The sequence below is a fragment of the Martes martes genome (assembly GCF_963455335.1).
Source record: "Martes martes genome assembly, chromosome: 15".
Taxonomy (NCBI): Eukaryota; Metazoa; Chordata; class Mammalia; order Carnivora; family Mustelidae; genus Martes; species Martes martes.
In genome coordinates, this window is record NC_137903.1 from 3,808,692 (window position 1) to 3,874,332 (window position 65,641).

The following is a 65,641-nucleotide window of genomic DNA, read 5'->3' on the forward strand; positions in this document are numbered from 1 at the left end:
AGTTAACATAATGCCAAATACAGTCTGTGATGCCTGGGTTCATGACATCATCACATGCCAAGAACACCAGCACATAGATCTCAAAATACCAGCAAGGCTGACTAGAGAGGAAAAAAGACTCTATGCTCTGGATACCAGGAACTCTTGCTTCTGCTTAATGTCCGGTGACTTGTTGAAAGAAGTAGGACTAGTCACCTTAGTGTCATGGGGAGTGAGCTACATGGGTTCCATCAGGTCACTGGGAGTTTGGTAAAGAGATAGTATCACAAGAGTCAAGATCTGTATTATCAATATTTATATAATCAATCATTTTAAAGTGAAAGAGTAAGTTAAAATCAAACAAACATGGGGTGTCCCAAGCGGTTCAGTCAGTTAAGTGTCTGACTCTTGGTTTCAGATGGGGCCATGATCTTGGGGTGGTGAGATCGAGCCCAGCATGGAGCTCTGCACTCCGTGGGGAGTCTGCTTCTCTCCCTCTCTGCCTCCGCTCTTCTTCCCCCTGTGCTCTCTCTTTCTCTAAAAAAAAAAAAAAAAAAATTCAATCAAACAAAATGGAAGATACAGGAAAGAAAACAGTCCACTGATCCTAAAAAACAAGGAATAGAATTGATATGTTGATCATCTCTGTAAGTCCTCAGAGAAAATCATCGGTCTACTCATCGGCACTTGGAGAAGAAATTTGGACTAACTGCATAATTATTGTAAGTTCTAGTGTTTGTGGGGGTCTATATCTTGTGAGAAAGTTCCATTTATACAGGGCACTCCTGCCTAAATCACCTACCAAGTAAATTAAACATCTTGTGAGTGCAGAGGAGCTTCTTAATAGCTTCTTTCATATCCTTATTCCTCAGGCTGTATATTATTGGATTGAAAAAGGGAGCAAAGACAGAGAAGGTCAGAGCGATGGCAGCATCCCAGAACGGCGTATACACGGCAGAGAATCTAAGATACATGAGGGCCACACTGCCAAAAAACAGCAGGAAGACAGCAATATGGGAAGCACAGGTGGAGAAGGCCTTTTTACGGCCCTCCCTTGAAGGGATCCCCAGGATCACAACGACAATTCTGATGTAAGAAAGAGAAATAATCAGGCCTGTTATCAGAATGGCCAGAGCATGAATCACATCTTGCACTAAGATCACCGACGCATCTGTGCAGGCTAAATGTAATAATGGTGTGAAATCACAGAAGATCTGGTGGATTTGGTTGGGGCCACAGAAAGGCAGAGTGGAAATCCACACAATCTCAGGTAGAAGGATGAGGAAGCCAAAGACACAAGAGCCCGCAGAGAGCTGTGCGCACAATCGGGGGGTCATGATGGTCGGGTAGCGGAGGGGGCTGCAGATGGCGAGGTACCTGTCAATGGCCATGACAGTCAGCAAGGCTCCCTCAGTGTTTCCCAGTGAATGGAAGAAATACATCTGCAAGAGGCAACCGATAAAAGAGATGGTCTTTTGACTGTTGACCAGGTTGGAGAGCATCTTAGGGATGGTGGCTGTGGTGTACCAGATCTCTAGAAACGAGAAGATGCTGATGAAATTGTACATGGGGTTGTGGAGACGGGTGTCCAGCCTCACAGCAAAGACGATCAATAGGTTCCCAATGACAATAAAGGTGTAGATGAAAAGTAGAGGGAAAAAGTACAGAAGGCCGCCATCTTGGAGCTGGGAGAACCCAGTGAAGATAAATTCAGTCACTGTGGATAGATTTGCACTCTCCATATGCCCAGGAGAGCTACCTGTGAATGAGGGAGAGGTTATACCCTGCCAACAGAGAAGAAAATCAAGGCAGTGTGAACATAAATATTAGTTTGTTCCTTGGTATTTTGTGTTTTGACATTTCCCAGGTTCAAAATAACAAGTGACTTGCCTGTATCTGTAATCTTTTTATTTGGGAGACAGTATAGCATTAATATTAATAGCATGGGTTCCGATCAAACATACCGAACCTGAATTCTCATCCTGCCACCTATTATTTGGATGATAATGGGCTTGTTCCATAATACCTCTAAGACTCAGAAACTTCTTCTGTAGTTGAAAATATGTTGGTGTGATCAGAGTTGTGAGTATTAAGTGAATTAATGTCTCAAAGTCCCTGGCATCCCTCACTATCCGTTATCATTTCTTTCCTAAATCAGCTATCCAAGAGTAATATTAACATCTTGTTCAGATCTTGTTCACTCCTCAACTACTTGCTGTGTGAATCCTTTCTCTACTGCCATGTACAGAAACCATTCTGTCCTACGTGTCAGTGACATGATAACTGCAAAACAATGGAAAGTTTCAGTTGTTCTATCATGACCATACTTTTGCAACAGAAACTCCTGATCACTACTACTTGAAGATTTTCTCCCCTGGCTTTCCTGAAAACCCACTCCAGGTTTGCCCGTTCCTATATGGAAGCTTCCTCCCAGGTGTGTGTTTTATCATTATTTCCTTATTTTGCACGTCATGGACCCATGTTCTCTACCCGTTTGGTACATGGAGGAAGTTGCTGTGGTGGTTCCTAGCATCATGTCCTTCTGCACTGTCTGTTGATGAGCAATGCATAGTCATCAAACATCTGTCTCCAGCACAGGTGCGTTTCCTGGAATTTAGACCCAAAGACCCAGAATCCCCACCTGCTGCTCTCTCCTGCTGCACTATGGCAGTTTTCAGGGCTCACCACCATTTCCCTGGGATGGCTTGGTGAATATCAACCCTTGTCTTGGAAGGCCTTTGGACTCACTCTTCTTCACTGGAATACTCCCGGGCTTCCTTCATGAAGCTCAGCCACTTCATTTGCTCAGAAGCCTCACAAAGTTGCTGTGTTCTCATCTCCTTCCCAACATTCACACGTGTGTGCACGTGCACACAACATGCATACATGTCCACACACAAGCACACACACATCTCAGTTATTCTCCTTCATGTGTTCTCCACAGGTCCTTAGATCAGGGCAGGATCATCTTTTTGTCTTTCATACCCCCTGGCATGTCTTAAACACTTCAAAGTAGCTTCTTTTATAATGAATAGGTTTGGAGCAGACTTGCAAAATCATTAAAGCCAGAAAAATCCAGAAGCAAGGAGGGTGGGAAGGAAAGTATAAGCATTCATAATGTAGACCATCACGTGGTCTACATGACTGGGTATAATTTCTGATTGAAAAAATGCAGAGCCCAGAGCTCCAAAGATGGAAGTTTCTCAGAAGCCCTACGGCAGTGCCCAGTTTCAAGCCTCCCCAAATCTTCACTGAGTCTTTACGTCGTGTTTCATCCCACATGTAGGAAATGGATGCTTTCTCCCCAGACTTCAGTGACCGTAAACTCACCTCTGCCAAATGAGGGAGGACTCTTCCTTTTCCCTGGGTCTCTGCATTTCCAAATGTCCTTTCACCCTCCCAGGTAGGGTTATTATAGTCATCCTACAGAACACACTAGAGAGGAAATGAGCTCCAGTGAGGCTTTATCCCCTGCTAATAAGTAAGAAGCAATCTTTTTCCTCATGAGGTCAATTATCAGAGCCCCTCTGCACTTTCTTTTCATTAGATCTCCAGGTCAAAGGGAAGACTCATGGATTTGGGGGACGATTGTCACTGTCTTGTCCTTTTATCATTATAATTCAACCAGTCTCCATCTTGGTATGGAATTGGGAGGGTTCCATACAAAGAACATCTTGGAAGGATCCCATCCTTACAAAAAAACACAGGAAATAAAACAGTGTTGAAGGTCTTTTTTTGGCATGTTAAGTACTGTGAATAAATTAATGAAGACAAAATAGAACAATTTCTGTGAAAACACATCACTTGAAAAAATGAACCAGTACGAAAGAAGATGGTGAAAGAACATCCACTTTTTCCTTCCAACAACATACACGGTTCTCCTTCAAATTATTCCCATTGATTCTGATGAACTCTAAATTCCTTATTTTTCTCCACAAAATATAGCATCATAGAACGATTGGTCTATAATTCTTGTATACCATTTTATTTACAGTGTGTTACAAACATTGTAAAATAAAACATTTATATTAACTTTTTTCTCCTCATCACTCTTATAGAAAATATCTTAGAAGTTTTTTGATACAATAACATAACAATAGGGTTGCATCCTTCGTGTGAGAGTGATTAGTGAGAGTGACTCAAGGTTGTGCAGTGTTAGGAAGAAGGAAGTTGATGACTTAGAATACTTTATAAAAATAAATTCATGGGCACCTGGGTGGCTCAGTGGGTTAAGCCTCTGCCTTTGGCTCAGGTCATGATCTCAGGGTCCTGGGATCGAGCCCCGCATCGGGCTCTCTCCTCGGCAGGGAGCCTGCTTCCTCCCCTCTCTGCCTGCTACTCTGCCTACTTGTAATCTCTCTCTCTCTCTCTCTCTCTCTCTGTCTCTCTCTGTTAAATAAATAAATTAAATCTTTAAAAAAATAAATAAATTCATATTAGCTACCATTGCATAAGATACATTTATTCTTAACCACTGAAAAGAATCAGGGAAGATCTTTTTCCTTCGTGTTTCTCTCTCAAGTGTAGTACTACTACAGAAATTTACTGCTAAGAAATATGATATATGCTCCTTTGAATATGCAATTTCATCTAGATTATCTACTAAAAACTAATCTGTTTTTAGTATCAGCAACATTTGGCAAATTTACTTTTCAGATATAATCTGTGGTTCATCTGTTCACTGTTTCTAGAAATAAAATTATTTCTATGAGAAAATGCATAAATTAACAAGAAAAGAGAGTGACTTAATTTGCTTTAAGAAAAAGAAATGCTTCCTTAATCTGTATTTGTCCCCATCCAGGTGTTAGGAAATCTAGAGTTTGAAAGGGTTGAATGACAATAGTGCCCCCTCTTTAACCTAGCAGCTGTGGGCATGAATCCTAGAGTTGCCCCAGTGTAACTCAAGGGAGTGTCTGATTGGCAGATGAGCACCCGTGGCAGCAATATAGAAGGACATATTTGCACAGGCTCTTTATTCTCTAATCCCAGTAAGTTTGTTGCTTTCAGAAACAAGAAAAAATGTCTTCTCCTCACTCTTGTTTTAAAAGCGCCACAAGAAAAGTATGAACAGTTGAGCTATATCAAACCTTTCCTGACACTTGGAGAAATCAGTACCCTTTTAGATTAACAGAATCATTTCTAAATCTTTTGGTTTGTTTTCCTTCAGTATGAGAAGTTATATAATTCTTAACTGACAATAGCGAGTGTTTGTATGGGGGAGCATAGCTCAAATGCATTATGCGTCTACCACGGTCTTTCTGTGGATTCTCCTGCTCCCGTGGTGCATTTGTCTTTCCAACACCTGCTGCTGCAGACTTAAGAATCCTGACATAACCATGTGAATTCTGGTTGCCCATAAAGCAAGAACCCACATTTTCTTTCTTTTTTTTTTTAAATTTCGTATTATATTTATTTATTTGACAGAGATCACAAGTAGGAAGTAGGCAGAGAGGCAGGCAGAGAGAGAGGAGGAAGCAGGCTCCCCACCGAGCAGAGAGCCTGATGCAGGGCTCGATCCCAGGACCTAGGATCATGACCTGAGGTGAAGGCAGAGGCTTTAACCCACTGAGCCACCCAGACACCTCAAGAATCCACATTTTCTGATGAGGGTACCATGAAGCCTTGAGTGTAGTGGCAGACTTAGTCTGTTAGAGGTTTTGTTGGATAATTTTTTGTTTCCTTATCTACTTTTGTTGGTTTTCTTTGTTTTTGATGACTATTACTCATGTTCAAAATCACTGGGTAGAGCTTGGGGTGCTGTGTAGGACCAAAGTTTGTTCATTGCGTCCAAAGCCTCCTCTCCACTCCCGGGGGCCTGTAACAGTGGCCCTTTCATTTTAATGGTTTCCTTGGTAGGACTCAGAACTCTAATTCTTACGGCAGATGTAGCTGTAGACCAACTCTTTCACAGGTGGTCGCTAATGGGCCCTTTTCTTTGTTGATTGTGGCATCCTAAACTGAGACTTTTGAGGCAAAGATGTCCCAACTTTACTTAACATACCATCCACCAAAGAACAGGGACAAGGTTTTAAACCCACCACGTGATGAAGAGAAACATCGATACCCATTAATGAACCTGTATATACAGGCTCCAACTTATATCTATCAAAATCCAAGTTCTGTTTGGAATTTCCAACACTTTTATCAAAAAGACCACTTCAAAATATTTCCCAACTAAGCTCTTCTCTTGCCTCTATTGAATTCCCTTAAATTTTGTTTCATATACAGTATGACTTTACATTTTGTCTATTGAAGTCGCCTTTCCTTGTTTCCACAGTTTTTTGTTTGTTTCTTTGTTTGTTTGGTTTAGTTTGTTCTGTTTTTTGAAAGATGAGTATGATGTCTGCTGGGAAGTGTGGTTTTGTGTTCTGTGTGTCTTTTGGGTTTAGGGTATCTAAAGAAATTAGTATGAACTTGGTTTTCGTTGTTTTGTTGGACAGTTGAGGAAGAAAATTTAAACATGGAGGATAAAATTACTATTTTCATAACAAAATTTTACTTGTATTTTATAAAGATAATTAAAATGATTGTGCATAAATGATGATAGAAACTTAAGGCAATAGTATTGGATACAGCAAGGAGAGGAAAGTTTTCAGCACTTTTGGTTAAGAAGTCAAATGAATCATATTTTAATTAAAGCTGTCATTTGATGGATGCACAGAAGACTTTTCTGCTAAAGAAAATAAAGATGCTTACCCCTGGGAGGCAAGCAATGACTAAGATCCTTATCTGTGTGCATCTGTGTGCACTGAAGTGTGTTGATGTAAATAGTGCCCCACACTGTGCTTTCTTTATGAACTGGTCTGGCAATAGTAATAATTTAGTCTTACTAAATGTATATACTTATCGTTCTAAGGAAGATCAAAATACATAACTAAAAATAAAAGTATAATTTACATCCTTAAGTATCATTTTTGCTTTTTTTAAGATATCTGCTTCCGACAAATCTTATCACATAATCCATGATCCGTAATGACATAGAAAAGTTCCCTGAGATCTATTACCTGAAGCACACGGCCAGCTTCTAAAGTGGTGAGTGAGTTTGCCTTTAATTACAACACTTTGGAAGAAAATAAGCAAAGCCTTCAATTCCATAATAAAAAAAAAATTCTTGACCATATACACATCAGGTGTTATAGCTGTGACAGAATACAAATGTGTTTTCCTAGATAGAAGGGAAAGGAATCAGGAGAACAGACAGAAAGTTCAGTGACAAAGAAATAGGTATAGAGTAGTTTTATTTTTCAATCTGTTAGAGACACACAGCACAGTGGAAGGGGACCTGCAGCTCAGAATGAACCTCCAGATGTGCTCAATGTTTTCCAAAGATGGAAGAGTCTTCAAATTGCATTCTTCACGTTCCTGTTTCTCAGACTGTAAATGATGGGACTGAAGAATGGGGAAGAAGAATAGACATCAGTGCAATGGCTTTGTCCAAGCTGGCGGATGGGTGCTATTGAAGCCCAAGTGCAGGAGGGACACAGTGCAAAGAAATCAGGAAGACAGCGAGATGGTCCACACAGGTCGAAAAGACCTTTTGTCGACCCTCAGTGGAGGGGATCCTCAAGATCACAGCGATGATTTTGATACAGGACAGGGTGATGATTAGGACAGTGGTGATGATGGCCACAGCATGGATCATATCCTCAACCAGAATCATGGACGTGTCAGTCCAAGCCAGCCTCAGCATAGGGACCAGGTCGAGAAGATTTGACAGCTCTGGTTGGGCAGTGTGGAAGAAGGGCAGTATGGAAACCCACACCATCTCAGGAAGTAGAATGAGGCAGCTGAAGATGCTGGAGCTTGCAGAGAGCTGGGCAGATCCAGGGGGTCATGATCACCTGATAAAAGAGAGGGTTTCAGAAGGCAATGTACCTGTCAATGGCCATGGAGATCAACAAAATTCCCTCCAAATTTCCAAATGAATGGAAGCAGTACATCTGCAAGAGGCAGCCAGTAATGGAGATGGTCTTCTTCTCACTGATGGTGGCTGCGCTATACCAGACCTTCAGGAAGGAGAAGATGCTGATGAGATTGTACATGGGATCATGGAGATGGGTGTCCAGCCTCACAGCAAAGAAGATCAGCAGATTCCCAAAGACAATAAAGGTGTAGATGAAGAGTAAGGAGGAGAACAGGAGGCCATCATCCTGGAGCTGGGGGAAGTCAGTGAAGATAAATTCTGCCTCTGCTGACAGGTTTGCACTCTCCATATCCCCAGCAGAGCTCCCTGTGAATGAAGGAGAGGGCACACACCAGCTCCCGGGGAGGTGGAGAAGAAAGGGGGATGTACAGCTAGATAACTCCAATGAATAACAAGAAATTACTTGAAGGTTTTATTTTCTCCTAATGTCACACTCTTGTGCATTTGTATTTGACATGCTTTCTCACTTCTTCAGAGGCACGATCACGGAAATGGGTGTCTTCAAATGTGTTTAATGGTGCAATTATGTTCAGCTTAACCTGTAATACAACTATTTGCATTTATAAGCTTCACACACTTACTATATTATTATCTAATAATTCAGATGTAATAATTCAGATTGAATAATTCAAATATATATATAATTTTAGAAGTATATATATACATATAATTTTAGAAGTATATATATAATTTTAAGTATATATAATTTATATATATAATATATATAAATATATAATTAAGTATATATAATTTTAAGTATATAATATATAATTTTAGAAGTAAGGGGCACCAAAAAACCAAACATACTAGAAGTTGTATGATGTATTACTTTTTTTTCTTTCCATCGCATTGTATCATCTTGCATATTTCTCTGTGAAGATTTCTGTTCTAGGGGATTAGAACCTAGGCCCAGGGCCTGCTCTGAAACCCCGACTGAGTCTCTTACTATCTACATGTCTTTTGGCAAATTACTTAATCTTTCAGGCTCAAGTACTCATTTGCAAAATGAGGTTAAAAATAGTACCTATCTAAGAGGGAACCTGAAGATTAAGTAAATATCTGCACAGGACATAAGCAACTTCTTGAAAGGGTGGTAAAACCCAGCTCCCCACGCCTCTCATGTTCCCACAACACTGCTGGGAGCTTCTGCCCTGAAGGTCTTCCCTCCAAGCTTAGCGATGCCCTGTCTGCCTGTGGTAATGGGGACTCTGCAGTCCTCTAGCCCTGGGCACCGTCCATCACTGCTACCTGAGGCTTTCCTCCTCCACTGCTGTGATTCCATCCCTAAGAGTAAGGGGTGTGGATAAAAACAAACGTTACAGGGGCTGCAGTACACATGCCCAGTGGCTCTCAGAGGTGGTTCTGGTCTGGGCCTTTTCTTTTGTTCCATTAGTTGGATTCATTCTGTCATCCTACTGTTACTTCTGCTCGTCTCTCTCCTATTAACACGGCTGCTTTTCTTTTTTTTTTTTTTTAATTTTTTATTTCTTTTCAGCATAACAGTATTCATTGTTTTTGCACCACACCCAGTGCTCCATGCAATCCGTGCCCTCCCTAATACCCACCACCTGGTTCCCCCAACCTCCCACCCCCCGCCCCTTCAAAACCCTCAGGTTGTTTTTCAGAGTCCATAGTCTCTCATGGTTCACCTCCCCTTCCAATTTCCCTGAACTTCCTTCTCCTCTCCAGCTCCCCATGTCCTCCATGTTATTTGTTATGCTCCACAAATAAGTGAAATCATATGATAATTGACTCTCTCTGCTTGACTTATTTCACTCAGCATAATCTCTTCCAGTCCCGTCCATGTTGCTACAAAAGTTGGGTATTCATCCTTTCTGATGGAGGCATCATACTCCATAGTGTATATGGACCACATCTTCCTTATCCATTTGTCTGCTGAAGGGCATCTTGGATAATTCCACAGTTTGGCAACCGTGGCCATTGCTGCTTTAAACATTGGGGTACAGATGGCCCTTCTTTTCACTACATCTGTATCTTTGGGGTAAATACCCAGTAGTGCAATTGCAGGGTCATAGGGAAGCTCTATTTTTAATTTCTTGAGGAATCTCCACACTGTTATCCAAGGTGACTGCACCAGCTTGCATTCCCACCAACAGTGTAAGAGGGTTCCCCTTTCTCCACATCCTCTCCAACACATGTTGCTTCCTGTCTTGCTAATTTTGGCCATTCTAACTGGTGTAAGGTGGTATCTCAATGTGGTTTTAATTTGAATCTCCCTGATGGTTAGTGATGATGAACATTTTTTCATGTGTCTGATAACCATTTATATGTCTTCATTGGAGAAGTGTCTGTTCATATCTTCTGCCCATTTTTTGATATGATTATCTGTTTTTTGTGTGTTGAGTTTGAGGAGTTCTTTATAGATCCTGGATATCAAACTTTTGTCTGTACTGTCATTTGCAAATATCTTCTCCCATTCCGTGGGTTGCCTCTTTGTTTTGTTGACTGTTTCCTTTGCTGTGCAGAAGCTTTTGATCTTGATGAAATCCCATAAGTTCATTTTTGCTTTTGTTTCCTTCGCCTTTGGAGACATATCTTGAAAGAAGTTGCTGTGGCTGATATCGAAGAGGTTACTGCCTATGTTCTCCTCTAGGATTCTGATGGACTCCTGTCTCACATTGATGTGATAGAACAGATCAATAAGAGAAGAGAGAAGAACCACATGGTCCTCTCAATTGATGCAGAAAAAGCATTTGACAAAATCCAGCATCCGTTCCTGATTAAAACGCTTCAAAATATAGGGACAGAGGGAACATTCGTGAACTTCATAAAATCTATCTATGAAAGACCCACAGCAAATATCATCCTCAATGGGAAAAAGCTCACAGTCTTCCCATTGAGATCAGGAGCACAACAAGGATTCCCACTCTCACCACTCTTGTTCAACATAGTATCAGAAGTCTTAGCAACAGCAATCAGACAACAAAGAGAAATAAAAGGTATCCAAATAGGCAAGGAAGAAGTCAAGCTCTCTCTTCGCAGATGACATGATTCTTTATATGGAAAACCGAAAAGACTCCACCCCCTAACTACTAGAACTCATACAGCAATTCAGTAACGTGGCAGGATACAAAGTCAATGTACAGAAATCAGTGGCTTTCTTATACACTAACAACAGAAAGGGAAATTAGAGAATCGATTCCATTTACTATAGCACCAAGAACCATAAGATACCTGGGAATAAACCTAACCAAAGATGTAAAGGATCTGTACTTGAGGAACTACAGAACACTCAGGAAAGAAATTGAAGAAGACACAAAAAGATGGAAGACCATTCCATGCTCTTGGATCGGAAGAATAAACATTGTTAAAATGTCTATACTGCCTAGAGCAATCTATACTTTTAATGTCATTCCGATCAAAATTCCACCGGTATTTTTCAAAGAGCTGGAGCAAATAATCCTAAAATTTGTATGGAATCAGAAGAGAAGCCGAATCGCTAAGGAAATGTTGAAAAACAAAAATAAACCTGGCGGCATCATGTTACCTGATTTCAAGCTTTACTACAAAGCTGTGATCACCCAGACAGCATGGTACTGGCATAAAAACAGACACATAGACCAGTGGAACAGAGTAGAGAGCCCAGATATGGACCCTCAACTCTACGGTCAAATAATCTTCGACAAAACAGGAAAAAATATCCAGTGGAAAAAAGACAGTCTCGTCAATAAATGGTGCTGGGAAAACTGGACAGCTATACGTAGAAGAATGAAACTCGACCATTCTCTTACACCGTACACAAAGATAAACTTGAAATGGATAAAACATGGCTGCTTTTCTTAAACTCTTCCCCAGGTCTCCTTTCCCTCACGCTCTCTGCTCTCCGTAATTGTGTTTGCTCCTGCGGTGATCTCGTCCACGTACAAGTTCTCAACTGTTTTTCCGCAGTGGGTCCATGAGCTCCAAACCCACACATCTGACTCGGAACTCACCTCGGCTTCTCCTCCTAGCATCCCCAGTGCTCTTCCCTCATGCACACCGCTTTGCGGAATCACCACAGTCTCCTGAGTCTATCACGTCCTCTGACGGTGAGGTAGCCGGGCTCCACCACTCCTCACCCTGCCCCTCTCCTGGCACAAAAGCAATGCATAATACTGATCAAAAGTCTGCATATTGGATGGAAATAGGTGTTCTCCACTGCTGACAATCCCCTGACCTATCTCAAGTCATTTAGCCTTTCTATGCCTTAATTCTTCTTCTGTAGGATGCAGAAAATACTAATACTGGCACACAAGGCTTCAGGAATAGGTAGACATTTTAATAGCAGTAACAGCACTGCATAGTGTGGTGGGGTATGGAGTCACGTTCTGTGGCAAGCACTGCCCCAAGCACAAGCTGTACTTCTTACTGAGGCTCTAGCGAAGTAAGATTATCCTCATTTTACAGAAGAAACACTGCCCAGTGAGTGTCAGCCGACGTCAGAATACAAACCCATGCACTCATTCTCCAGTGACTCCAGCCCAGACACTCGACTGCCCCCACCAGTATGTGTAAACGTGTTTTCAGTGCTTTAGAGTAGTGCCAGGAATATAGTAACACTCCAGAGTGCTGGGCACTAGTACTCTGGGGTTTCTGTAGTGTATGTGTCATGTGTCATAATAATCATCAACGGCTTGTTTTTCCTTCTCTAGGCCAGGCTCCTCCTTCACGGCAGTAGACAAGAATAGGGTTGACACGTGAAAAATGGGTGGTGTCAAGTAAATTAACTTGGAGCCAAGCTACTGGGTGAAATTATAATTCAGCCCAGGAGACAGCTGTGGGGACATGTGAACAAAGATAATTAGGGACTGTCTGAAAAGGAAGTACGACAATTTACTTTGAGTGGCAATCCTAATCAAGTCTGGAAAAAATGACCTCTTGGAAGATGGCGTCGTAATGGAGTATCTTGTTTCATATATACCTGTGCCCAGCACAGGCTCCCCAACACTTGTCATTGCCCTCCACCAACATTCGAAGCTTCTGAGTCTTCAGGTTATGATGTTCTTATTCTTATGCATGCTAAGTGAATTCTTTCTCAAGACGTACATCTGCACTCACCTCTACCAAAGACCACAGGGACTGCTCTGTCTGCCTGGGTCTCTGGATCCTTGATATCCCCCCAGATATTATATATATATTATACAAATAATATAATATGATATGATATAATATATTTTATAACACACTCATAATATAATATATTTTATAACTCACACATATATAATATATATTATATATAAATTTATTATATATAAATTTATTTTATATATAATATACAAAATAATATATATTTATATTTATATTTTATATAAAATATGTATTTTATAATATATATTTATATTTATATTTTATATTTTTGTAATATATTTTTATAGTATATAAAAATGTGCTCTGTTGAAAACCCAAATTTCTTCCCATCCTCCTCCTCCTCCTCCCTCTTCCCCTCTCCTTCTCAACCCCCCCATCTCCATCTTCTTCTTCTCTACAGTCTGTTAGCTTTTATTATGTAATCTTCTTGGAAAGATGTATGGGATTTTTGATGAGAAGACATGCTTTCTTTCTCTTTTGAGTTTTGTCTAACATTTCTTCCTGTGACTTGGGGGCCTATTTTCCTTGTCTAACTTCTTATGATATTTTTTCCTTGAAATTAAAAAATAATAATAAACCATGGGAATAAAAGACACAGTACAGGGAACATAGTGATGCTGTGATAGTGTTGTGTGGTGACAGATGGTAGCCACACTTGTGGTGAGCATGCCATATAGAGAAGCTCAATCACTGTATTGTATACCTGAAACTCATGTAACATTGTGTGCCAATGATTTGCAAGTTAAAGATAGAAAAAAATCACATGAGGGATCTGAAAAAAATTCAACTGGCAAAATTGTAGTTGTGATGATATAGCATAGTGTGAACTGGTCTATTTCATTTGAACAACTTTATTGAGATATAACTTGTATCCAGAGACCATATGTAATGTATACAATGTGGTAAATGTGAACACACACAAACACCATACATAATCACCACAGTGAAGTAACAGATGTATCCAGCACCTCCCAGAGTTGGTTCGTGTTTTGGGCCACAATGCGTGTATGTAGTAAAGTATGAACCCTCACCTCTTCTACAGATCTTATACTCTTAACCATTCTATTTTGTAATCTGTAGTTGTTATTAATGCCTTTGGAATAATAGCAATAATAATAATAATAATAATACTTACAGAGTAACAATAAAATTAATGTTTCAAAATCTGTTTTAATGGCTTAAACATTTTATTTCTTTTCTCTTATCTATTAATCTATGCGAATCTGAACAGGTAGTCCATGATACATTATATGTGTATAAATAGAATAAATGTGTGAAATGAAATAAATGGAAACTATCAGTGTGCCAATGGATAAATTATATGTTAGTTTTTTTTTCTTTTAAAGATTGTATTTATTTGACAGAGAGAGAGATCCCAGAGAGGCAGGCAGAGAGAGGGGGAAGCAGGCTCCCTGTTCAGCAAAGAACCCGATGTGGGGCTCCATCCCAGGACCCTGAGATCATGACCTGAGCCGAAGGCAGAGGCTTGACCTACTGAGCCACCCAGGCACCCCTATATGTTAAAGTTTTATGGTTTAGTATGTCAGGGTAACATCCAAAGTGAGAGAGGCTAAGAGCTAGCTAGCATTAACTTGCAGATGCGTTGAACACTTTCTGAAGGCAGAGAAGCTTCTTTGTTTTTTGTTTTTTTTTTTTTAAGATATTATCTATTTATTTGAGAAAAAGAGAGAGTAGCAAGAGAGAGAACATGAGTGGGGTGGGCAGAGGGAGAGGAAAAAGCAGACTCCTCACTGAGCAGGAAGCCCGATGTGGAGTTTGATTCTAGGACCTGGGATCATGACCTGAGCCAAAGGCAGATGCTTAACCTACTGAGCCCCCCAGGCGACCCAGGACAGAGAAGCTTCTTGATTGCAACCTTCATATCCTTGTTTCTCAAGCTGTAGATGATAGGGTTGAAAAAGGGTGCAAGAACGGCAAACATCAGTGCAATAACTGTGTCCAAAACGGGTGGGAAAGTGGCAGTAAATCGCAGGTACATGAGGGACACGCTGCCGTAGAACATCAGAAAGACACCAAGGTGAGACGCGCAGGTGGAAAAGGCCTTTTGGCGGCCTTCAACAGAAGGGATCTTCAGGATCACAGTGATGATTCTGACATAAGAGAGAGCAATAATCAGGACAGAGAAGATGATGGCCACGGCATGGATCACATCCTCAATCAGAATCACTGACGTGTCTGTACAGGCCAAGTGCAGCACAGGCTCAAAGTCACAGAATATCTGACGGATCTGGTTGGGTCCACAGAAGGGCAGTGTGGAAATCCACACAGTCTCTGGGAGCAACACAAGAAAGCCAAAGATGCAAGAGCCTGCAGAGAGCTGAGCACAGAGCCGGGGGGTCATAATGGTCGGGTAACGGAGAGGGTTGCAGATGGCTACATACCTGTCAATGGCCATGGTGGTCAACAAGATGCCCTCCGAATTTCCAAGCGAATGGAAGAAGTACATCTGCAAGAGGCAGCCAGTAATGGAGATGGTCTTCTTCTCACTAATGAGGTTGGAGAGCATCTTGGGAATCGTGGCTGTGGTATACCAGATCTCCAGAAATGAGAAGACACTGATGAAATTGTACATGGGGTTGTGGAGGCGGGTGTCCATCCTGACTGCAAAAAATACAGTGAGATTCCCGATAACAATAAAGGTGTAGATGATGAACAGAGGAATGAAGAGGAGGAGGCTACCATCTTCAAACTGGGGGAATCCAGAGAAGAGAAACTCTGTCACTGTCGAGGTTCGGTTAGTTCTTACCATGATCTCAGTGGCTTTAATTGTCACGGGTAGAAAGACACAGCTCCCTCCCTAGATGAAACACAAAGAGTTAGGTCTCTTGGCTCATGTAAGAGTCAAAGGAAGAAATGCTTTAGGTAGATGTTCTATCTCCATCATTCTTGGATTAATTAAGCAGACATCCATTTAGTCTCTATTACATGTCAAATACAACCGTAGGCTTGTATTTGAATTTGGTAGTGAAGAAAACACTCCGTATTCATGGAGCTGATATTCCGATGTAGGAGGCAAATAATTATAAATGAGATATTAACAATGTCATGTTTATAAGCTACACTAACTAAAATAAAGTAGAATATTAGAGATACTAATAGTAATCACCCTTTATAAGAATTCCCCTAAATTATTGTGAATCACACATTAGCTAAATTATCTAATGTTTCCTGACAATGGATTTGACATTGCAAATTTATATTCTGCACTTTATGAAAAATCCTGTTTTCACTATTCTGCTCCTTTTTCAGACCACAGTGTGGTTATAGAAGAGGGAAAGCTTTTTAGGCAAATATATCAAGGAAAAGCTATGGTAGGAAATTATTTCCAGCAACAGAAAAGATACATCTCGGGGAGACTGGCTAGCACAGAGAGAATTGCTGGGAGGAACTGAGCTTTAGGGTTCCGGAAGAACAAAGAAGCCTCAGTGGGTGAACTTGGAGTTCCCTCTTTAGAACCACCTTGAAATCTTTCAATCAGACTTCTAGATGTCAGTCCATCAGAGATATTGAAAAGAAGCAGTGTCTTAAGGAGACAGCTAAGTCTTCCCACACAGATCATTTATACCTTAACAAAGACCATCAAAAAATGAGAAAGTGGGGGCCAAAATGGGAGATTCCAGGACAATTTACATCCCTTGACAGTGTCAGGAAGCATAAAGAGGTCTCTAAAGTCAGTACAAGGAAACTCATCAGGTGTACCTGGGACTCTTCCTCCCCTAGCAATACAGAAACCTGGTCTATCAGAGATAGAAAATCAGTCGAAGAGAAATGTTGAGAACACCAAGGAAGTTGAAAGATAAGTTCTCTTTTGAGATAATGTAGAGCCATTTAAAAATGAGCTCCTCATATGATTAAATTAGAACACTTGATTATGCTGTATGCCAATATTCCCTGGGAAGACAGCCAAATAGTTCCCCCGAGCTGATACTACTTGAAAAATTACCCATAAGCAGAATCAATGTAAAGCTTACAACTTTATTGAAGAGTGGCATTTGAAATTCCAAATTAACATGAGGCATTTGAAAGAAAAAAATATTTGGCTCATTCTGAGATGTTTTTCAGAGATCTCATTACAAAACTGAATATATATATTTTTTAAAAAGATCTTTTAAGAACTGCTTTATATAGAACTAAATTTGACAAATATCGGTTGCAGCTTCTAGAAAACCAAGTGCCCACAGAAAATTAGGAAATGTTGCTTACACATATACATGTAAATCCCTCAGGTTTTCATAAAATATTATGTTAAGTCTTTTTCTATAGTTACCAATTGTCATTAATTTTTCTGCTGGTTATAGAGTGTCTGATACATGAATATGCATATATAAGAATGTATACATTGTATATAATATAAATTCATTCAATGCAATCTCACTTAAAATCCAAGTAGAGTGTTTTTTATAGATATTAAGAAGCTAATTCTAAAATATTAGCTTCTAATGAAAAGACAAGGGACTAGGGAAAACATCATGAAAAAAGAGAACAAACCTGGAGGACAAAACTGCTGATAACTTTTCCAGATTCACTATAATGCTAAAAAAATCAAGATAGTGTAGTATTGTCAAGAGAATAGATACATTGATCAATGGAACTAAATAGAGTATAAAAATAGACATTCATACAAATGGCCAAGCCAGAGAGAAAAAGGCACTTTTGGCAAATTGTACTGGGAAAACTGGAAACAAATGTGCTAAAAAAAAGTTTTGCATCATATACAAGAATTAATACAAAATGGATCATGGAACTAAATGTAAAAACAAAAACCATAAAATATCTCCCAGAAACTAGAAGAGAACATCTTTATGACCTCTGGTTCAACAAAAATGTATATACCAGAACATCAAAAGCACAGTATGTAAAAGAAAAAAAAAAACAAAAAACTGACAAATTGAGTTTCACCAAAATCGATTGCTCTGCAAACCATACTATTAAGGGAATGAAAAGAAAAGCCATTCTGGGAGAAAGTGTTTGTGAAACATGTATCCAACAGAAGACATATCCAGAATACAGGAAAACTCAAAAACTCTTAAAACCACAGTGAGACACATCACCATAACACATCTATAAGAACAATCACATTTTTTTTTTTTTAAGCAAAACAGCTGGTGATGCCAAAGGCTAGGGAAAGTATAGAGCGACTAGATCTCTCCCACAGCGCTGGAAGGAATACAAAATGGTGCAGCCACTAGGTTTGAGTTCAGCAGTTTCCTATGAAGTCAAACATACATTCAACATGTCACCCAGCAACTCCACTCCTAAGTATTAACCCAAAAGAAATGAAAGCTTGTTTATATCACTAAATTCTATACTTGAAACCTATTTTAGCATACATGTTAACTAAATAGAGTTTAAATAGAAACCTGGAAAAAAAATGGAAGTTTATGATCATACCAACACCTGTAAGCAAATATTTATAGAGGCTTTATTTATAAAACTATAAACAACCCTAATGGTCTCTAACTGGTAAAAGGATACACGAACTTGGCACACCCATGCAATGAACTACCTCTTAGCAATGAAAATGAGCAGCATACACACAACACAGATTAATCTCAAATGCACGGTGATAAGAGGAAAAAGCCGAAGTCTGCATATTGCATGATTCCATTTATATGACTATTGTGGACTGAATGTTTTTGGTCCCTGCCCCTCTCATTCCCGTGTTGAAACCTCACTTCCCAACGTGATAGTACTAGGGGATGGGGATTTGGGAAGGTAATAAGAACTAGATGAGCTTGTGAGTGGCATTAGTTCCCTTCTAAGAGTCTGGAGAGAACATCTCTCTGCTGTCTGCAGGTGCAGATACAGAGAGAAGCAGTCATCCACAAAGCAGACAGCAAGTCTTCCTGACCTGGGCCTCAGAGTTCCGGGCTCAGAGGTGCTACATATAACTGTGTCTTGTGTAAGCCACCCCATCTCTGGCACTTCTGTTACAGCAGCCTGAACCAATGAAGACAGAAATTGATACCAAGAAGGAGGGATCCTACTCTAATGAATACCTAAAAATGTGGAAGCAGCCTTGGGGCTGAGTCATGGGCAGAGGTTAGAAGAGTTTAAGGAAAGTATTTTGTGCCCAAGAAAACGTCAGTCCCAGGTGGATGGAATGTGGTAGTAACCTACATCTGTAGGGAGATCATTAGTGGTAACTTTGACTCATCACTCTGCTCCTGCCAAACCCAACTCCAAGCAGATCAGGAGAGCAGTGTGGGCGCAGGGGAGTCCGCTGCAACAGACTTGCCCTTCCTGGTCTCCTGGACTCTGCAAAACTTAGAACAGTTGAATGCGGGAGCTTGGAGAAACCCAGGAAAGAGTGGAAGATCAGGGCTGACCCGAAATCTGCAGAAATGTTAGGCTGACCCAAGCCCCAAGTGGATGGAATCAACTTGTGGTTGACAAAGGGACGATATTTAAGTTATGCAAAAGTTTTTGAATAAAGGATTTGAGAGTCCAAGGCACAGTAATAAAAATAATAAGGGAGCGGGAGATCTCGCCTACTCTACCCTCCACCTCAAAAATGTACATGCGCTGAGGAGCCTAGGTGAACCCTGTGTGATTTTCAGACCTGACCACAGGTGATTGCAAAGGTTTTCCCACGCAGGCTCCCAGGGAAATCCACCCCCCGGCACCTGGTTGCAGCCCATGCACCATAAGCTCTAAGAGAATTGCAGCGAGGACTGGGGTCCTCTGGCCGCTGGTACCCCTTGCACGTCACCATTTACCCCAGCAATTACACCCCTACGGCTCTGTTTGCAGCCTTGGGTCAAGGTCCTCTTCAGGCACCCCTTCTCAGGCTTCTTTAAGGGATAAGAGAAACCCTGGGGTCACTCTGTATCCTCCTCTCCATCCCAGAGCCCATAAAACTGCTGGAGCCTTTTGTTCAGGGCTCTGTCAACAGCAGAATGATGCTCATGTTGGCACTGATGCCCCTGACCCTTGATCCGTGCTTGTTTTCTCAGGGAATATGACAGGGGCCGGAGGAGGCACTTTCTCTACTTTCCGCCTTTTGCTCATACTATTGATCTAAAGCTTCATGGTTACTTTCATTTGGGCTCAGTGTTGTTTGAATCCTCTACTCTGACACTTGCCTGTTCAATTCTCTCTTAGCTCAGCTGAACCCCTGACACACGCAACGAGATTCAGGGAAGGGGCAGAGCAGGTTTGTACAATCTCCGTCTGCAAATGAGTGTGAAGATGTCTACAACTATCACCTTAGAACTGAGGTATTTTGGACCCTGAAGGCAGTCACAGTTATTGTCTTACTGTGTTTCTGGCATCTCTATTTCCCCTAAGTGAGTGATGTTAATCTTTTAATGGAATCTGGGATGCTTATGTTTAAGCGAAGTCAATATCCTTCTCTACAGAAATTAATGTGTCAATTCATAATTTACCCATTGGAGACTGGAAGGAGACAAACGAGCTGACCCAGTCCCACTTGGAGAAAGGAAGGTGAATATAAAAATAAGTCTGGGAGGTACAGGCCATGCTCAATTTGACTCAATTCCTTGGAATAAGATTTTCAGGAATAGGCTCTTTAGATGTATCTGACCTCTTTACTCATGACCCTATTTGGTTTATATCCACATGACTAGGAACAGAGACCAGTATGTACAATGGGGTCCTCCCGGATTGGAATTAATTTAGAGAAACTCTGAGGCTGTAAAAGCAGAGGGACAGTATGACTGTGAGGGGAAAAGACTTATGATTCCATCATCACACCCCGGGAAAACACATAACATCATCACTAATTTTCAATCCCACAATTGTCTCTCCTCCTCCTGAGCCTAATGCCACTCAGCCACTCACGCAATCTTGAACGTGCCCGCAGACACCGTCATTTAAGTCAGTAGAAGGATCCCAAGCTGAGTGTCCTTTTCTTCTACACAGGACAAGCTTCCATCTCGGACTCATGAGTCTTCTCCTCTTACCTCCTGCAGAGACAAAGGGGATCCTTTCCCTGGGTTTATGCAGCTGAAGCCCCTTCAGTTCATCAGGTGGACCACTGTGTCTTTTTCTAAAGTCTTCTTGGGAAGATTTCGCTACTGGAGTTTTCCCTAATGACCAGAGAGAAATATCAGTTCCATTTCCCTACAGATTAATTAATGGAAGCTTCTCCGATCTTTCCTCATTAGCTCTCCTTAGTGAGAGGAACTCCAAGAGTCCTTTTAAAGTATGAGTCCCCTTTGGAAGATTTGCTCAGAATAAATAGATTAAATAAATACACATTATTTTTTTCAAGTTTTGAGGAAAAAATGACATTCATCACTGTATAGACATACAGCATGGTGGTTTGATTTACATCTATTGTGAAATGATTATAATAAGTTCAGCTAACATCCACCTTCCCATGTTGATATAATGCAAAGAAAAAAGGAAAAAAAGGAAAGAATTTCCCATTGTGATGAGAAGTCTTATAATTTCCTCTCTTAACAACTTTCCTATATACCATACAACAGCATTAGCTCGGCTCATTATGTCATTATATCTCTAGGACTTATTTATGTTATAACCGAAAGTTTGTACATTTTGACCACCTTCCTTCAGTTCCCTCTGCCCTCCCCACCACCTCTACTGGAGTCAGATCTTTTTCTATGAGTTTTGCTTTTTAAATTCCACATGTAAGTGAGATCATATAGTATTTGTCTTTCTCTGTTTGACTTATTTCACTTAGAATAATGTCCTCAAGGTCCTTCCATGTTGCAGCAAATGGCAGAATTTCCTTTTTTATGGCTGAATAATATTCCCCTAGATATATAGCTCTAGACTTAGACCTCTAGATCTAGTTCTGGTGGACTATTACATATACATATATATATACACATATATATGTATATGTATGTATACATATATATGTATGTAGTAGAATATTGTATACATATACAGTGGAATATTATATATATATATTACATTTCCTTATTCATACATCCATTAATGGAAGCTTAAGTTGTTCCAATGTGTTGGCTACTGTAAATAATACGGCTGTGAACATGGGAGTTGTGAACATGGGAGTGAAGATATATTTTCGAGTTGGTGTTTTCATTTTCTTTGGATATATTTTCAGAAGTGGAGTTGCTGAATCCTATGGTGTTTCTATTTTTAATTTTTTTGAGGAAACTCCATACTGTTTTGCACAGTGGCTGCACCAATTTACATTCCCACCCACAGGGCACAAAAGTTCTCTTTTTTTCCAAACCTTGCGAACACTTGTTATCTCTTGTCTTTTTGACCAGGAATGTTCTAACAGGTGTGAGATTATAGCTCCCTGTGATTTTGATGTGCATTTTTCTAATGACTAGTGATGTTGAGCCCCTTTTCGCATGTCTGGTGGTCTCCCATGTCTCTTCTTTGGAGAAATATCTATTTAGGTCCTTTATTCATTTAATTGGGCTGTGGATTTGTTCTTCAGTTGGATGAGTTCTTTATAGATTTTGGATATAATATCCAAATATATATAATGTGTTTATATTGGATATAATATCCACCTTATCATATATATGGTTTGCAATTTTTTTGCCATTCCATAGGTTATCTTTTCACTTTGATGATGGTTTCTTTTGCTGGTTGGGTGCCTCCCTCCCCTAACCCAGGTTCTTTTTTCACACTGGAGGAACCCGAGGCTCAGGGGAAACCTCTCCATGTGCTGGCCTGGAGGAAGGGTGATGGGTCAACTTATAGCCACTTCTCTTCCCCTTCTACAGCAGTCTGTCCTGGTCTCTGTGGTGCAGGGTGCTTTAGTCTTACTCATGAGTTCTATGGTTCTCTCAGTGTGTCCTAGTTTTGAATAGGTTTTTTTTTTCTTCTTCTTCTTCTCTACTCTCTGAAATGATGGTGGTGTTTTTCAAGGTCTGTTGAGTTTCCCTGACACACAATTTCCATTGCAATAACTTTGTTGACTATGTTAGAGGCAGGGCTATGAAAGTTTTGTTTACTTTGCTGAAGATACTCCTTTACCACCAGTTCCAAATACAGGCCGCTCATTACCCAACTCTTTGAGCCCATATACATGTTTAGTTCCCGTGGTTCCGTTGAAGATTTCGGCACAATGTGAGGACACCAATAATCTCTATATTGGAAAGGAAATGGCACAATCCTAACGCCTCTCTGCATCCGAAACCCTTTCAAGGTGATTTGACAGCTTTTACCATCAAGAGGTGAAGTCTCACTCCCTCCTCTGAGTCCCTCTTGTGATATGATTTAGCCTCTGAATGCAACAGATGTCATGTGTCATGCAAGACGTCATGCAAGACGTCATGCAAGACATCATGTGCCAGTTCTGAGCCTAGTGCTGAGGCTAGATACTTAGTGTCAACGCCCATTGAACAACACAGACCAGCCTGTGGAAGGGGAAGTGACAGAGGGAAGAGAGCACAGCTGTCTTAGCTACTGCCACCCTGGTTCAGCCAGCTGTGGACCCTGGAGACACGAACGGACCAGGACAAGAAGAATCACCTCTTTGGTTCCAGCCTAACTTGTCAACCCACAAATAGTTGCCGTCTCAAGTCGCTAATTTTGGGGGTGTTTTTCTCTGTAGCAAAAGATGATGCTGCCAGGACTAAGTCCTTGTCCAAATGTGACCTTCTAAGTGAGGTCCAACACGACCACTCAACTTAAAATTGTGATCTCCTTACTCACCCCAGACCCTCTTTTGCTGAAAGATTTTCTCTTCTATTTTCCACAGAACACAGTTTCATATAATTTGTTAGTTTTCTGGTTTATCGTGAATATGTATTTTAAACAATATCTCCCCTCAACATAGTGTTAGCTACATAAAGGCAGGGAATTTTTCTCAATTGTAGCCCAAGCACCAGAAACAGTGCTTGACTTAGTAGCCTCAGTAAATTATTTGTTCCAGAAATAGGTCACATAATAACTTCTGCAGTGGTTTAGCATCTTTTAAACTCAGCAAGATTTTAGAGCTAACTACAGAAATAGGTAATAGAATCAAAACCTATTATTTGTATTTCACTCTAAGGAATTTATATATGTTTATATTTTATGTATTCCCATTATTTAAGACAGTTTGATCTTTTAGAACACCAAATCTAACTTGTAATTCCAATTTTAAATTTGTAATGCGGCAAATAATTTATACTTTTTTTAAAAAAGACTTTATTTATTTGAGAGAGAGACAGTGAGAGAGAGCATGAGAGAGGAGAAGGTCAGAGAGAGAAGCAGACTCCCCGTGGAGCTGGGAGCCCGATGTGGGACTTGATCCTGGGACTCTAGGATCATGACCTGAGCCGAAGGCAGTTGCTCAACCAACTGAGCCACCCAGGCACCCTAATTTATACTTTTTTAAAAATCAACTTCATTGAGATAAAATTCATAGCTAATAAAATTCAAAATTTTCGGTTTGTTATTTAAAACTGAAATTTTACCATGTCTATCACAGTATGGAAACATTTGAAAGGATTTGGGATTAGCCATATTTATAATTTTTATTTCTTCTCTTTATATTACAGAGGCTGTTTGTAAAACCTGTGGAGACTATTAAGTCAAAATTGAGATGCTTAAAAACAAAATAGTGTATATCATATTCAAATGTAGTTTAAAAGCATTTAATTGCCAAGCTTATAAATCAGACCAAATATTTGTTAAACATCTTTAATAGAAAATGATGAAAATCTATAGATTTATATATGGAATATTAAGATTTTTAAGCATGAATTCAAATATCAAAGAACTAGATTTCTTAATATTTACGTCAAATAAATTTAGCTTCCTTTCATAACCAAAGAAACTTCAGTATAATTTTCTTCACACAGAAATTGTCTTTCTTAAGTTTCAAAAAGCTCATAAAAATATAGGAGAGGATCTGTGTTTTCGGGAGTGAGGGGATAAAAGATGCTGCCAGGTCCCCCAGGATCCAGCTAGCCCTTCTTCCAAGGCAACACTCCCAAATGGATCCAAGAATTTATCCAGCTGCCTGGCCAGAGCTGACTGAGACTTGTTTCTTGGGTCCTATACTATTGATATTTCCATTCTGGACACCTCTCTCTTCTACCCTCACCTTCTGGCTGAGTTCTTACTCTATGAAGCCATCGACTATTCCCCTGTGTTGTTGGTTTGTTTCCCATGGGAGCTGAGCCAACATTTCTTTTTCTAGAGATATTTTACTCAGCCCCCAAGACTACTAGTGTAGTTTGAGAGGAAGGCAGAGACCTTTGACCCAGAGGATAGAATGTGGATAGATTTTTTAAGTGTAGGCTCCAAGGCAGAGAAGGAGCCAGGGAGAAACAATCTGGAGCAAAAAAGCAAGAAGAAGAGAGACACCAAGGTGAGACTGGTGTGGCACTTTAATACAACCTAACACAATACAGCATTTTAATATAGTGATGTTAATTTTAAAAATGAGCATGCATATATCTTTACATAACTTACATGTTTTTGCTTCGATCCCAAGCCTATATATTTCATCTATTTAATCTTTAAGTTTCCAAGAGCGTCTGCTCTGGAATTTTTAAGACAATATGAAACATAACCACAAAGGTGTTGATGACAGCAGGATGACACAGACGTCACAAAGCCAGTAGCTGTATGTGCTGCTTTGTCGCTGTCATGTGTCAGGCCACAATCTAGGCTGAGTATTAGGAATCAGAGCTCCTTGTGAAGGCTGAAACCATCTCACTGATGCACAGCTTGTTAATTTTTTTAATTGAAAAAAAAAAAAACTAATACAAGAGTATTGTGAATATAGAATGGGAGAGCAGGGAAGGAGTGTTTCGATGTGTGAGAAGTAAGTGTGATTATTGTTCAGCCTGGTGGTCTCCATTGGTTTGCAGAAGGTAATACCATCCTGCATGGAGCTACAAAGGGGGAAAGTCCACATCATGATCTATAAATGATACCAAGATGGGTGAATCACAGAAGAGCTCTCCCATCAGATCAAACAGTAGTTCTTAGTTTAGAAAGTTGGGAAAAAAATACCCAAACAGCAGCGTGAAAAGTGTAGAAGGTAATTTCAGGAACCGATCTGTTAGCATGTTAAACTTACAGAGATATTTCTTTGAACAGATGTGCGTGAACTCTCACAGGCTACCGGAGACATTGGACCTTTCCTGAAAACAGAGAACTCTCCTGATGGCATCTTTCATGTCCTTGTTCCTCAGACTGTAGATTATTGGGTTGAAAAGTGGGGCGAGGACAGCAAACATTAGGGCAGTGGCCTTGTCCAGTAGAGGTGGGAATGTGACAGAGAAACGCAGGTACATGAGGCCCACGCTACCAAAAAACAGCAAGAAAATAGTAATGTGGGCCGCACAGGTGGAGAACGCCTTCTGACGGCTATCTCCCGAAGGAATCCTCAGGATCACGGCAATGATTCTCAAATATGAAAGGCTGATGATAGACACAGACGTCAGGATGGAAATAGCATGGATCACGTCTTCAACCAGAATCACGGACGTGTCTGCACAGGCCAAGCGCAGCACGGGTTCAAAGTCACAGAAGAGTTGATGGATTTGGTTGGGGCCGCAGAAGGGAAGAGTGGAAATCCACACCGTCTCTGGCAGCAGCATAAGGAAGCCAAAGAGGCAAGAGCTGGTGGAGAGCCGGAGGCACAGCCGAGGGGTCATGATGACTGCGTAGCGCAGGGGGTTGCAGATGGCCACGTACCTGTGGATGGCCATCGCGGTGAGGACCAGGGCTTCTGTGACTCCGAGCGAGTGGAAAAAATACATCTGCAGGAGGCAGCCAACGAAAGAGATGGTCTTCTGTTCACTGACCAGGTTGGAGAGCATCTTGGGGATGGTCACTGTGGTGTACCAGATCTCCAGGAAGGAGAACATGCCGATGAAATCGTACATGGGATTGTGGAGACGTGTATCCAACCGGATAGCACAGAAGATCGTGAAATTTCCAACAATAATGAACAGGTAAATAAACAGCAGGGGGACAAAAAGTAAGAGGCTGCCGCTCTGAAATGGAGGGAAATCAGAGAAATAGAACTCGGCCACCACTGTCTGGTTCTTCGGACCCATGCCTCCAGCAGGTTTGCTTGTCTGCTGAGGAATCAAATACAGACAGTCAGAACCCTGCCTGCATTCAAGTAACAAACAGAACCTTTCTTTTCACGCAGCTCAACTGCCTTGACATGAGGTTCATTAAGTAAAACATACATGTGGGTTGCTTTGCAAACTATAGAGTGATCCTGTCTAACTTGCAAATACTTATCAGTAATTATATCTTACATTATCACCTATTCGGTTGGCTAAGCAAATAATTTTGCTCTTTGGACCTTTAAGTTGGTACAAATTCTTCCAAGTGGCATTTTGGCCGTTTTTATTGCGACTTTGGAGACTGTTTACAACCTGCCTTTCACCGTATACCATAGGGAAAATATTTTGAATATTCAAACATTATGTATAAAGATTCATTGGAATATTTATTATAATAGTAAATTAGAAACAACTTAGGTAGGTAGGCATTTTTACTGTTTGAGATGAGATGTTAGAGGCACAAAATGAGTTGTGAAAAAATGATACCCTCTGTGGGTAAGAATAAGACAATTTAAAGTGGGTGTCTTACACACAGAAGTACTGGTACAGGCTTCCCTTGATCAGAATCCTTATCAACCAAGGAGCAAAAAGATAAAGCCAAATATCATACTATATTTAATCTGCATTAAAATATAACAGCTTAGAGCCATGTGATAGAGCTGTGTGTGCAAATTCATCTTAACCTATACCAAAGAGGAGTAGTTAATAGTTGAAGTAGACAAATCTAGAAATCAACCCCTAGGCATGGTTCGGCGACATTTGAAATACCCAGCAGCAGTCTCTACCCAACAGCAGGTTCGGCAAGAGCTTCAAGTATCCACAGCTGTAACCACACCATCAGGTTCACCAAGGAGCACTGAGCAGGTCTTCTCCAGAAACTGACATTGGGACCAGGTAATTCTTTGCTGGGGGTGGGAATGAAAGTGAGAAGCTTTCCTGTCCATTGTAGGATATTTAGCAGCAATGCTGACCTCTACCTACAGAGGGATCAGTGGCACAGACCCAGTCATGATCACCAGAATGTCTGTCGAAGTGCCAAATGTCGCTGCAGGGGGAGGAGGGAGTAAAGTTGCCCCACTTGAGAACCAATGGCATACAGAACATTCGAATTCCTCCCCTAAAGTGATCAAATAAAAGTGAGCCAAGCCACTTCTAATGCTTGGCAGGCACAGTAGGTCCATGACTCATTTGTTCCTGTGCTCCCCCTAAATGGGGTGTGCATCACCTGATGCCCAGCACCTGATCTCCTTGGGATTTGCATGAGCTTCTGCAAACAGCTGTGATGATGTCCTCTGTGTCTGCTCACTCATAAACGGTTTGCACATGAGGCTGAATTCTGAGACCTGCCTCCACTGTAGGAAACCACCTAGGGGTGACATTGTTGGAGACGGACCTCCACATCCGTGTGACAGGAACCACACTGCAATATACAAGCCCAGCTGGTCCACAGGCGCACTTCAAACTTACGCAGTGTTAAATGCCAATTATATCTCAATTTTTTAAAATTAAAATACATGAATGGAGAAAGCTACTGATATCAACCAAAAGAGTCAGACAATTGTGAACTGGCAAAAGATATAAAAAGTAGATAAAATTCTTTTGAAACCAGAATATCAGAGGATTTAAACAAACAGAAACTCAGCTTGGTATATGACAACCACGTATTTTTAATTTTTTTTGTTCTTGCTTTTTATCAATACGTTAGACTACTACATCTGTGTTCAAACAGGAGAAATATGAGACAAAATTTCTCTTTGTTTTTCTTTAGGAAAACTTCTACCTAAAAAAATAGACTGACAAGAAAACATAATGTATGCCCTGATGGTTTCTTGCCTTAATTACTCTTACCTAAACTCATCGTTTTTAAACTTGATTTGTCCTGATTTACCCTCCACCCAGTTTCTGGAATAATCTTTCTTAAATACAAAGCTGTCAGCACTATGTCGGAAAACAGACCTAGAAGTGGATTGCACAGGCTTCCAAACAAAACCCGAACTTCGTAACATGATAAATAATATGACTGTATATGAGATTTTTCAATCATGTCGACATCCCAATATCTCTTGGTTCTATTACCGCCTGTCTGATTTCCTCACATGACAGAAGTTAACACCATTCTAACGTTCCTGTTTCTTCCAGAGGCAGTCGGGAGATAAATAGGGAAATTAGCAGTGTGCTCAGTGGCCAGTACTTTTAGGAATTAGGAAATAAAAACTCAGGAAAGGAAAAAAATGGCAGGTCTTCAGAAACTTGTGTCTCTCAGAAGGAAAGAATATACACATAGGAAGGCAATTTCAAGTAGATACTTGGGCCCTGAGCCGTATCAAACTGGACCCATATATTTTCTGGAAGAATCCAGAATTGAGCCCGGAATCTCAACTAGCAAGCTCCACCATTGCCACAGCATTGCTTTATCTTAAGAGCATTTTCTGACTAGACTGAACAAGATGCAAGCATCCTACAACAGAATTTAACCCAGAAATCAGTGGAGATGAAAAGACGCATAGAGCTAATTGCTCAGACAAAATGTAATAGCTGTTTGGTATAGCCGTCAGTAGTCCTGGGACACAAAGCCACCAACCGCCTTATCCCTGAGCCATGGTCTTTCCCCCACCTCATGTGTCTGCAAAACCTCAGCGAAGTTTCCACAGGTCTTCACTGAAAACCAACCAAAAAAGAATTGGGGTCCTGTGGCAGTCTTCCCCAATATATAACCAAAAATGCCACCCATGCTCCCACCAAAGAACAGAGCCCACCCCTCGTCCCATAGCCACCTCTTTTAGAACCTAGGGGGCCACCTCTGTTCCCCAAACATCTTCCTCTCCGTTGTTCTGCAGTCCAAAAAACAGGACTGTTATAAGAGGAACCACGACGCTCGGTGTCTCAGGGAATCATCCGATGGGAGAAAGGGTTTCTTTAGGACGGTTCTGCCCAGTCCCTGGGAAGGCAACTCCACGTCCCATAGGGTTAATTAGGGAACACTTGTTGCCATGCTTGCCTTCGCAAGGCGGCCCCACCTTCAGGAAGCCAGCTCTGTGAGTCAGGCTAGACCTCAGATGGAAAGAGACACATGGTTTTCTCTTCTGTTCAAGGGGTGAGAAAATTGGTCCTGTATTGAGTATCTGCAGAGACAGAGGAAGGATAAGAAACAAGAGGAGTCGAGCTAACAAAATGCGGTTTGAAGGCAGAAGGTTTCCTCCACTTTGCAATGAAACTGCAGTTCAGGGGCATACAGCAACTCTGAGGCGCATCACCGAAGGCACTGTCAGCAGCTCCCAGCACGGCTCCACAGAACTTCTCAGAGGGGTCCAGGGGTCACAGCCATTAGCAGTAGTGGCAGGAATGAGGGGCCCCCATCCACGATGTGTCACATGTTTTGGTGGTCCCCGTGGTGGGTTTCCCCAAGGAGCTAGAAAGGAAAGGGTTTGAGGACAGGCTTTCTTGCCCCAGAAAGGATGTATGAATGAGCACATACAAGCTAGCCTTGGAAAGACCTGGGGCACAACAAGCCCCCCACGTAATGAGTGGGGGGTACAATCAGGAAGATTTATTCCTGCCTCCCTCCCTCCTTTCCCCCTTCCTCCCTCCCTTCCTTCTTGCCTCTCCCTCCATCCCTCTTTCTTTCTTTCTTTCTTTCTTTCTTTCTTTCTTTCCTTCCTTCCTTCCTTCTCTCCTTTTTTTAAAATAAATCTTGACCCTAAAATTAACTTCCAGGTGAGCAATCACAAGATGGTTTTTATCCTTTTACAAAACGAGATATAAAACAGGCATGAAATGTTAAATTTTGAATGGTCTGGTAGCAATGGATATAAAAAGGAAACAATTTAAAAATGGATTTGGGTTAAAAACAACAACAACAACAAAACAAAACAAAATCCTGATAGGAAACAGATACACATAGTGGCACAGACTCCACTGACTCAATGACTAGTTTTTAAGAAGGTGGTGCTTTATTTTATTTTATTTTTAAAGATTTTATTTATTTATTTGACAGAGAGAGACACAGAGAAAGAAGAAACACAAGCAGGGGGAGTGGGAGAGGGAGAAGCAGGTTTCCCATCCAGCAGAGAGCTCCATATGGGGCCGGATCCCAAGACCATGGGATCATGACCTGAGCCGAAGGCAGATGCTTAACTACTGAGCACCCAAGCGCCCCTATTTTACTTTATTTTTTTTTAAGAAGGAATTTTTTTTTATATTTTATTTATTTGTCAGAGAGAGAGAGAGAGCGAGCGAGCACAGGCAGACAGAGTGGCAGGCAGAGGCAGAGGGAGAATCAGGCTCCCCGCCGAGCAAGGAGCCCGATGTGGGACTCGATCCCAGGACGCTGGGATCATGACCTGAGCCGAAGGCAGCCGCTTAACCAACTGAGCCACCCAGGCGTCCCTATTTTACTTTATTTTTATACAATGCAGTGTTAATTAAGCACTTGTGGCACATGCTCTTTGCAATAGAAACCACCTTATTAAGGTGTCCCCCATTAATTATAACAAAATCATTCCTTCATTCACCAAATGAATGTAAAAAGCTAGCATTTTAAAACAGACCCTTGAAAAGCATTTGAGAAATGGATACATGATTAAATAAATAATTGGATGAAAGAGTGAATTAACTAATTTTAAGAAGGAGATAGTGAGCCAGTGGGCTGGTCTGCAATCTCTCTCGTGCTTCCCTGCTCCACTCTGGCCTCCCTGAGAGCAGCTTCCCAGCGAGGACACATGGTTCCCCACGCGCCCTGCAGCTCTGACGTCATGGCTCCCCACGCGCTCTGCAGCTCTGACGTCATGGCTCCCCACGCGCCCTGAAACTCTGACGTCATGGCTCCCCACGCGCCCTGAAACTCTCACGTCATGGCTCCCCACGCGCCCTGCAGCTCTGACGTCATGGCTCCCCACGCGCCCTGAAACTCTGGCCTGACGTCATCTCGGCCGGGGATGTTGCTTTTCCAGTCATCCTACGTCTCTCTACGGACATGGACCCATAACCCCAGTGAAGAAATAAAATATCAAAAACTAACTGCTCCTCCTCAGTCCAGTCCTTTCCCCCATATGGCCCATCACCACTGACCTGCATGTCGTGTCCATTATTCTGTTAAGCACGTAGGTTGGCTTCCAAGAATAGCATAGTGTCTGGTTTTGCCTATTTAACTCTATGTAAATCGAATTATAATTTAGGTATGATTGGACAACTTGCTCATTCACTCAACATATTCTTGAGATTCATTCATGTCCATGCATCTATCTGCTGCTTTGAAAGAAAATCGCTTTCATCTCGTATTAATGTGACACAAATTAATCATTCATTAGGCATGAACATTTTGTGTTATGGAGCATTCGCGTCTTCAGCTCTAGGAGAGACTTCCAAGTTGTTTTTTAAGGTCTGTATCCTGTCAACAAAGCATGGATGTCTACTGTTGCACGTCTCTTCTAACATTGTAAGTGGTCACATTTTTTGCTGTTTGGTTGTATGTGTAAGTAATACGTTATTGTTTCAATTTGCATCTCCCTGCTAATCAGGGAGGCTGAGTGCACAGGTGTGTTTGGTGCATATATTATGTGTATGTGTGTACAGATTTTTTTCACCTGGTTTTGAAAATCATTTTCTTTTTAATTTACAGGAGCTCTTTATATATTCTGAGTAATATTTGTTTTCAGTTATATAATTTATAAATACAGACTCCTAGTGTGTGGTTTGTCTTTTTACTTTCTTTATCGTACCATTTGGTAAATGGAAATACTAATATACCTGAATTTAATGGTCTTTTCCTTTATTGTTTTTATTTCTCTTGAATTGTTTAAGATCTCTTTCCTATTTGAAGTGATTAAAAAATGCCCTCCAAAATTTTATTTTAAAGTGTTACAATTTTAAGAATAAAATGTTTGGGAAAAAAATAGGGGGAGCCTGGCTGACTCGGTTGGTAGAGCATGGCACTCTTGGTCCTCAGGCTTGTGAGTTTGAGCCCCATCCTGGGTGTAGAGATAACTTAAAAATAAAATGTTTAAAAAAATAAAGTATTAAAGTTGACTTTCATGCTATCTGTGGAATTGTGGGAATGTAATGAGGTCAGGACAAATTTTCTTTGATGTTTCTCATATGCTTAAATAGAGGTTCTGGGACCGTCAGAAAGGGACAATCAGCCCTTTCTCCACAGACTCAATGTGCCCGTTCTGCCCATCGTCCCCCCGCGTTCTGCTGTTCCGGTTCGGCCACCGTCAAAGCTCCGCGCTGGGGCTGTCTGCTTCTGACTTCCATTAGCTCGTTCCTCTGCTCTGTCATAACCTCTGATGGACAGTAGGACAAGCCTCACCATTTTACTCTGCTCCTTCAAAATATGTCTTGTCCCTCACCTTGACACACTCCACTCCCCAAAGGGAATTTTGATAGAAGTTGCATTGAAGCAATAGATTTGTGTCGATTTGGCATCTTTCTGTAACTGAAACATTCTATTCATAAGACATCGTATCAGCCCATTCACTGAGGTGTTGGTTGTCTCCCAACCAGTTAATAAAGTACTGCATTTATGTGTAAGTGTCCTTTATAGTGGCTTGTTTTGTTGACATTCAAAATGACTGACTAGCATCATCATCGTCATCGTTTCTAGAGCAGCAGAAGGAACGGAAGGCAAGTGGAAGTTGAGTGGACGGTTGAGAACCAGGCAGTGCTCCCCGAGTGTTCCTTTCCTGAGTGTTTCCGGAGCAGCGTGGTCCCGACAGGTCTGTTTTGACACCCATGGCTTCCCCGCCCCAGGGCCCACCTCTATGCTCCCTGGGACAGCCAAGGTTATTTGGCTACAGGGAGGCCTTTGGGACTTGACCCTGGGGAATATTTAATCACTATGTGACACTTTTCCCCTAATTTATCCCTCAGAGAGGAGAGCACAATTCACCCCTTTCCTTGAGATCCAGCATCACCTAAGAGAAAGTCCCAGGAAAGGACTTTTCCACTCAAGAAATTCCCCAAAGAGCCTTCTAAGACATCAATATCCTTGTCGGCAAACTGGCAGAGGGGCTGGTCCCTGCAGAGACTCTGAGGAATGTCGCCGTGGTCTCAGGCAAGGTCAGTATGAGAGACTGTTGAGAGGAAGTCCTCCTACGGCTCCCGGCCTCTCCTCCTGCTTTTGCTGCCCTCTACTTTCCTTGTATCCTTAACTCCTCCAGACCCAGTCCTCGTTTTCTGGGTAAAGTTTCCTCAATGCATGGGCTAAGACTTCATAATTTTAGAACTTGATTACATGACTGAAAAATTTAAAAATATTGAGACATGAACTTTAGAAGAGCCATTAGAAGAAACATAGTGCAACTAACCGGTGAAGGTCTTCCCAACACTAAAATTTTGTGGAAGCCCAAAGAGTTAAGAATTCTTGGGGAGTCACAGAGAAATTTACTGCTTCCCTTCCCCAGGAGTAAAATCTTTTTTTTTTTTTTTAAGATTTTATTTATTTGTTTGACAGAGAGAGAGAGAGCTAAATAGAGAGCAGAAGCAGGGGGAGTGGGAGTGGGAGAGGGAGAAGCAGGCTTCCCACTGAGCAGGGAGCCCAATACGGGGTTCAATCCCCGGACCCTGGGATCACCACCTGATCCGAAGACAGACACTTAACAACTGAGCCCCCAGGCATCCCAGAGTAAAATCTAATTCGAGTCTCTTTTTACTGTACTATACAACAAATATTTGTAGGGTGAGCTCTTTGGGCACAGCTAATTATCTGTCATTCTAGGAATCTTAAAAGTGTTCTTTACATGTTTCAGGGGCAAGAATGTTTTATCCACCTTCACATAGCCCTGGAACCTAGAGCAGTGACTGGCACAGGGAGAGGGCCAATCAATCAGTATGTGAGTGTTAACTGAACAAAGATGTGACCGACGAGCAATGGCTCAGTCCTCCCAGGGAGAAGGGCCTCGCCGAGGGCAACGAAGTAGACACTCTGTTGCCTTTTATGAGCCAATTTGTGCTGAACGTGCTTGCCTTTTCTTATAACCCATAGCCTCCTGCTTTGTCCAGCCACGCCCCCATAAGGACCACTCAGCACGATCATTCTCTGTGCTTCAGGCGGAGAAAGGGTGGAGACGTGGCTTCTTTCGCAGGGGAGCACTCCCATCCCCGCCTGTCCCCACACAGGCTCTGCCCTTCTGCCCAGCGCTGATGCTTCCTCCTCTCCAAAGCCTTCCTACAGGATTAAGGCTTAAGGCAAGAGGCATTTTATAGGAATTCATTTTCCTAATCCACAGTGCATTTATTTTAGCCTGCTTGGGACCTGAAAACACCAAACCAAGCAGAAAATGCCTCCACTCTGATTTCACACTCAGGACAGACTGAGGATAAGTGGTGTTCAGAGTAGGAAGCAGACAGGATGATTGGTGACTCCTGACCTAAATATCCCACCAGGATACAAAACACAATGGTGGAACTTAAATAAACAAAAAAAAAATAATAATAGTGGAATTTTAAAGCCTATAGACCAGGCTTCCAGTTTTATTTTAGACCCCAGAAATGTGGATTTGAACAAGCTATTTCTCCCCTCTGGTTCTCAATTTTTCCACTTATAAAACAGTAATAATCTCTCTGTCACAGGTAGAAATAAATGAGATGAAATACGTAAAGTCTGGTGGCATGACCGTCACCAGGCAACTCTTCACTATTTATTCCTTATGATTCTTCTGTGGAGCTTTCTGTCCACCTGCGGAGGTGGACACCATTGATACACAAATACTTAGAGTGTAGGAAACATGTGTTCCACATCGTGAGAGCGGACAATCCCCAGCACGCGTGCGGGTCGGAGGAGAGAGGGCTCACCTCCAGCCGTGCAGATCAGTGAGGGCTGCAGGATGACGGGAGGGTCTGCTGGACCCTGGCAACTAGGATTCCAAGAGGAAGACAGCAAGAAGACGAAAGGAAGGAAGGACATAAGCCAAATTAGAAGCACAGAAAATTCATCCTATTTGGCTGAGCTGATGAGTGTGTAGAACAATATCCGTCTCTAAAATTTGATAGGAACGAGATCAGAGAAGATAATGAGTTTTGGGCTAAGATCCGTGGTGCTTCTCCTTGAGTCGTTTTGAAAAGAACAGGGACATGAAAAGCTATACGTAGGCACATTCACCTGCAGAATGACTTGTTGGAGGTGAGGAAGCCAGTGTAAAAGATGTTAAAATAGTCAAGGTGGGGGGTAATGCACATCACTGTCACGAACTTTAATTAGCCTCACAAAAAGTCCAGTCGCCTTCCCTCTAACAAGTAGGTGCTGGTCTGATTTCCGTTGCAGCTGGATTTTGTGACAGTTCCTTCCCTAGACAGCCATAGCGAGGTTAGGAGGGATTTTTTTATTTGATGGCTCTTAGATGCAGCCTAGGAGAGGTGGGATGTGCAACGTGGGGTGATACGCTTCTCCACCATTCAGTGACCAGGAGGGACAAGGTGGTTGTCGAGAGACCCCTGGGCTGAGCAACTGTCACTGTCAACCATGGAGAGAGGAGAAGGGGGAGAAGCAAAGGAGTGTGAGGGGGAGAATTTCCTGACGTCTGGGCACTTAGGATCTGAGGAGAAACAGGTGTCTCCATGAGACGAACAGAGACAAGGCAGAGATGAAGACAACCGTTCAGCCAGCCCCAGACTAGGGATCAGGGCCAGAAAGGATGGGAGAGCCACGTGAGCAATCAGTGAGCCCAGGGCTCCTGACGGCACCTCGGGATTTTTTCTTTTTTTAATCACTCTGTGAAGAACAGGAGTGAAAGACAGAAAGCGACGCACACATGTTGGGGGCGCCGGGTGGCTCAGTGGGTTCAGCGTCTGCCTTCGGCTCAGGTCCTGATCTCAGGGTGCTGGGATCGAGCCCTGCATCGGGCTCCTTGCTCAGTGGGAAGCCTGCTTCTCCCTCTCCCTCTGCTCCGCTCCTGCTTGTGCGCTCTTACACACATGCTCTCTCTCTCTCTCTCTCGCATAAGTAAATAAAAATCTTAAAAAAGGGGCGGGGGGGAAGTACACATTTTAAAGCTAAACACAGAGGGCAGAGAGTGAGGGGAAGAACCAAGAACTTAAAGAAGTGACTGAGCCTCCAGAAAGTATTTCCAGAGAATTAATCTCTGTGTCACTTTGTGTTTCCTTGGCATCGGTTGGAGATGTTTATAAAAGATGCATTGAGGGGTCCAAAAGCAAACGTTGCAGGTGTTTCTGGTGTGGAGATACGACTTTGAGATATTCCTCACTGGCCTGTCTGGGGCCCCAGAGTCAGCTTAGGGAACCGATCACAGGAAGGAGTGGGGTGTCCCTCAGGGGCGGTCCCCACTCCCACTGAAGGAGTTTGTCTCCTTTCTCCCTCGCAGATGACACGGCTGGTGACCGCTGAGAATCAGACTATGGTGACCGAGTTCCTTTTCTCTGTATTCCCACCTCTGCATCAAGGCGGCCTCTTGTTCTTCATCCCCCTGCTTCTCGTCTACGCATTTATCATAACCGGGAACCTGATGATAATCATGGCCGTCCAGCTGGACGCGACCCTGCACACGCCCATGTACTTCTTCATCAGTGCCCTGTCTTTCCTGGAGATCTGGTACACCACGACCACCATCCCCAAGATGCTCTCCAGCCTCGTCAGTGAGCAGAAGACCATCTCTCTGGCTGGCTGTCTCCTGCAGATGTACTTCTTCCACTCGCTGGGCATCACGGAGGGCTGCGTCCTGACCGCAATGGCCGTTGACAGGTACGTCGCTATCTGCAGCCCTCTCCGTTACCCGACCATCATGACCCCCAAGCTTTGTGTCCAGCTAACCACCGGGTCCTGCCTCTGTGGCTTCCTCCTTGTGCTCCCTGAGATCGCGTGGATCGCCACCCTGCCTTTCTGTGGTCCCAACCAGGTCCAGCAGATCTTCTGTGACTTCGCCCCTGTGCTGAGCTTGGCCTGCACAGACACATCACTGGTGGTCATTGTGGACGCCATCCATGCAGTGGAGATCCTGGCCTCCTTCCTGGCCATCGCCCTGTCCTACGTGCGGATCATCGTGGTGATTCTGGGGATGCCCTCGGCCGAGGGCCGCCACAAGGCCTTCTCCACCTGTGCCGCCCACCTGGCTGTGTTCCTGCTGTTTTTTGGCAGCGTGTCTGTCATGTATCTGCGATTCTCAGCCTCCTACTCCGTGTTCTGGGACACCGCGATCGCTGTCACCTTTGTTATCCTCGCTCCCTTCCTCAACCCCATCATCTACAGCCTGAGAAACAAGGACATGAAAGACGCTATCGGCAGGCTTCTCTGCCGTGGGAGGAGGGCTGGCGGGGTCCCGAGGTAGATCCGGAGGCTGGGCTCGGAGAAACCTCCCCAAGCTCAGCATCTCATTTCTTGACTTGTTCGTGAGTATAGTCTATTTCTGTCGTAGAAATACAGTACTGCTGGCCCTATTATCACACACAAGAACAAAAACTGCCGTGCCCAGGTCGTGGGTGGCAATGCCCTGGCCCGTTTGCGTGGACGCCCTGCTGTGTTTGTGTCGCCAAAGCAGCACGCGTGGGCCCTGCTGCTGCTCGGCACAGCTTCCTCCTCGCCCCCCAGCTGGGCTCCTGCCCTTGTCCTCTGCAGCCCCACATGCCACACACAGGTGAGGCCAGAGAGCAGGACGGAAGGGACGTGAAAAACATAGTAGTTCTGACAACTGCTACTGTCACGTTGTCCCCAGTCCTCTCTCCCTTCCTGAATCCCCTGCTACTCAGCACCCTGCGTGAATAAAAAATGTCCTGACGCTAAAGAGAAACCATGTCCATCTTTAGCTTATTTAACCCATAAACTCATGTAAGCCTCTGTGCCCTGATCACACACACCAGGCGTGATAGAATTTGAAGCCCGGTAGAGGACATACAAATGAGGAGTGGAAACAGTCCTCTCAGCTTCTTTAGCAATCTGCCATCTGAAATATCCTCACTTGGATGAATCATCTTTAAATTTAAAATATCCTAAAGTGATTAGGTCAGAAATCACCATTATTGGCATGTTAGAACTGATGCCCAGAGAAGTTTACTGATGTCCCTGAGGTCCCATAGGAGCTGAGCGACAGAGCCGGTCCCGACCTCAGGGCTCTACTTCACCCTCTGCCCTCAGTAAATACATACTTTTGTTTGATGTATTTGGCGTTCAAGAAATGAGATCAGACCCCGGGCTCCTGGGTCGCTCGGTCAGTTTGGCATCCAACCCTTGTTTTTCCTCACCAGATCACCAGATCGAGCCCCACGTCGGGCTCTGTACTCAGGGAGTGCGCTGGGGATTCTTCCCCTCTGCCCCACCCCTCTGCTCATGCTCTCTGTCTTTCTCTCTCAAATAAATAAATAAGTCATTTTTAAAAGAAAAAAGAAAAGAAATGAAATTATACCAACATTTTCCCCCCAAAATTTCATGAAACCCGCCAGTCTCCGATGAGCTGTAGGAGTCATTGACTCCGTCCTCCGTGAGCTTCCAGCCCTCACTGGGGGACTGTGGCATCCCAGAAACACTCTCGTTCAGACCAGAGTTTAGACCTTGCTTTGCCACTACATTGTGCTGTTTCTGTATCTGTAAAACCTTCGGCTGGATCCGATCAGCGGCTCCCCCAAACCAACTGGTCACCCGAACGTAAGGGTTAGAAAATCTGAAAGAGAAGCGATGCATGAACCTGCATTTCTGGAAAGCTGACCGAACCTTCTGAGGACGGCTCAGCGCGGAGAGCAGCTGCATTAGACAGCCGCTAAGATCATCTCCAGCCCTGGGACCCTTTGATATTTATAAGGGTTGACATTTTTAATAACATCTGAGCTTAGGGTGAGTACCTTACCTGTCCTGTCTTATTTATACTCACAACACTCCTGCGGAAGCAATATTAGCCCCAATTGTTCCGAATGAGAAATGCAAAGCACAGAATTTCAATGACTGGTCCCAGGGCACGGGGTTCATGATTAGGAATCCAGGGCAGAAACATAGTCACGTCTGCTCCCAGAGCTGGGACCTGGTCACCGAGACCTGTGCCCGCTTCCTGCAGCTGTCATTGTAAGACCAGTCGCGAAACCCAGGAGAAGCTCGTGAGGAAACGTGGTCACTAATTATTGCACAGGAAGTGCTGAAAGGGTTTGTTCCTCCAGATTTCAAGGTCGAGTCATGAAAAAACGTTTGAGTAGCAATTCTACGTCAGGTCCTGTGTTAGGGGCCAAGGATTCACTTAGCGCCCATCACACCGGTGGTGTGGCCGTTGGGGACCTGGGAGTCTAGTGAGTCATTAGAGGCTCTTAATAAGAATGTCATTGTCCGTTGAATTTGCTGGTTTTCTCGGCACAAAATGCAAGGTCCCCGCGCACTCATTGTTCCTAGCCATTACATGATTCTATTTCCTTTGAATCTTCCCAGAGGTGCTATTTGTGTGACACACCTCTTAGCATGCACACCTTCTTGTGTGTTTTCCCTCAGCTCTGCACATTGATTCTTTTCACAAGGACATCCTAACCTTTGGGATTAAAGCTCGCAGTGGTTATTTTTGCCCTTGCTGTCCCTGCTTCCCAACATTACTTAGAATTACTTGAGGCTTCAAGGAAGACCCCTCACACTGATATCACTCCCACTGGTGTCAGGACCAACACAGGCTCTTGTTTGGACGTGACCTGATTTCTGTCTTTCTGCTTCTCTCTGGTTTCCTGCTTGCTCCCCCCCCCCCACCTCCTATGGGATTAAGGGCACACAGACAGCAGGAAGAAGGTTCCCTCATCCTTAACACCATGGCCTTCGGCACAGGGCTCTGTCGACGGGCTGCCAACCAGCCAAGCTTTGTTCTTGACTTGTGGACCAACTAGTCTTACGGGTGGGTCGATGCCTGTAAGAGCAGAGGCAACGAGAGAAGGGCCTTGGTGACAGTGACAGGCAGTTCCGTATCCGCCCAGGGGAGCAGAAGGAGGAGCGGCACAGGAGGGAGAGTCTGTCGTCTGTGTGGAGACTGGATCCAAAGGGGCCAGGCTAAGCTGATAATTCCATGCCTAAAATATTTTTAAAATATTAATTATTATTTAATGCTTTTGTGATTTTCATTATTATTCTGAGCTGAAAATTACTTCCAGGATCCTCGTGTGGTACAACTCCAGGGAATACCCCTCAATCTTTCTGCTTTTGGGATCCCAGTAGCAAATGCTGAATCCCCTAGGTTTCACAGGGCCAAAAATGATCATTGTTCTATGATTTTTGGCACAAAACAGAAGAGTTCCTTGCACGTGTAGATAACAGTCAGTCCTGTTTAGACATAAGGTGTTTCCCCGTGTTGGATATTTACTATCTTTCATAAGACACAGTTCTTTTGATTTTGGAAGTGCAAAATGATCAGACTTAAAACTAAATCCCTTAGCAAAAGAAAGGGATATTCATAGAGCATGGGATGAAACACTGCTGCCCTGAGACCGGGATAGGAGAGTCTCATCCCCTCCAACATGGGTTGAAACCCCAGGGAAAAAAGCACCAAGCCTGCTTCAGGCACGTGGACTGGCCACGCAAACCCCTGGTTTGGGTCAGTTTAACAGGTGATATCCCTCAGCTGCATGCATACTTTTTCTATGAAAAAAAATAAATGTTTTATTCCTTGTTTTGCTACACTAGATCTCCTTCCATGTGTCTTACATCTTTGGACTAAACAACACCAATGTTTGGCAAATATAATAATCATGAAGATAACAGTTGTTTTGATGCATTTTTCTCCTTTAAAAAATCTCCTTCCAACCCATCCCCTTCATCCACCCAAAATCATTATGTTCAGAGAAAGTAGTCACTAAAATATCTGTATTTCTTTTTTCAAAATATCTTATTTATTTATTTGACAGAGAGAGAGATCACAAGTAGGCAGAGAGGCAGGCAGAGAGAGGGGGGAAACAGGCTCCCCGCCAAGCAGAGACCCCGATGTGGGGCTTGATCCCACCACCCCAGGATCATGACCTGAGCTGAAGGCAGAGGATTAAATCACTGAGCCACCCAGGCATCCCTAAGATATCTGTATTTCAAAATGGAATTTCTTTACATGCTATGACAACTCTATAAATGCTTCATACGTATGTGTATTTCCTCTAAATGTTTGATATGTGGGACCTATTTATTTATATACACACATGTACACATAGAATTTTATAACAATATATTATATATATAACTTGTATATTATATTTGTGTATATAACTTGTATGTTACATATAACTAAAGCTTAATTATATAGCTTTAGTTTAATTTTTCCATACCCTTACTTATTATTTCCTGGTATAATTATTTTCCCTTCTTTCAGAGAGATGTCAAAAGTTTTAGTTTCCTCCCATATTTTTATCATTTTTTTATATGCTTCGAAGCTATGTTGTTAGATGTAACCCAGATAAAAATGTTATGTTTGGGGTGGAATTTTTCTTATCGTATCTTAAGAGTTCCTCTCAATATCGCTGCTAATATGTCTTTGTCATAAATTCTATTTTGTTATTAATATTGATGCACCAAACATTTTCTCTATCTTTCCTTCCACACTTTGTCTCTGTTTGTACATTTAGATCGATTCTCTTATAAGCGGCAAACAGCTGGATTAAAAAGATCTAGTAAGATAATCTTTCTATTATAATAGGTGAGCCTAACCATTTACATGTTTTGTGGTCTAAATAGGTTTGGAACTGTTTCTACTAAAATACTTGTGTTTCCTCTTTTCTCTCAAAATTTTTGTTTCCTTTCTTTTTCTAGTTGAAATGATAGAATGTCTTACATTTTTCACTACAAACTTTTTTCTCTGCTAGTTTGAAGATACAGATAATAATTCTCCTTTTAACAATTATCCTTTTTCCTTATTTATTTATTTTAAAGATAGATTTAATTATTATTATAGAAAGAGAAAGAGAACCTGCAAGTGGCGGGAGGGACAGAGAGAGAGGGAGAGAACCTCAAGCAGACTCACGTTGAGCATGGAACCTACCATGGGAGTCCGCCCCACAACCCTGAGATCATGACCAGAGCCTAAAAATCAAGAGTCAGAGGCTTAATGGGCTGAGCCACTTAGGCGCCTTTTTTTTTTTAATGTTTTATTATGCAATATTTGCGAACATTCATGAAAGTGTAGAATATATTAAGCCCATAGATCTCAACTAATAATATATAATATTGTCATTTTTACCTCATCTCTTTTTTAAAAACATATTTTTTAAAGATTTTATTTATTTATTTGATGCAGAGACAGAGTGAGAGAGTGCAGGCAGGAGAGCCACAGGCAGAGAGAGAGGGACAAGCAGGCTCCCTGCTGAGCTGGGAGTCTGACACAGGGGTCCATCCAAGGACCCTGGGATCATGACCTGAACCAAAGACAGACACTTAACCAACTGAGTCACCCAGGTACCCCAAAAATATCTTAAAATAAATCCCAAAGATGTTGACATTTCCTCCTAAACATATTTTCTTCACTAACCACAATACACTCTCACATTCTAAAGATTCAATAATTTCTCAATAGGGCATGATACTTGGTCTGTGGCCAAGGGCCTCCATCCACCCCATAGTTTATGTCCTTTCACATTTGGTTTATCTGGATCAAGATGCATGTGACTTTGGTTGTTGTGTCTTCTAAGTCTTTTTTAATTTAAAATAGTTCTCTCATGCTCACTCACCCTGCACCCCTTCCCCCTTCCCCACTTCATGTCTTTCTCTTTCCTGATTCCCTAAATCTAAAAATCATGTTTCAAGGCATCTGCCCTGTGGAGACATCCAGAACAAAGTCCTGTCGACAAGCCGGTGGACAGTGTGGCCACGTTCCCATGAGACTGTGTTCGTGCACCTGTTAAGCCCTGAGTTCCCATCAAACTCCAGCCGGGGCACTGCAGTCAGTTTTAAAGCAAATATTTATCAAGTTAGCCGAACTTCAACCCTACTTTTTAAAACAGCTTTATTGAGATGCAGTTGACAAGCCATACAGTTCACCCATTTAAAGTGTGCAATAGAATGGCTTTTAATATATTAACAGATGCCTGCAACCACCCCCACAGTCAACTTCAGAACTTTTTAAACACTCAAAAAGAAACTCTGCATTTTTTTTTTTTTAGTTTAGAGCATTCTTTTTAGATTTGATTTAAATTCAAATTGGTTAACATATAGTGCATTATTATTTTCAGGGATAGAATTCACTGATTCATCAGAAACACTGTATCCTTTGGCTGTCCCCACTCCCTACCCAGGTGCCCCCACACACACACTTCCTCCACTAATCCAGTTTTTGTTGTACAGATTTTTCTATTCCAGATATTGTGTATGAATGACATCACAGGGTCCGTGGTTTTTTTGTGTGTCTGCCTTCTTACGTGCACAACAATACTTGCAAGTTTCATCCATGCTGTGGGAGGTGTGAGGACCCCATTGTTTGTTCTGCATGAATATACTCCAGCGTTTGGGTAGGTACACGTTTAGTTCATTTGGTTCTCCATCAGTGGACCTCTGGATGCTCTCTATGTTTTAGCTACGATGAGTAATGCTGCCATCAATACTCATGTACAAGTATTTGTATGGACATATACTTTCATTTCTCTTGGATATACACCTAGGAGTACAATTGTTGGGTCATGTGACAACTCTTACATTTAATCTTTTGAGGAAATGCCAGGCTGTCTTCCAAAATGGCTGCATTGTTTTGCATTAAACATAGGGTCCTGGTTCCCTGCCACCACCACCACCGGCATATGTGAGTATTGGGCCCTGTGATGCTAGCCATCCCATGGCGTGTGAAGTGCAATCTCACCATGGGCTTGATTTGCATTTCCCCAACAACTAATGATGCTGACCATCTCTACATGTGCTTATTGGCCACTTGCGTATCTTCTTTGAATAAGTGTCTGCTCAGATCCTTTGTTCATTTTTCAATTGTGTTATTTGCTTTTTTATTGTTGAGCTGTAAAAGTGCTTTACATATGAGAGCTGTAAATCCCTTACCAGATACAGGGTTAGCAAATAATTTTCTTACTCTGTGAGTTGTCCTCCGCAAGTGTTCAGATCCCAGTGCCCTGGCTGCCATGGTCTGCTTGTTTCCAGACCCATAACCTAGCTATCAGCAGTTTTAACTGGTACTTTCATCTTGTTTCTCCTTTTTTCTGTGCTTCCATGGCCCTTTTAAAGACAAGAGGGACCCAGCTGGGAGGCTGAAGCTCTTGTTTTCTTAATCAGAGTCCCTGGCCGACTTGCTCTGTAGTGTTGACAAGTTGTTCCATCTCCCTGAGTTTAAATCTCCAATTTTATGAAATACAAACAACCGTTGCTTTCATAAAATAGCTGATTCTGATGTATCCATTAGTTTTCAGCTTCAGAGTAACTTCCTCCAGAAGAGAGGTGTGCACGTGTTTTATAACTAATTACCACAATTGTTATTAACTAGTTGTAACTAAGTATAAATTAATTACAATGTTGATATCTGTATTCTCAATTCTTCCCAACCAGCTTAAGGGCAGGAACTGGACAGAGTTGATTGTGTTCTTCCTTTTATGTAGGCCTTAATGTGGTACCAGACACAGTTAGAGCTGAATAAACACGTGCTTACTGGACTGAGTGGGTGGACGGGTGTCTTTAAGGGGGTTGCGATAGAAACACTTGAGGATTTCCGTAGAAAGTTCTATAAAATTGCAAGTTTTCTTACAGCCAGTGTTTGATTCTCTACTCATAGTAGATATTTAGATGCATAATAAACCCTAATACCAGTTAATAATGAAATCACCACATTTCTCATATGTAAGCTATAGGATTATTTTTCACATATTTTCACATGTTTAAGGAAACAATTAGCTCAAAACAGAATAAAGAAGTAGTCCAATGTAAAGAGTAATCTTATCCCGGCTTGACTCCTGCCCTCTCACTGGGAATGGATGTCAAGACCACCAAGACCGACACGCACAACTGGCCAGAACCCTAGGGCCACCAGCTGGCTCGGCTCTCGCACACGCCCTCTGGCTCCTATACTCCTTTCCTCTAGGGAACAGTATCTGGGAATTTTTTTTTGCATAATTTTTGCATAATTGCATTTTCCTGGATATTGTTCTAAGGCTCAGTGTAATGAGAGGTTTGGGGCAGAAATATATATACACACACACACACACACACATACATACATATATATGTATGTATATATGTATATGTATGTGTATATATATGTATATGTATGTATATACATACATATATATGTATGTATATATGTATGTGTGTATATATATACATGTAACTGATAGCAATATATATATACACACACATACATACATATACATATGTATATGTATGTATGTGTGTGTGTGTGTGTATATATATATATAGCTATCAGTTATATGCCAGACACTTTGTCTGTGCTGTATAGACCTTAACACTAATTCTCAAAACAACCTTCAAGAAAATATTTTTAACAGATGGTGAAATGAAGACTCTGAGATTTTTAGTTACTTTCTAAAGATTGTGTAATTAATAAGTAACTGAATGAACTAGGATCTAAACCCAGATGTATGTTGTTAGAATGTTTTCCTCTACTATGCTGGTGTTTTCCATTTTAATACATAAACAATCATGGGGTAATTGATACATGGAAAACCAGTTGTTTTTTGTCCTAAAATTTATTTCACAAATATTATTGTTTAGAATATGACTAAATGCATGTATATTAAATATACAACAAATTTACTGTGTGTGTGTGTGTGTGTGTGTGTGTGTACATTCATAGTAGTTAAGGCACAGAGCTGACAAAAATCCCATGTGTGCCATATAAACATCTGAGATTTGAAAATCTCCGCACTGTACCGTCTTCCTGTCTGGCCGCTAGCTGTGTGTGGCTCCAGCAGACAGAACATTTGTGTTGGCACTGGGAGCCAGACCGTCCTTGCCCCAGCTCTGCGTCCTGTGCAGAAAAGCTCTCAAGGCTCCATTTCTCATTGGTGGTGACTGAAGACCCCCAGCGTCACCATATGTCAGCCTCCCCCGCGGCCTGCCCAGCCCACCTTCATCCCAGTATCCCTGACCTCGTTAACTGCCTCCTGACAGCCTCCTTGATATCCTTGTTGCGAAAGCTGTAGATGAAGGGGTTGAGGAAGGGCGTGAGCACCGAGTAGACCACAGCCAGGGCGCGGTCGTAGTCCAGGGAGTAGCTCTTCTTCAGCCGCACGTACATGAAGAGGATGCTGCCGTAGAAGATGAGAACCACCGTCAGGTGGGAGGCGCAGGTGGAGAAGGCCTTCCTCTTGCCCGCAGCTGAAGGGATGCTGAGCACCGTGTGGATGATCTGGACGTAGGAGCTGAGGATCAACAAGAAGGTGGCCAGGATCTTGCAGGAGTTGATAACGAAGTCCACGAGGACGTTAATGGAAGTGTCCGTACAAGCCAAGCTCAGCACAGGAGGGAAATCGCAAAAGATGTGCTGAATGCGATTGGGGCCACAGAAAGGGAGACGCGACACTAAGGAAATTTCAGCCACCGGCCCAGCCAGGCCTCCCAACCAACAGCCAACAGCAATCTTGGCACAGAGTTCTGGGGTCATGAGGGTGGGATAGTGGAGGGGCCGGCAGATGGCTAAGTACCTGTCATAAGCCATAGCTGTGAGGAGATAGCACTCAGCAGCCCCAAGAGAGTGAAAGAAATAGATTTGCAGGAGGCATCCGGAGAAAGAAATAGTCTTCTCCACACTGAGCAGGTTCGACAGCATCTTGGGGATGGTGGCCCCGGTGTAGCCGAGCTCCAGCAGGGAGAGAGCACTGAGGAAGTGGTACATGGGTGTGTGGAGACGGGAGTCCAGGCGCACCACCAGGAATATCAGCAGGTTTCCCAGGACGGTGGTGAGGTAGATCAGAAGCAACAAGACGAAGAGGTACGCCTGGACCCCCTGAAGATGGGGAAAGCCCAGGATGATGAACTCCGTCACCTGGCTCCAGTTCCCGGGGTCCATGGCTCTCAAGTCATGTCCCTAGATGTGAGGCACGGGAGGACGAGGGAGAATGAGCAGACGTGAGCAAGAAGCCCCCACACCCTGCAGAGTACAGTGCTCCCAGCGAAGGCTTTCAGAGGCCAGGGAATCGATCCCTGTCCACTCTTGTCATCAGACTTTAAGCCCTCTGGTCTCACAGCTCATTTTGTGGTCCCCATAATCCACTCTGCAACCCAATTATCTTGCTTAATGGAAACCATATAGGTTTTAGAAACTTAAATATTCCTCATTGAGGGTTTATCTTGTTACTTATCTACATTCCTTGTCTTAGGTATAAACCATCCTTTACACGGATAAAATATTGGTCTGTAATGGACCAAGATTACATCACTTCAAGTGCATATTTTTATTTGTAATTTCAACTGATTTTCTTCTTCAACTTCTGGATACCAAAGAATCCGCCCTTCCACCCTGGGCCACCTCCCTCGTCCTAACGGAGACCTAGGTCTAGCAGCACCCTCCAGGAGCGTGGAGGACAGAGTTTCAGTCTTCTGGACACTGACATGAATCTCAGACAATGCAAAAGGGAGTAGAGTCAATCTGCGAGTCACAGAAAACAAGGAGGCAAGTCTATCTCTGCATTTCTACTCCACACCGTGGCCACTTCCCTCTACTCTCCGCCTCGACCGACTTCAGGCATGCTTTTCGGATTTACTGCTTCACAGATGGTAAATATTTACATTGTCTGGTGAGGTCAATGTAATAAAAATTTATGGAACGTTTTTTGTACTGGAAGCATTATTCTTAGAACAGGAGCTAAACAAATAAGTAATAGAGGGGAACTGAAGTCAGGAAATGAATATTCTAATAGAGAAAATAGAGAAGCAACTAATTGCGAACCGACTGTGTGTGGGTCAGGACATTCCCTCATCACAGAAACACGCTCCTATTCTCACTTACTCAACAATGAAACAACAAAGCCCCCAAATTCCTTCTCCTGACTCACTTATCCCACAGCCACCGGTCTGTTTCCTCCCCTGTTCCCTCATCAACACTCCCCCAAGGATCCAGCTTCCTATTAAAGCATTGCAGTCGGACCCCCACCCCTGCCCCCCCTCACTCGCACCAGTTACATAAGAGCCACCAGTTCCTGTTCCTTGGGTTGCCTGGTCTGTCGGCCGGCCTTGACCAGGGACTCGGTCCTGCTCCTTGATACGCTCCCCTCGTTGGTTCTCCGGGTGCCGTCCTCCAGAGTTTTCCTACCAGAGTGGTCTCTCCTCAGTCGCCCTTGCCAGTTCTTTCTCTCTGTCCTACCTTTCTATTTCACAGAGCTCAGTGTTGCTTCTCCCTTCTTCTTTGTTTCATAAACTCACTGCTTTGTCAATGCCATCCAACGTCCTGGCCGAAAACACCGAATAGGTTGAAGACCTTCCAGTCAAATCTCAGCCAATACTGTGTCCCGAATTCCAGACTCAACCCCCTGCTCCCACCTCCCTTGGGACGACTAACAGCCGTCTCGAACCTCACTCCTGCGGGCACCCCCCAAGAGGCCTCCCCTCTCCAGCCTGGGCAGTCACGGTCTTGTGGCTCACGGGCCCAAATCCTCACCATGCTCCTTGTTTCTGTCTTTCTTTCAAATCCAGGATCGATTTTCACTGGGTTCTAGCCGGGACACCTCTCACCTCCATCACTATAATCGACTCCTACCAGATCCTTCATGTTTATCTGTCTGTCACCTGATCTTGGGTTTCACTGGGTCATTAAAAATCTTTTAAATGTAGCAGAGAGTCCCATCAATTCATAAAAATAAAAGATTGCTTCAAACCACCACCAAAAAAAAAAAAAAAAGAAAAAAAAGAAAAGAAAAGAAAAGAAAAAGGAAGAAAAAAAAAAAAAAAGGGAAGGGAAACTCCTTGCCCCGTAAGACAATTCTTTCTGTCGTTGAAGAACCTCAGTGATACACTGAATCCCCTCACTGAGCTGACGTCTGAGTTTCACCCACCGTCCCAGCGCTGCTCTGTGGAAAGTCCCTGTTGTTCTGGTCCAGATTCATGCTTTAAACACTGTCTTCACCATCATCACAGAAATTTCAGTTTGCTGAATTGGTCCCTGTGTTTAGTCTTGACCCCTCTGTTGGCCGCCTATCCTCCTGAGAACACAATTCCTCCCAAGTCCTCACATAGACATCTCATAACTGGGGGGCTCAAGTTCCCCACTTTCTTTCCCTGCCCGCGGCGAACACCAACCTTCCCCACATCTGAATTCCCCGCCGTCCTTCCTCACTTTGCTTCCAACTACAGCCTCTCATGAGCTGCAATATTTTCCTTTCATATGTCCTGTCATTCCAAAGCAACTTTCTGCGGGGTTTCTGAAATTAAAATCTCACTTTATGGCTCTCCTCCTAGAGTGCTTGGCACCGTGTGTAATGCCTCTCAGTTGTGGCAAAAAATGAAAAAAACTGATGATGACCAGGATGAACAGTCCAGACCCTTAGCTCACCAACTGCTCAACTCCTCCCACTGGTCTCCTGATACTGGAATCAAGGCTCTTACAAAACCTAACGCACATATAAATTAGCACCCATCTTACTTGGGTCCTTTGCAATAATACTAAGTGGCTTTACTGCAAAACACTTTGAGAGCAAATAGTTTTCATTTATTTTCTAGTTCCCACCATTGCATTACCCATAACACCTAATTATTTAGGAATAGAACCAAAGACCTGGGTTAAGAGGGGACGCAATTTTAGATCATCTCGTTCTATGTCTTCATTGTGCAAAAGAGGAAACCAGGACCCAGATGGGGCAAAAGGTTTGCTCAGGATCACACTAGTGAAAACATGGCCCATTTGCTGATTCTGCACCCAGACTGTATGATAACATCAGGAAAGCAGAATATCTTTGCATTTTATTTAAAAAAATTTTTGTGTGTTCTGAATGATACGCCTGTGGACCCTGATTATTCTATACCTCTCCCTATTTCTGAACGCCCCGTTTCTTCCCAGTGCTCCAACCAGGAAAAACAGGAGAGTAAAATGCTTGAGTGACAATGTCCTTACCCGGAGCTCAACGGTGGGGAGGGCTCAGGGGGCCTTGCGCTGGGGAGTCCAATCACCGCTCAGAGTCTGGAGCTGGAAGAGCTCCCTGCTCACTTCTCCCCCCTCATTTACGGTCACAGGGGCACTCCTGGGGCTGGAAGGGAGTGCAACACTTTGACGGAGCCCCTGGGAGTCAGTCACACCATGAGAGCCTCCTCTCCCGTGGCCTGTGTCCTTGTTAGATCCTCATAGAGGCAGAAGCCCCTGGGCCTTTGGAGCCGCCCTCCTGGGGTTGCCAAAGTGCTCTCTCAGGGAGGGGACCGAGACACAGGGAGTTCATCAGCCAGTGGTCCTTCTTCACCTGTGAGTTCGCCTCAGTAATAGTAACTACCTGCCCAGGTTGAGATAGAACATCTCTCAGGGCAATGATTTTTTTCAGCACAATACAGTTATTGGGGTGGGAGCCTGAGTTTCAAATGGGTTTCTGTGTTGTGGGATCTGCGAGAAAGCATACACCTTCCAATGATAATAGGATCTTTCTAAAATGTGACTGGCCTCTTGGACCCCGAGTGAGGACAGGGACAGGCCAGCACACAGCACTGTTAATACAGATTCCTGATCCTACCTGTTGCACCTTCCTACAATGGTTTTATCTTCTCTCACACACAGGACCCTCCCCTTTACTCTCCTGTTATCTTGGCTTGAAAAGAGCCCTGCCTCAGGATTTTGGATTTAAGTCTGGGTTGTTCTTCCAGACATTCATGTGACACTAGATGCCTAACAGACTGCTAGGTTTCCTGGATCTCCTACGGACAGGCTACTCCTTGCTTCACAGGACTCCTCACACTCACTGGGATGGCCACGATCCAAGGACAGACAGTAGAGGGAAGGATACAAAATATAGGACCCCAGTACTGCTGATGAGAATGTAAAATGGTGCAGTCATTTTGGAAACCAGTTTAACAGTTTCTCAGGAGTTTAAACCTACCACCACCCGACGACCCAGCAACTCCACTCCTGCGTTTGTCTACCCAATAGAATGGAAGAAGAACTCTTACATGGAAGCACAGATCGTAATAGTCAAAAAGCAGAAATGACCGAATTGTCCATCAAATGATGGATGGATACATAGAATGCAATATTATTTAGTACTAAATGTGGACGTTTAACATAAGTATTGATGTGGTTGGATTAAAATCTATGTTACAGGGGCACCTGGGTGGCTCAGTGGGTTAAGGCCTCTGCCTTCAGCTCAGGTCATGATCCCAGGGTCCTGGGATCGAGTCCCACATCGGGCTCTCTGCTCAGTAGGGAGCCTGCTTCCCCCTCTCTCTCTGCCTGCCTCTGCCTACTTGTGATCTCTCTCTCTCTCTCTCTCTCTGTCAAACGAATAAACAAATAAAATCTTTTTTTAAAAAAAGAAACACACACACACACACAAATTGCTTGATTCCATTTATATGCAATGGCCAAAATAGGCAGATGCCTAGGGGTAAGGGATTGGGGAAGGATAGGGTGGTACAAATGTTCTAAAAGTAGATTGTGGTGAGAGTTGCACAACTCTGTAAATATACTAAAAGTCATTGAATTGCACAGTTTAGGAGGTGAACTGCATAGCATGTAAGTTACATCAGAATAAAGAAAATAAATGCTTTTTAAAGAGGTGAAATAAAGACATTTTCAGGAAAAGAGTGAAAGAAATTATTGTCAGGAGACATGCATTACGAGAAATGTTAAAGAAAATTCTTCAGGCAGAAGGAAATCAGACTAGATAGAAATTTCAACCTACACAAAGAATGAAAAGCATGAGAAATGGCATAAAGTAAATAAATAGCATCGAATTGTGGCATATTCTACAACAGCCCTGAGAGGGAAAGAACTACAACAAGACAAGATGGTAGAGGGGAGTCTCATGAACACAATGTTGAGTGAAAGGCAATAGAAACAAGAGTGTAAACTGTAGGAATCAACTTATACAAAAATACCAAAACACGTCAAATCCCCCAACAGTGTCAGATGCCAGGTAGCTGATCACGAGGGGTGGGAGAGGAGTTGTGTTGGCTGCCAGGGAGCATGGGGGAGGTTTTGGAGATGTTTCCACTGTCCTATTCTGAACACTCCTTACGTGAAGGTTTAATCTATGAAAGTTCACCTAGCTGCACATCACCGAGTTCTCTGTATGGATATTTCAATACCTTTTAAGACTGGGAATCACCCTCTATTTTGTACATTTTCATTTCTCTGCCACACTGTAGGTTCTGTGTAATAAAAGGTTGTGGTTCCAAACACGGCAGCTGCACAAAGAGCATAATTTGAGTGAAGGAGAGTAAGACAAATCAGGTGGGGGGTGTAAAACAAACTAGGGGACAAGCCAAAAGACAGGTGAGCACACCCTTCTGTAGTTTCTGAATGCTTTGTTCTCTATTTTCCACAGAGATTCCTGTTCTGCTGCATTTCAGGTGAGCACGGAGGAGGCAGATGGGCGAGGAGGAACGTGCTGCCTTTCTCAGAGTAGGGGATAGGAGGGAATCGTGAGAATGCCTTCTGCTCTCCATACGTCTAAGGACCATATGGAGAAGAAAGAGTTGTAATGTACAATAATATAGAGAGAAAAATGGATGCAGAAACAGAAAGGGGAGAAATTAAAATAGGTCAAGAAATAGTGGGGCCATCTCGTCCATAAAGGAGGACCACGGTTTCTCCCCTCTTTGTTCCACAGAAGTTGTCGGTTTCTTTATGTTTATATGTTTGCATATTGTGTGTATGTATGTATACATATATATGTATACACATGTATACATATGTATGCACAAATATGGAACTTTTATAACTTCATATCCATATGCTGTATCCAAGAAAAAGAGTTTCAACGTCCAGTTAATCTGCATGGCTAAGAAAAGTCTTATGTTTGAAGTAGTTGCTTGAATACTTAGAAAATTTAATAAATCTATTTTAAGATAAAAATCTTAATCTTAATTTTCAAGATAAAAATCTTAATCTTAAAAGAGTCTGGGAAATGTGTGACTCAGGGGAAAAAAAAAACTCTCATTTTGTGACAAATAGTTAGACTTGGAATTTGAGACATCTTTTGATATAAGAGAAAAAAAAGGGTTAAATGGGGTCTTAGAACCACATAATGTTAACAGTGAACATCACCTAAAGAGTGCTTACCTCCCCACCAAAGTTTGTGAATAAGACATAGAGATCCAGAAAGGATAACTGAGAGTGGTACACAGTGATTAATGATTAATTGTCAGTATTGTCCAAAGGGATTTAAAGGCGGAGGTCAGCAAGCTGAGCCTGGCTGTACAGGAGACAGGGGGTGAGTTCACCTGGAGTGGACCGAAGGACTGTAAAAAAGAGTGGGTTCCAGTAGTGATTAGAGTGGGGACCAGAATATGTTCGTGAGAGGAGTGGGTCAGATTCATTATATTTTTCACACTTGACATTTTTACTGATACTCAGCACGTTTAGACACTTGTTAGATTCTGGACATACAGCAAGTAACAAAACTGATGTGATTTCAGACCAAATGCAGTTTATAGATTGTAGGAAAGAAAAACAAATTATATGTATATATATATATATATATATATTGATCTCTCTATCTGCATATATGCATACACGTTGTGATACATATTTAGAAGGAAACAAACATAATTTCAAAGAGAAAAATATGAGTTCCATACATTAGACAACACACATTAAGTGATCATCTACATTATCCTCTCGAAGATAATGTCACTGGAATGTGACATCTGAACATCACTCACACGATGAGAAAGGAACCAAATGAAACATTGAGGGGAAATAGTGCAATGTTCTTGGAGCCAAGAATAACTCAAGCATCTAGTAAGATAGGACAAAAAAAAAAAAAAAGATAAAAAAGATGGATTCTAGGAACAAGGAGAAAACGAAGAGATAATGATGCAATCGAAGCTGAGAGACAAACCTTTTTGAGAAGGAAGAACTGGTCACATGTATCAAGAGTTCAAGAAAGAGGAAAGACAAGAAGGGTCTGATGGATTCAGCATGGAGGTCATTAATGATCTTGGCAAAGTATTTTTGGGAAAGGTCTGAGCCAATTCCAGATGGCAATGGGTTGTAAAGTGGTAGGAAGTGAAGAAGCGGAGGTAGATTGTGTCATTAATCATGTCGAGAAGTTTAACTGGAAATGGGAGCAGAAAGAAGTAGACTTCTAGCTGGCTGAGAATGTCGGCCAAGGAAATACATGTGCCTGTTAAGAAGGGAAATTCTGAAGTGTTCTTAAATGTTGAAAGCACTGATCAAGTAAAAGTGGCAAATGGTAAAGATGTAGGAAATTAAAGAAAAATGTAAATTATGTCTTTGAGAAGGCAAAAGGGGATGAGGTCCATAGCATGCGCGATAATGGGAAGATTATTCAAGGTCAAGACAAAGGCCCATAGAACTTGAATGAGCCAACATCGAAGTGGAGGAAGGGCCTTGGTAGAGGGTCAGTGGTGAGTGGGACTGGCTCTTCCCCCTTTCCGGAAGATGGTCCTCCTGATGGCCTTAATGAGTTCCTTGTTACGAAGACTGTAGATGATTGGGTTGACCAGTGGTGTCAGTACAGAGTAGACCACAGCAAGTGTCCGGTCAAGGGTCAGAGAATAGCTCTTCCTTAGGCGCACATACATGAAGATGATGCAGCCAAAGAAGATGAGAACCACGGTGAGATGTGAGGCACACGTGGAGAAGGCCTTCTTTCTCCCCTCGGCTGTTTTTATTTTCAGGACAGCACCAATGATTCTTCCGTAGGAAACCATAATGAAGAGGAAGGTGATAAGGATGATGAAGGCGTTGATGGCAAAGTCCACGAGGACATTAGTGGCTGTGTCCTTGCAGGCCAAGCTCAGCAGAGGTGGAAAGTCACAGAAGATGTGTTGAATTTCATTATAGCCACAGAAGGGGAGCTGGGACACCAGGATGACTTCAGAAATGGGACACAGGAAGCCACAAGTCCAACAAGCAGCAGCCATCTTGACACAGAGTGCTGGGGTCATGATTGCAGGGTAGTGGAGGGGCCGGCAGATGGCCAGGTATCGGTCATAGGCCATGGCTGTTAGAAGGTAGCATTCAGAGGCCCCTAGGGAGTGGAAGAAGTAGGTCTGAAGGAGGCATCCTGCAAAGGAAATGGTCTTCTTCTCACTGAGCAGATTGGCCAGCATCTTGGGGATGGTGGTGGCTGTATACCACAGCTCCAGGAAGGAGAGTATACTGATGAAGTGGTACATGGGGGTGTGTAGGGCTGCGTCCAGTCGTATGACTAAGAAGATGAGCGTGTTACCACAGATAGTGAACAGGTATGCCAACAGCAGCAGGACAAAAAGCCAGCCCTTGATGTGGCCCACTTTGGGGAAACCAAGGAGCACGAACTCAGCCAAGCTCGAGTGGTTATGTGGTTCCATGGGAGGTTGAGGTGGGGGAGGGAAGGAGGGAGGGAGACAAAAGTGGGGACAGGTGACTGCCAAACCCAACTCAAAACTTCATTTGTCTTTATTTATTTATTTATTTATTTTTTTAATTTAAAGGCAGCATTTTATCACTCTAACTGCCACTACTGGGGATACTGCTCTAAAGATAACAACAGCTAATGCTCATGACGCATGGAGCATTTTTACAAGTGGTTTGTATTTTACTTCATTTTCACACAAGTGATGAATACCATTGTTATACCCATTTTACAGATGGGAAAGTTCAAGAACAGATAGAAGGGTGAGATGATGAAACTCTTCTATTTCTTATAGACACCATGTGACAAAAACAGGATTTGAACCCCTGCCCTTCCTGCTGTCTACACTGTGTGTCCTTCCCCAAACATTCTATCCCCTTCCTCAGGTCTTAGTGTTTCCTTCAGTCAAATTCAAAAGGTGAGTTTTGCAAATGAGATGAAGGCAGGGGCAAGTCTGTCGTGCCCGTTCACAAACACAAACACTTCTCAAAAACACGTGTGTCTGGCATAAAGAATCCGACTTCAGCAAGGCGCAGTCCCTGACCCCAGACAGCTGACGGCCTCGAAGGGAAAGTGGCACACCAGTCAGTCCTCCTGGTATCGCCTGAGAAGTGCAGAGCCACAGAGCGCTGAGGAAGGGGCTGGTTCCTCAGACCAGGCTGACTGAGAAGCTTCTCAGAGGAAGAACCTCCCGGACTGAATTTTCCAGGAACAGTGGCAGTTAGTTAGCTAAAAGAAGAAAATAAACATTTCAGACAAAAAGCACATGTGTAAGTGCAGGACAGGAAGAGCGGGACCTCGGGAAATGCATGTTCCCCTCTGTGGTGAGATAGCTGGGAGGTTTGCCCAGTGATTTGGGACCTTAGCCCCTTAGGAGGAATGTTAACTAGACGGCATGATCAGTTTTTAAAACATCACTGTTATTTAACTATCCTGACCTCCAGCTCACACACAAAGGTGTGAATTTGCCTTGTGGCTGTTGCTGGTGGAAAGCCAAGTGGGTGGTTCACAAGTCAGGAAGAACCCCACCAAGAGTCAAGAAGCACACATTCTGCATATCAGAAAACCGATTGTTATCAGTAGGGGTGGAGAAATCATCGCTGGCTTGGCAAAATTTCATACCTAAAAAAAGGTGTTGCATATTCTAATTATTTTCAAGCACAGTGCAAAGCAAATGCCAAAAGAGAGAGAGAGAGAGAAACCACTGAACCACCGACACAAAACAACACAGAGAGTATGAATACAAACATGGCAGCCGGTGACAGCTACACCATACCCTGTATACGTCTCAGTGCATCTGGAGAGGGCTGTCCAAATTCTAGATTCCACGCTGACCATCTGCCATCTCTTACTTATTTTGCAATCCTAATACGTGGGTACAATGGCTTTCACATTCAAAGTATTCAATGGAACCATCGTTTTAATCAAACTAGTTAATTTAATAACTGGCAGGGCCCCCACACTTTCTCCTCAGCTCATACCACCCACCCAAACCCCAACATGGCTCCAAACCCAAGTACCCTGCAGCACCGATGAACTTCCGAGCTTGATGTTTTAAAACGCTCGACTGACTCAGAGCACTTCGTGTGTAAGGAGGTCCTTGTGAACCTCTTGTATCTACAGGAACTGTGCATTCTCCACTCCAAGTACAGGAGACAAATGAGGTCAGAGCAGGAATCTTCCCTTCATTGCATTTCTGGCATCTGTACCCCTCTTAACCCTTTGCTTCTGATCTGCCCCTTTTTCTTTTTCCCCTGTCTGACAACCGCTTCTCATCCTTCAAAATTAGGTCAAATGCCAGCTCTTCTGTGAAGCCTTTCTTGGCTCCATCGGAAAACGTGACTGATTCCTTCTTCCACGTTCGCAGTGCCCACTTAGCACACGGCATCACCTCCGTGAAAAGTCTGTCTTCCCCGGGAACTGGCAAGATCTTTGAGAGGCAGAACTTCGTTAACCACTGTACATCCTGCCAGCGTCCGGAGCGACACGCTCAGACCTGTGAGCTCAGTGAAGGCTTTGTGAATGTACCTGAACTTGCCTGTAGCCTGAATTTAAGTTATATTTTGAGTTGCACCTGAACACTTCCTTCCTGCCGTCCCCGTGGCATCTCAAGCTCGGTGTACCTACAGGAACTTAGCCTGAAAGATCTGGGTGTGCATCCCTCCCCCAGTCCTGTTCAAGAGCCCATCATTCTTCCTCTTCCACAGGAAGTAAATTCAACAAGTATCTCTGATCATCGTCGGTGTGTAGTAACTGTTACTGATGACGCTTTCTCTTCCTACCCGTTAGCTCTCCTGAAGCCAGCTGTAAGTGTAGGTCCAGGCAAACAGGGAATGATTCCAGAAGGGCCCACCCTCTGGATCTCCGATTCTAACGTCAACAAGTGTCCCTCACCCCGCGGCTGGAGAGCCTGCGTCCGGGCCTCTCTCGGTGAGCCCTTCCCGCTACCGCTGCTCCCGAGACGCCCCATCTCATTAGTTCTTTGTATTCACGGCTCCTGGGTCACGAGTGCTTGTCTCTGAAGCCCCCACTCTCGACCCTCCTGACAGCACACGGCCGATCTGTGTCCGCACACGCGGCAGCTTCCGGGCTCTCCACATTTTCAGAGCAGGTGTGAGCCCAGTTAGCCCCTCTCTCAGTTGTGGGGTGAATTCAAGTATTGAACAGGGGGCTCGGGACAATGGGGAGGGGGTCTTCCCTTCGGGTTGTCTATGACCCTCAAAGCCAGACATTCCAAGTCCTCACGTAAGTCATCTTTCCACTGAGCCACCTCTCCAATTTCACAACATGAGCCGTTTTCAAATCCCTCAGTATCGGTCCCACCTTTCAGATCCCCAGTCCGCCTCGCTAGTGTGACCCTGGGATCACCTACCAGCAGCTGCGCGTCTCCTGCATTCGTTTCTGTCTTGCTGGGCTCAGACATACGTGGGAGACCAAGACTGGATCTAGGAGCCTTTTCTCTCTGTAGAGAGGCCATCCCCACGGGGCAGGGTCCCCTGAGCCAACCCTGTTTCAGGCCACAAGGGGCACAGGCAAGGGAGAGACCTCCGGCCCCAGAGGCGGTGGGGATCAGGGCCCTCCTCCTGGGAGGGCACTTGGACGGATGCCATGTCACCTTCCACCGCCTGGGCTCCGAGAAGCTCTCCCAAATGCCCTCATCTCCCCAACCCTTCCTTGACACCTACCCCGCTCCCTATCACCACCAGCTTCTTAACACAGACTCCTGGACTCTGGCTCTGAAACGGGGCCCACCCTCCTACTCCTCTTCCCATAGTCACATGCTCCCTCCCATTTCCTGTCTGGCCTCACAAATCCAAAGACTGTGTATTTGCCTGCATCTTTCCAACCAGATACGTCACCTGGTCATGCACCTGACCCGGCCCCACATCTCTGTTCCTTCAGGAAGCCTCCCTGATAGGAGCAGGCAGCTCTGGGGTGGGGAGAAGCGTGGGTCTTAGAGCCTCAGAAACCTTTATTTCAACCCCAGCTCTACCAAAATACCCAATTATGAAGCCTCTACTAGGTCACATGTATCTTTCTGAGCACAGCACATGCGCGAATACGATTTTCGCAGTTACTCTGTGAGGTGGATGCAAGGGTCATTCCCGTTTCCCATTTGGGGAAACTAAGGCACAGAGAGTAATGATGTGTCCCAGGTCTCACAGCTGAAAGTGCCCATGCTCTGACCGCAGAACCATGTTCATCACTAAACTCAGAAACGCCGGTCCTGGTTGGGCCGTCCTGCCGAGCCCCGCTCACAGCCACGTGCCCTCAGACAGTCCTGCGTGTCTTTGAGTCTATGTTGTCCCTGCACGAGTGTGTGCCGTGAGGTTAAGTGCGATGAACACGCAAAGTCACCTCATTCGTTCTAGAACGTGTCTGTACACCTCCCAGCTTCCTGTTGTAGATGTAAATGTGTGTTAACCAAACTCCCCAAAATAACGCCGCAACCACATCAAAGTTACTTCTCTTCCAGCCGAAGGATGGGACCACACCTGTAGTTTCACGACATCAGTCCCACTGACTCCCTGCCATGAGGGGTCACACATCACGGGCACCGTGCAGGGTTGAGTAAGGGGGTGTTAGAGTGGAATTCCCAAAGGATTCATGAAGGCGGTCTGCGGACCACTCAAGGGAGCAGGGCTTGGTGTGAACTGGATTCTATGATGGGGCATTTTAAGGACCCTTACCCAGAAGGTAAGTGAGAGCGGTCATCGATGAAGAAGCGGTCACTCACATTCACAGGAGAGGGAGATCCTCTCGTTATCGTATGTGTGGTGATGCCATTTTTGTACAAGCCTCTCCAGGACTAGGAAGTGGCCTTTTTCTTCCTCACATCATCACAATCACAGAGGGACCCAGGCTGATGCTGCTCTGCTGTGAGGACGCCGTAGCTGGTTTTGAATGTCTTTCTCTCTCTCAGATAAAACGCATGAGAGGTAGACTATGAAGTCTAGTACACACGAGGAGATCCACAGCCTCCGTTTCTTTCCCTCCCGGCCGTGACGCCACTTTCCTTTCTCGTGTTTCTAACGTTAATTTATAATTTCCCTATTGAAGAGTTCACTGCATTACAAAATAAAAGGGCCAATCTGGATCGTTAACGTGTTAGTTTCCAGGAGCTGAAACTCAGCTCCTTGTCACTCCCACACCCTCGTCCTGCAGCCGTCGGTCTGACTCCGCACGACTCTAGATTCACAAATACCGGAACACAGCTCTCCTGTCCTGCCTCAACCACCTTTCCTTCCAGCCGAAGATGCGTCTCGTATGTTGAAGGCCCTCGACCTACCAGTCACTCCTTCTCAGACTGGCTTGTGTTTGTCACTGTCCTGCTCACTGAAAACAGCAGCAAGACTACAAAGACGTCGTATAAAAGTAGGAATCAGCGGGATGCCTGGGGGGCTCAGTCAGTTAAGCATCTGCTCAGGTCATGATCTCAGGGTCCTGGGCTCGAGCCCCGTGTCTGACTCCCCATTCAGCAGGGAGCCTGCCTCTCCCTCTCCCTCTGTTTGCCACTCTCCCTGCTTGGCTCCCTGCTTGCTCTCTCTCTCTCTCTCTCTGACAAATAAAGTCTTAAAGAATAGAAACCAACTATATCCCTCCAAGTTCCTGAATCACGCTCCCCTCGACTTACAACACTGTACAACAACATCCTGCCGTGTGCCCTCCACCAGGGTAGCATCTCCTCACTCTTGGGTCTCCACCGTCACGTCTCTTCAGAGGAGTCCCACGTGGCCACAGGACGTGAACACCCTACCTCCCAACCGTTGTTCTGCTCACGGCAGTCCGGCGATTCATTCCGTAGTGTACATTTTATTTATTCATTTATATGCTTATTTCTCTCTTTTTACCAATAAAGTATAAAGGCAGTGAAGACAGAGACCAAGTTTATTTAACACTATCATTCGGTGCCTGGGATTTTCCTTCTGGCACAAAGTAGATATTCAGTAACTGTTGGGTGAATTAAGGAAAGGTTTCCCTGATAACTATCCCCACCCACCCCCACCAGCGTATCGACATTTACAAGCAGGATCGGCCAGAGTCTCCCCTTACCTGTTTCCAGAGAACTCTGTACTTACGAATTCGTCTCATTTCTGGTAACTTGCATGCAATGTCTGTTCCCATACTGAACTGTAGGCTTCATAAAGGCAGGAACTGGGTTTCTCTATTCCGTGTCTGTCTGTTCCATGCAGACGCCTCTTGTCTAACCCAGTGCCAGCAGAGAGAAGACCCTAGTCATGCGTTAACTGGTAGAGAGACAGGCGCCTCCCTGTCCATACGTGTCTGCACGGCTTCGTGTGTTGTCGTACTTGCTCACTTTGTTCCTCTGCCCAGACCCAAGACCCTTCTATCCCCTCTACGGCTCCTCTTGTGACATTCAGTCTATTTCCGACGAGCTTTCCGAGGCTGCTAGAGTCTGGCTCTGTCATCTGCCAACTTCAGGTCACCTACACACTTGATGAATATACTCTAGGTCCCCTGTGAGGTTATTAATACAACTTTCGGGTGTCACCGCCGACGGAGACCCCCAGGACAGACCCCTAGATCTTTTTCTTCGAAGTTATTATAAAACGCACGTTTTGTGAGCAAAGTTGTTCCTCTAACTAGAAGCTCTCCCAACAACACTGTCACCCCACCCACACCTTCCCTTGTCTCCCCATGTGTCCAGGACATGCTCATGGGATGAGGTCACGCAGGCAGAGAGAGACAGAGGGTAAGGAGCCTTGAGGAGCAGCTGAGAAGAGCTAAGGGAAGAATTCTGCAAAGCTCCTAAGGATGTTGTCTCCGAGCCAGAGCCATCGGCAGGGAGGTGCCAAATTACAGACAAACGGAGAACAAGGAGCGGCCGCTTTATTAACTTGTCCTGAGCACATAATTTGTCCTGGGGTGATGAGTTCCTCTCTTAGAGTTTCCCAGTCTCTCCTTTGTAGGTGACATGGAAATACGTGGGAAGCGGCGGGCCAACCTTTTGTTAGAGCCACACGGTGAACACTTCAGGCTTTGCGAGCCCTTTGGCTGTGTCACGACTACTCACTCTGCTGTCGGGGAGGGCGAGCAGCCACAGATAGCACCTGAGGGAACCGGCGGGGACCCGGGGTGGGGGGGGGGACCTGGGGGGGCTGGGCTCCAACCAAAGTCTGTTTCCAAAACAGGCTACAGATTTGATTAGGACCATGGACCATGGCTGGATTGGGATTTAGTTCAGAAATCCCTTCCATGTGCACACACACACACACACATTCTCTAACTCACACACACACGCGCGTGCACACACGCACACACACACACAGAGGCATACACACTTTGCTTGGATTAACATTTCTCTACCTCTAGTGTTTCGACATGGCTTCCATGTGTCATAAACCCTAGAAGGTATCTCTCCGCATCCCCAAAAGCCTCCAACCAGCCTAAAATTTATGTGTCAAGCAAATAGATATTCTTCGACAAGTTTTCTATTATTTGAGCTTCAAAGCAATCTATACATACAAACTCTGTCCACCAAGAAAAGAGGCAGAACCTAAATGAAGGAAACAGAACCATATATCTGGGGTCTCATCATTGTAATTTGGAGAACAGAGATTGAGGTGGTAACCCAAATTGTGTCCTCCTAGGGCACAAACATCAGAGATTTTTAAAGACAGAGGGTGAGTGTGCACGTGAGTGTGCTGTGTGTGTTACTTACAAAGAACTTTGATCGGTGTTGGCGGTAGAAAACTACTCTTGGCTGAACATCCTTGGCGGCGAGGTTCTCACCAAACAAAGTCTGTGACCCAGTGAGCTGCAGACATTGGTGCAGGGTCCCGGGAGTACTTGAGGTCTGGCCCAGTTCAAAATTCATGGCCCCATCAGTGAGGACATGCCTCAGACCCACCTCTCTAATGGCCCCCCAACTCCACCATCAACCGTGACATTTCCTGTCACTTGTCACACCTTGGGGAGCACATATCCACCCCGCACCCTGTCACTCAGGACTCGTAGACGGAGCCCTTCGTGTGACAGGTGGAAGGCAGAGATGACACCCACACGCCCCCGTGAGAGCAGCGGTGCCAGCGGGAGTGTCAGATAAACCCCCTTTGAAGAAGACAAATGAAAATTTCAGAAGAGCCAGACCACGAGGGAGGAAATAAGCTATAATTAAACGGACACTATCAAGCCATCACTGGGGCCTCAAAGTTTGTTTAGAAACTTTTAAATAAATCTCTTGATTATTATTAATAAGAGAAGCATAAAAATATAATTCTATAAGCCCCTGGAAACTAGACGGTCGTGCGCAGGAATCACACGGAAACAAGCCGAGCTGAGTTTCACGCGGACGCTGCCCGGCGGTCGGCCGCAGGCACAGAGCACATCTGTTTGGTTTCCATGTTCATTTTCACTATGCAAATTACCTCATAGACCCCAAGGGCGTCATAGACACGTCTACGACGAGAGACTACAAATGGTTCCTGACTTGTACCTGCCATTAATCATTTCTGCTAGATCTGAAAGTGGCGGTTCCCCACCGCAGCCCCCCAAAAAGGCCTTTGTTTCCCGAGACAAAAAATTATGAAAATACAGAACAGCTCTCAATTTCTAAAGTGATAATCACATTCACTTTCTTCCTCCCTTCGGTTCGCATGTGTACGAATCTAAAAAAAATAAAAAATAAAAATAAAAGTCCTTTTGGCAATTTTGAAGCTAAAATTATATGCAACTTTTTATAAACCGTGGCAGGCACCCTACAGCCTCCTGTTTAGGATTCCAAATGCTGAATGTTGTTTGGCTTCTCATGTGGATTTAATACTCCCCCATGTGGCACATTTTAGTTCTGCTTCTAAAAAGCCATTAGAGAAAAGATGTACTTTGTTGTATAAACCAAAGTCTCAGTGACAATTTCTTCTAGTGCTGTCACTTTCAGAGGCCACGGAGTATACCTGAATTATTTTATAATCTGACTCACCTGATGTCTGGTGGACACCCTGTCACCAGCCACCCCCATTTGCCCGTTTTCTCCCTTTTCTTCTTGAAAGTCGTGACTATTCTTAACTTTGGGGAAGATTGTCAAATCCCATGAATACCACATTTGGAAACTGTATGACATATTGTTTTATCAAAAGGCCAATTCAGGGTGCAGAGACGTTTTCCTCTATCGATTTCCTGAACCACGAATGTGTTCTCTCTCATCATGATTTATAAGGGTTAGATAATGACCTTGAGTATAAATCTGTAAGATAGTCTCCAAGAGTCTAGAACATCTCTTGTTAAGTACTTTATATATATTTTTGCTGCTATAATGAATTCTCTTCTCTTAAGATTTTATTTAAATTCATGTACGTTAAAGAAGATATACAATGCCTAACATAGACATGATTTCTCTTTAATTATAGTTTATGATAGCTGTTGTTATACAATAATGCAATTGGCTTTTTTTTTTTTTTTTTTCTCATTGAACCGTGACCAGCAGGCGGGTCAACCCTCCATGTCAATTTTAATAATTTGTCTGTGCTTCAACCTAAGTAAGAATACATCTAAAAATAAATACAGCTTTTCCCATTGTTGATTCTTTTAACTTCTTTATTCCTTGTGCTTTTTGCTGCGATAACCAGTACCTCCGGCAACATTGAACAGGAGTTGTGTTAGCCATTGATCTCGCTTCACTCTCTATCTTAAAGGAAATGCTTTTCATAATTCACTACGAGGTCGGCTGCATGATTTTTGAAAGTGCCTTATCAGGAGCACCTGGGTGGCTCACTTAGTTATGTATCTGCCTTCG

General features: G+C 43.5%; 6 protein-coding genes across 6 annotated transcripts; 1 reads left to right on the top strand and 5 right to left on the bottom strand.

Moving 5' to 3' along the window:
- Positions 1-773: 773 nt before the first annotated feature.
- LOC308355716 (olfactory receptor 6K3-like) lies at positions 774-1,721 on the bottom strand (the record flags this gene model as incomplete). The annotated part of the gene is made up of 1 exon (XM_080824157.1): positions 774-1,721. One exon carries the CDS (start codon positions 1,719-1,721, stop codon positions 774-776), a length of 948 nt encoding a protein of 315 aa, XP_080680283.1.
- A 6,117-nt stretch (positions 1,722-7,838) lies between these two features.
- Positions 7,839-15,761, bottom strand: LOC308355589 (olfactory receptor 6K3-like; the record flags this gene model as incomplete). Its single annotated transcript, XM_080823906.1, has 2 exons — positions 7,839-8,209; positions 14,822-15,761. The coding sequence occupies 2 exons, from the start codon at positions 15,759-15,761 to the stop codon at positions 7,839-7,841; spliced, it is 1,311 nt and encodes a 436-aa protein (XP_080680032.1).
- Positions 15,762-26,037: 10,276 nt separating this feature from the next.
- Positions 26,038-26,988, bottom strand: LOC308355591 (olfactory receptor 6K3-like; the record flags this gene model as incomplete). Its single annotated transcript, XM_080823909.1, has 1 exon — positions 26,038-26,988. One exon carries the CDS (start codon positions 26,986-26,988, stop codon positions 26,038-26,040), a length of 951 nt encoding a protein of 316 aa, XP_080680035.1.
- A 10,334-nt stretch (positions 26,989-37,322) lies between these two features.
- OR6K6 (olfactory receptor family 6 subfamily K member 6) lies at positions 37,323-38,282 on the top strand (the record flags this gene model as incomplete). The annotated part of the gene is made up of 1 exon (XM_080824153.1): positions 37,323-38,282. The coding sequence occupies one exon, from the start codon at positions 37,323-37,325 to the stop codon at positions 38,280-38,282; it is 960 nt and encodes a 319-aa protein (XP_080680279.1).
- Positions 38,283-46,961: 8,679 nt separating this feature from the next.
- OR6N1 (olfactory receptor family 6 subfamily N member 1) lies at positions 46,962-47,900 on the bottom strand (the record flags this gene model as incomplete). The annotated part of the gene is made up of 1 exon (XM_080824169.1): positions 46,962-47,900. The coding sequence occupies one exon, from the start codon at positions 47,898-47,900 to the stop codon at positions 46,962-46,964; it is 939 nt and encodes a 312-aa protein (XP_080680295.1).
- A 7,490-nt stretch (positions 47,901-55,390) lies between these two features.
- LOC308355714 (olfactory receptor 6N2) lies at positions 55,391-56,344 on the bottom strand (the record flags this gene model as incomplete). Its single annotated transcript, XM_080824155.1, has 1 exon — positions 55,391-56,344. The coding sequence occupies one exon, from the start codon at positions 56,342-56,344 to the stop codon at positions 55,391-55,393; it is 954 nt and encodes a 317-aa protein (XP_080680281.1).
- Between the last annotated feature and the right edge of the window lie 9,297 nt (positions 56,345-65,641).